The 70,816-nt window shown below is 34.8% G+C and overlaps 7 protein-coding genes across 10 annotated transcripts; 4 read left to right on the forward strand and 3 right to left on the reverse strand.

Moving 5' to 3' along the window:
- The first annotated feature begins 5,814 nt into the window (after positions 1–5,814).
- On the forward strand, positions 5,815–6,444 carry LOC133852663 (wall-associated receptor kinase-like 20). Its single transcript, XM_062289427.1, has one exon. The coding sequence runs from the start codon at positions 5,815–5,817 to the stop codon at positions 6,442–6,444; it is 630 nt and encodes a 209-aa protein (XP_062145411.1).
- Positions 6,445–12,680: 6,236 nt separating this feature from the next.
- LOC133852664 (uncharacterized) lies at positions 12,681–15,992 on the forward strand. Its single transcript, XM_062289429.1, has 2 exons — positions 12,681–12,866; positions 15,390–15,992. Exons 1-2 carry the CDS (start codon positions 12,681–12,683, stop codon positions 15,990–15,992), a joined length of 789 nt encoding a protein of 262 aa, XP_062145413.1.
- A 5,846-nt stretch (positions 15,993–21,838) lies between these two features.
- Positions 21,839–22,696, forward strand: LOC133851031 (wall-associated receptor kinase-like 20). The gene has a single exon (XM_062287322.1). It carries the CDS (start codon positions 21,869–21,871, stop codon positions 22,517–22,519), a length of 651 nt encoding a protein of 216 aa, XP_062143306.1. The 5' UTR covers positions 21,839–21,868; the 3' UTR covers positions 22,520–22,696.
- Positions 22,697–24,704: 2,008 nt separating this feature from the next.
- Positions 24,705–28,597, reverse strand: LOC133851972 (probable protein phosphatase 2C 5). 2 transcript variants are annotated; one of them, XM_062288606.1, is made up of 8 exons: positions 28,339–28,597; positions 27,239–27,492; positions 26,765–26,936; positions 26,452–26,669; positions 26,237–26,344; positions 26,022–26,147; positions 25,670–25,902; positions 24,705–25,226 (listed from the first exon to the last, which is right to left on the reverse strand). In XM_062288606.1, exons 2-8 carry the CDS (start codon positions 27,446–27,448, stop codon positions 25,016–25,018), a joined length of 1,278 nt encoding a protein of 425 aa, XP_062144590.1. In that variant the 5' UTR covers positions 27,449–27,492; positions 28,339–28,597; the 3' UTR covers positions 24,705–25,015. The 2 variants fall into 2 exon arrangements, with proteins under 2 accessions (XP_062144590.1, XP_062144592.1); XM_062288608.1 differs by lacking the exon at positions 28,339–28,597 and having other exon boundaries at positions 26,765–27,003; positions 27,239–27,379.
- A 5,517-nt stretch (positions 28,598–34,114) lies between these two features.
- On the reverse strand, positions 34,115–41,462 carry LOC133852281 (kinesin-like protein KIN-14I). The gene is made up of 19 exons (XM_062289009.1): positions 40,998–41,462; positions 40,166–40,332; positions 39,927–40,070; positions 39,398–39,667; positions 39,243–39,314; positions 38,859–38,927; positions 38,575–38,652; positions 38,301–38,432; positions 38,136–38,217; positions 37,962–38,057; positions 37,680–37,856; positions 37,491–37,597; positions 37,173–37,353; positions 36,923–37,082; positions 36,466–36,719; positions 36,210–36,373; positions 35,838–36,026; positions 34,698–35,209; positions 34,115–34,454 (listed from the first exon to the last, which is right to left on the reverse strand). Exons 1-19 carry the CDS (start codon positions 41,113–41,115, stop codon positions 34,322–34,324), a joined length of 3,105 nt encoding a protein of 1,034 aa, XP_062144993.1. The 5' UTR covers positions 41,116–41,462; the 3' UTR covers positions 34,115–34,321.
- Positions 41,463–57,280: 15,818 nt separating this feature from the next.
- Positions 57,281–61,008, forward strand: LOC133851519 (uncharacterized). Of its 3 annotated transcripts, none has more exons than XM_062287966.1 (4): positions 57,281–57,402; positions 58,041–59,237; positions 59,335–60,304; positions 60,571–61,008. In XM_062287966.1, the coding sequence occupies exons 2-4, from the start codon at positions 58,041–58,043 to the stop codon at positions 60,825–60,827; spliced, it is 2,424 nt and encodes an 807-aa protein (XP_062143950.1). In that variant the 5' UTR covers positions 57,281–57,402; the 3' UTR covers positions 60,828–61,008. The 3 variants fall into 3 exon arrangements, 2 of the variants coding, with proteins under 2 accessions (XP_062143950.1, XP_062143949.1); XR_009895811.1 differs by having other exon boundaries at positions 57,314–57,402; positions 57,781–59,237; positions 59,335–60,425; positions 60,571–60,705; XM_062287965.1 differs by having other exon boundaries at positions 57,319–57,402; positions 57,781–59,237.
- A 1,046-nt stretch (positions 61,009–62,054) lies between these two features.
- LOC133851440 (protein DEHYDRATION-INDUCED 19 homolog 3-like) lies at positions 62,055–68,759 on the reverse strand. Its single transcript, XM_062287873.1, has 5 exons — positions 68,430–68,759; positions 66,826–66,968; positions 65,768–65,847; positions 64,950–65,204; positions 62,055–62,384 (listed from the first exon to the last, which is right to left on the reverse strand). Exons 1-5 carry the CDS (start codon positions 68,503–68,505, stop codon positions 62,276–62,278), a joined length of 663 nt encoding a protein of 220 aa, XP_062143857.1. The 5' UTR covers positions 68,506–68,759; the 3' UTR covers positions 62,055–62,275.
- Positions 68,760–70,816: the final 2,057 nt, after the last annotated feature.

Below are 70,816 nucleotides of genomic sequence, written 5' to 3' on the forward strand. Positions count from 1 at the left end.
GGAGATTGTGAAATTTCCGTCATTTAGTGTACTAGTAAAGATAGAATCCCACTCAATCGAGTCTAGGCAATATTTTTTCACTCATTTGAGTTGAAGGACGTACACCAAAACTACATAAAACATGAGATATCCCAGAGATATGTGTTGGTCGTGACGGTAAGTCATCCGGCCTGTATGCATTCTCTCTCTCTCTCTCTCAGTATTCTTTTATGAGAGGAAATTTTTACTGTTCTCAGTTTACAGATGTTACGTACTGTTCTCATTTTTCTATGGTGATGTCTGTTCTTCCACTTTCATATACTTATGCATCCATTACACTTAGCTTTATCTATCTATTTTTCTCACCAACGAAACTGGAGGATAAATAGTTCATTAATTTACCTAAAATATTGTGGCTCTTTGAAGTCTGTTGCTACTCAACATGTTTGATAGATACGTATAACAGGGATGTAAAGATGACTTTCAGTGTCCTACATGCATGGGTGTGAAGTGTTTACACTGCGGTACTAAAATTGCGAATACAACATAATTATGGGTACAATCTTAAATGTTCGATCTATTTTTAATATAATTTAGGAAGAAAAGAAAAGGAAGACCACGTACTAGAGTGTAAGTCCTCGGTATGTAGATGGAACTTTAGTCATTTACGTACATATATGGAAGCCTGAAGTTAATATTAGACAATAACACGGAAGTCGATCCTTATTATGCGGCTTAATTCTGCAGGGAAGATTCGCCTCATAAAGACTGGAGAAAGTCTAAGCTAGCAGTATTTCCTTTGATGAGCTTCGTAAGTTTTCTTGTCTTAGCTAATGTTCAATCGTGAAATAGTCCTCTAGTATTATAGTATTGTTGAGTGTAATCAATTGTGGGAGCTATTGGGAAATAAATATTCCGTGAGAAGACTTCATTACTTTCCATCGATCCAGTTGTTGTTTGAGTAGTATAACTTCCTGCTTTAGTATTGACTTGTAATCATTGTGTCCATCTGTTACTGGCAGGAGAATTGAAGGATTGTTTTAGCTGAGAATCAAATGACATGTTCTGGAGACGGAACTCTTGGAAAAAGCGAGCGGTTAAACATCTAACTTTTGTAAGAAATATATTGTTTAGCTAGCATGACTGTATCTGGGCTCTCTGACCTGGTTTTGAGTTAGCCTTTTTTTGTTTTGTTTTGAGGGGCGGGGGCAGAAGTGATACAATTGAGGGGATCTGTTGTTATCTTACGGGATTGATGTTCATTATCTCTTCTAAAACATGCACGGTCTTTTCATTTTTCAATCCCACTCTTGAAATGTGTTGATGTATTGTAATTGTTAGATTTTCCTGGTTTGATATATTCAACTGATGTCTACAAATTTACAATTATAATGAATATTGTTGTGCTGATAAATTTGGTAAAGGATGTTGGACTTGTTTAAGTTAATAGAAACCTCACAGACATGAGATTCTTGCTACGAAATTACCAGTTTGAACCCTGCTTTGCACCTCTATTTGCTATGCAAACTGATACTTATGGTCGATAGCCATCACAATATATATAGCTTTACATTAAAGATGCATATATAGCATGATATGTGTTTCCGCAAAGGAATTTGCACCTCTATTTAGATCTTTATTCCAGACAATGGGAGACAAAAGACACTTATGTCATGTGCTGAAGTTGTCATTAATTGAAGCTGTAATTTGCTTTAAGATGTAAATTGAAACCTAGACCCTGAAAGGTGACCGGATACAATGTACACGTGAGTTAGCCACTAACTATATGGTTGTAAACCAATTAACCATTGTCTCTACTTCATCACAGTAGAATTTCAAGATTTTAGTGCATGATAGATATGAAGGATTGGTTGTCTTTGGCTCTTGATTATTGATGGTGTTCATAATCATGTAGTACTACCATATATATATATATATATATATATATATATATATATATATATATAATTACATTTTTGCAGTATGCTTTATGATTCAACGTTTGATAACTTTCCGCTGTATCTGGCTGGATTTGAAAGAGGGTTCAGATCGAGGCTCAACGCCTATGATTTGTGCTTGCATATGTTAACATATAATAGTATCCCAACTATATAACAAAAAGAAAAAAAAAACATATAAAAGTATCCCGTTAGGTGTACTTTACCATATACATAAAAATTCTCAGGGTAGTGTTCCTACTTTTTCTTCTTTCAACATTTTTTTTTTAACCAAATTAATAAAATTTGTAAAAATGTAGTCCAATTCTTCCTCAGGATCTTTGCACTTGCAACATAAGTTGAGATTTATTTTCATTGACGTGGCAGTTCCAATTAATTATTATATTTTTATTTTTTGAACAATAACTGATTCAAGTGTTAGTTGAGAGTACTGTCATATTAATATTGTGGGATAGTTATGAGATAAAAAAAAAAATTATATTGATTTGTTATAGTGGTGATCACGGACTCATCGATCCCCTTTTTTAGGTTTCATCAATGCTTTACAACAATGCTTTGTGACTATTAATATAAGTCGGTTGAGTTTGTTTTGGCTGGGCCAAGGAATGCCATGCTTTCTTAAAAGAAAAAATTACAATGAGATGTATGTTATTTCGTTTTAAACATTGTTAATGGGAGGTTAAACTGATGATATTTGTGAAATTGAAATGGTTGGTGTTTAACCTAGGATTTGATTTTGCTGATGTAAAATCATATAATGCATTATAGGTTGACACATGATCAAACTAGGTATTTTAAGTATCAATTATTAGGATAGTTTTCCTTTTAAATTAGATTAGAATATATATATATTTTCTCAATTCAATTCATTTAACTAACATATATTTTTAATTCTCACTTGCATTTTTAATAGAGCATGTTATTCTCACATGCGTTTTTGGCTACATATAAGTTTAATAAATTAAGTAAAAAGAAATTTTTTTCAATTCAATTTAGAGAAAAATTTTGTCCACTTGACTATATTGGTTGTAAACATTCACTTTCAAAGTTCAACTAACATGGAATGGTATTCAAAAGAGCAAACCACTTCTTCTAACTAAAGCTTGTGGCGGAGTCTCGGTGACCTCACATCTCCCAATTTGGCCAACCTCTTGGATTCCCTCTATCCCTTCCTTCAAACCTTCTCCTAAATTCCCAAACAACCTCACACAACCTTCCCTCCCCATTTCTGATTTGATGGACTTAGATACTTTACAATAGCGCCCCTAGATTGTTAACTTTGTTTTTTATTATACCAGTGTTAGAGAGATTTTTAAACTGTGTATACTGAATGATCCAAACACTCAATACATCTAGACTCCATCCAGCTCCAGTAAGTTCTCAATCAATTCGTCATATACTACACTTATCCAATCTCACCTGCCACTGTGTAGCCCTATGGTCACATCGACCTTTTGGAAATCTTTATGGAAACTTAACTTCAATGATTGACTTAGGAATTTCCTCTGAAAAATTGCTTGGAATATTCTTCCTTCAAAGGCCCGATTAAATGCCTCCTTTCCATCCTATATCTTGAATAAATGCCCACTTTGTAAGTTAGTGGGGGATTCTCTTCGGCATTTGTTCTTCAACTATACATTTGCCTGAGTAGTATGGCGAAATTCCTTCTGGCCATTGGACTCGATCTATGGCCCTCAATTTCTATAATATGGTAGCTAGATTGGGTCAAACTAATTATCTCCCAAATTTCTCCTAGCATTCCCGTAAATGATCACCACAGATTTCAAATCTTTGCAGTTGTGTCGTGTGATGTTCTGTGGCATTATCACAACAAGGCCTTTCATAATGCTCTTACTTTTGATGCTATACAAGTCTCTCAGCATATCAACAAGATTTCTATGAAATATTTTGCTGGTTGGTATATAACGTTTCATCTCCAATGGAACACTGGCTACCTCCTACAAGTTGTGACTACAAAATCAATTTTGACACAGTAATCCGAGATACCTTTTTTAGCACAAGTAGTGGTTTGTCGCAATCACCGGGGTCATATCATCTCCCAGATCAGTCCTCCTTGTTTGCCAAATTACAGCGAAGCCTTAACTACGCGCCTAGCAGTTTCTCGTTCCACCTCGATCTCTTAATCTCGAGAATTTTATTATTGAGGGTGACTCTCAAGTAGTTATTCTGTTTGTTCTCATGTAATGGCACATTGGGCCGCAACCAGATCTTTTTCTAGCCGCATTCTCATTGCTCCCCCTCCTCTTCCCTCAATCCTTATTGTAAGTAGGAAAGACCCACCTCCTATTAGGCTGATAACTTGTTAGTTGTTAGCAATTAGGTTTTATTTATGTTCTTAAGCTTATTAGTTGTTGGTTTATTGGCCAAACAAGGTTAATAACTTAATATAATAACCCTTACTCTCTAGTCGATCTCTTCGATGGCCAAAGGATATTGACCTTCCCTGTAATTATTATATATATTGGAGACCACTTTTAGTAAATGGAAGCCTTTCATTGGCACGTGGCACCCAAAAATTCTATAAATACTATGTATTGGAGACCACTTTAGGAGATGGGTAGCCTTTCATTGGGCACGTGGCACCCAAAAAGTCTATACAAGGAAAGTGGTATTGGTGGCTCAATTTATTTTAAATCCCATCATCTCCTACACGGCTACACCTGTCATGGCTTAGCTTACCATCTCCACAATAACGGTGGGGGAATGATTGACTAGATTTCTTAGTCCCCTTTCCTCAAGTTATCACCCTTTTAATTTGCATAGGTTTTGATGATCAAGACTTAACAAGTTAGGTTTGCATCTTATATCCTACCCAAATCATAATATCTTTGTTACAAGTTGTTAGGATTTTAGTGTTAGCCTATTCGATAATCAAAACAAGTGTCATAAGTCTTTAAATACTTTAGTATTTTTTGTGGATGTGATTTGGAGTTTTTCAAGTTTTGAATTGTTGTCAGCAAACTGATCATGACAGAATTAGTTCAATGAGTCACTGAGAGCATCGATCGTCAGCATGCTGTCATAACGAGAGTGGTCTAGAAGGGCCACCAATAGTCTCGTCAGCTAGGCCGTCATCAACACATCAGCTCGAGTATGAGGTTGATATAGAAATCGTATCTCCATTTCAATTAAAATTCCTCTCAAGGCCAGCTGAATGCCTAGGAAAAGAAAGAAAAGTGGAAAGTTACATTACTTGCACCACTAATACAATTACTAAACTTATAATTTCACATGAACTTAAAACCAGCATATTGACTAAGTTCGTTTATTAAAATAATTTCTAGAATAAAATAAATTTCATTTTGTGCTAAATTCTACATAAAACGAATCATATATAGTTCAACACAAAATATGATATATGTTGAAATTAAATGTCTACTAACATAGATGAATTTTGCAAGTCGTTTAGAAAATAAATAAATAAATATTTAAATATAAAAATATCCGACCTAAATTTGTCGCTTTAGGCCTCATAACATGTTAAGTCGCGCGCACTGAATCCTCTAATTTGAACCGTATTTCCTCTCGATCTTTACCCATAATCATGTCCAGCTACCTACTAATTAATTATTTTATGATCTCTATGAGTGGGAGGTAGCTCTTAAATCTCTTCAATAAAGCTGAAACACTGGGCGGCGGGCACGCCTCTTGCCATTCATAGGTGACAACGCACTATAAAATCCTTGCACTTTGATCAGTTGATGTTCCCGTACATTTTAATAAATCTTAATTATTATACTCCAATGATCCCAACTTCTCTTCTGTGATTTCCTATAAATAGATTCTTTTCTCTCTATATTTTCTTGCTTCCATATATATATATATATATATGGTTTTTCCCAAAGTACTCCCAACAATGAACACTTTACTGAGGATGTTTCTTGTGCTCGTTTTACTTTCCCACGTGTCAGCAGACAAAGGTTGCCCAAAATGTGGTAGCATTGAAGTTCCATACCCTCTAAGCACCGATGACAACTGTGGAGACTCTATGTACAGAGTCTACTGCAACAATGGCGTTCTTGAGTTCTTGTCGGGAGGAGGGTTTTACTACAAGGTTCTAAGCATTAACCCAACTGCTTATAAGCTTGTCATAAGCCCCCCGCCAATACAGAAATACACGTGTTATTCTTCTGATTACACTACTTCGGAGGGATTAAGGCTGGACGACAACTTGCCCTTCAACATATCTACTCATAACACTGTCATGCTGCTGAACTGCTCGAATAACCTTCTCAGGTCGCCTCTGAACTGTTCTTTGAGCAGCTTTTGCCGGCTGTTTGAGGACAAGGTGGAGGAGGCGAGTGGGTGTAGGAATACTCTATGCTGCCATTACTTGAAGGACTCTGCCATGTTTTCGCATATGATTAGGGTCAGGGCCGGAGGGTGCAGTGCTTATACCTCTGTGGTGGATCTGAAGCCTGGAGCATCTTTGGATTCTTGGAACTATGGCATTGAACTTCAATGGGTGCCCCCCAATCGAAAATGATAGAAAAACATCAAAGCACAACAACTGCACTCACACTTGAGGTGGAGCCCGGCCAGTGTTGTGCACAAGAAGTGTAAGTTTGGAATGAAAAACGTACGTACGTACGTAGTTGCCAAGCCACAGGGTCTGCTAGTTTTGTAGGTTTTTGCAAATCTTCGGTACGTGTTTGATGTGTTGCTCGTTTGTGTCACATGCACGTGTACTTGCATTGTTTGCTTGTTTCCACTTGCTCGATCTGTATTCCTCAATTTTCATGTATTTTTAATTCTAATGTAATTATTATGCATTTAGATGTTTTGTGTGCTAAATCACTCCTAATCCAACCCGTAATGATTGGCTTTAACTGATAACCACTAGTTTTTTTTTTTTTTTTTTTTTTTAAAAAAAAAAAAAAAAAGAAAAAGAAAAATTAAACTCGAGGTCTCTAGCGAAAAAATTATTAGAGATCTCGTGTGCAAAAATAAACTACTTAAATTGCAAGATTGGAGATCGAAGAACTTCAGTTATTTTTTCACTGAAAACAATCTCAACCATTTATTTTAACACAAGGATCTCGAGTGATTTTTTCAAAGAAATGGCGAACATCAAGGCCGGCTATTCTCTTTGACTCTCATCCTCAAGTTACCGTGATGTCAATATTTACAAAGCTTAATCACATAGCCAAAAGGGCCTTTTTTCTTCTTCTTCTTCTTTTTTTTTTTTTTTTTTTTTTTTTTTTTTTCTTCTCTTTTTGACCGTAAAAGCCTATTTAATTTTTGAAAAATCTCATTTTTTAGATTTAAACTCTTCATTCTTGCAGGCACGTTTGTGAGAATCCGCTATCGCCAGACATTAGAATTTGTTGGTAGCCCGAATCTACCGCCAAGGTCCCCAAATTTTGGTATTCAATTGCTGGATTCCAACGCCGGCGACTGCCACCAGATTCTGGCAAAACAAGCCGGAATCCAACTGGTGCCGAAATCTAGCACTGGTTCAGCGACTTCTGGCACCGTCGCCGGATGCCTATCAGGCTGTCACCTTCGCCGAAATCTGGCCTATAAGGCCGGAATCTGACCAATTTCTCCAAAATCTAGCCATTGCCGCCGGATTCTAGCCAAACTAGTCAGAATCTGGTGAAAGTGGCCGAAATCTTGCTGGCTAATGATGGAATCTCATCATCAGTGATTTTTTGCTATTGGTGACTTTTTTGTACAAGCCAAACACCGAAAAATATTTTTAAGGAAATCATTTTTTTGAAAAATGATTTCGTTGAAAATATTTTACGACGAAAAACATTTTACATCGAAACAAACGGAGCATAAGCTTGGTTTGTTTTTGCAAGTCCAAGCCCGTCCCTCTAGTTCTAGAGGTGCTCTTTTGCTTACTTGAAAAACTGATATAAAATTAACTTGTTTTTATGTTTCTAATGATATTATCTATGTTTGGTGCTACTCGATCGGCTTCCCCTATTGCCCAATGGATGATCTCTTTTATTTATGGTCCTCCCTATTAGAAAAATAGTTCTGATTTATGGTCTAAGTTGGCTAAATTTGGTGAAGACTATGATTTTTCCTGGCTCTGTATTGGGGATTTCAATGCTATTACTGCTCAATTTGATAAGTTGGGAGGCCGTCCAATATTGTATATTTGGACCCCTTAATTTGTATTTGTTAAACCTTTAACTTTGTTATTTTCTAATGTTTTTTGTTAATTTTGATATTTTAGTGTTTTGTAGGTCATTGAGAGAAAATTGCGGTATTTATGTGGAATTACAAAGAAACGAGAAAAGAAGTCTTCAGAGCCATTCAAGCACGGGTGTTAGGGCTGACATGGCAGCAGTTTTGTTGAAACTAAGTGAGCTCGAGCGCACTCGTTAGTTAGCAGGCGTGGCGACCAGCACCCAAGGCAACCAGAGTGTATGGTGCGCGAGTCATCGCAAAAGCGCAACTTGGTGTGCACTCAAGCACAATAGCGCAGATGTGGCAGAACTGGGCAGACGTGACTTTCTTCCCCAAAATGGCATTTTTTTCAATTGGGAACGAAAAAGACATATTTTTCTTTGCTCTTTGTAGATGCATCTAACACAAACCCTAGCTTTATATTCTTTCTTTTCTCTAGTAAAGGGGGGAGACCTTAGAGAGAGGTAGAGGTGCCATTTTAGAATTGTTCTCAAACCTTAATATTTTATTATAAGATCCACCCCTTGGAGAAGAACAAATTTTAGCAATAGGTTAGGACGAATTTTCTAGGTAGTTTGCCATTTCTCCTCTCCTTTGTAAGTCTCTTTAACATTTATGCTTTCAATACAAGCTTTTGTATTTTTTAGAGGCTAAAATCATCAACTAAGTTTAAGGATGAAGCATCACTTATGATTAGCAACATTGTTTTCATGTGATGTAATATTTTTCAATTTAATGATTTGATTTTCTAATTGTTTTACTTCAACTCAATGTTATGGAAGATTCTTTGATATCTTTTGTGATTCAAGGATACATTTGATGATTTAAGATAATTTCATAAAATTGATTATGCTTGGTTTTCTTTATTTAAAAAAAATTGGATATCCCTTGTGATTTATTCTACGGATACACTTGATGATTTGATTTTTAATTGGATATCTTGTTGTGATTTGTGTAAAGAATGGATACATGAGATTGTTTTGATTAATTATTTGAAGCAAAAGTAAAACATACTTAAGATTTTATTATGAGAACTTTGAGAAATATTATTGATCATGAGAATATGTTGCTATGAATTTGTGAGTGTGGATTCCAAAACCTTAGTGCTCTTTATTATTTATTCTTTGTCAACTTTAATTTAGTTTATTGTTTTTCATGTTTAAACCCTAAAATTTGGAACTAGGTTAAAATAGAATTAGTTGAAAATAGAAATAAATTTTCGCAACACAATTCTCTGTAGATTTGACATCGCACTTGCACATACACTATATTGCAAACGATTCGTGCGCTTGTGAGTACTTTAAAACTCACAACAAGTTTTTGCCATTTAGTTGCTCTTTTAGCAATATTTTTAGCTCATTTTTGAATAAATTTGGTATGATTGATTTGAGATTTTCTAGAAACCCCTACACTTGGTCTAATCATAGTTTGATCAAAGAAAGGCTTGATCAGGTTATTGCCTCAAACTAATGGATCCACATTTTCCCTTCCTTTTCCATCACCCATTTACCAGCTCACACTTCTGATCATAATCCTTTACTTTTAGATATTGCTCTCATCTCTCCCTTTCTTCCACGCCCATTTCGCTTTGAGGAATTTTGATTTAGAGATCCTCCTTGTGGTATAGTTATCAATGAAGCTTGGTCTATAGATGTCAGTGGTTCCCCAGCCTAATATTGACCAGATTCAACAAGCTCCATCTTCAGATACCAATTTAACTTTTGAGCTTCACCTTAAATTACTTTTGAATGAATATCTTATCCAAGAAGAATCTCTTTAGAAAAATAAGTCTAGAGAAACTTTGCTCACTTGTAGAGATTTCAACACTAGATTCTTTCACACTAGTACCCTTATTCGCTGCAGGAGAAATACTATTGATCTTTTGAAATCCTCCTCTTATGGATGGATGACTGATAGGACTGCTATTGGAGGATGTTTTGTTTCCCATTTCCAGGATCTGTTTATCTTATCTAATTCTACCCCAAGTGAAGAGCTTCTTAATATTTTTCAATATTGCTCAATTTTAGCTGAAGATAATATTATGTTATGTGATATTCCTATTAAACCTGAAATTTACAATGCTCTTGCCAGCTTGGGTATTTCTAAGGCTCCTGAACCTTATGGTTTTACTACATTGTTCTATATGAAATATTGGAATTGTATCAAAATGACAGTTCTCAAAGCTGTATGAAATTTTTTCAGCAATAATCACTTTCTCAAAGAGCAAAACCATACTTTATTGCTCTGATCCCCAACAAGCTTAAAGCCTCTTCAGTTCATCACTATCGCCCTATCAATCTCTGCAATATTATATACAAGATCATATCCAAGTTACTTCTCAACAAGTTTATTTCTCCATTTCAAAATACCCCCCCCCCCCCTTTTTTAGGAAAAAAAATTGCTATGATTTAGGTGTTGGTTAGAATTTAACGGAATTTGCAAAAATACCCATATCTGAATCTTTGAAATTTTTTATAATTTTTTTTTTTTTAAAAAAAAAACACAATGGTATTTTGAAAATTTTAATAAGATTTAATGGAAAATTCTAACAGAAGACTGAGATTAAATTTTTTTTTGAAAAATGGATACTCTAAATTGAGACGTTTTAAAGTTTAGGTACCTTCTTTCAAAATGGGTGAAAGTTCAGGGTTATAAGTGAAGTTCTCCCAAATATACAGGACAACTTTATCTTGGCTCATGAAATGCTCCAGTCTCTCAAATCCAAGCGAGGTAGAAGTGGTCTAATGGCTGTCAACATTGATATGGAAAAAGCATTTGACAAAATGAAATGAAATTTTTTTATAGCTATTCTTCATAAACTTGGATTTCATCCGATATGCATCAATTGGATTCATTATATATTTCCACGTCCTGATTCTCGATTTTACTCAATGGTATCGCATTTGGCTTATTTTCACCTTCTCAAGGTCTTAGGCAAGGTGATCCGCTTTCACATTTTCTTTTCATTATTGGTTTTGAAGTTATTTTGTAATGACCCACCCCAAACGACACAATATTATTCGCTTTTGGCTCCCTCAAACTATACTTCCCAAGAAGTCACTCATCCTGATACTACTCTAGCAGAAGCGCACTTAATTGCGTAATTCTGATAAGTTCAATGCCATCACGACTTTAAAACACGTTGTGTCAAGATTTGTGTGAATACATACAAGCATATCTATATTCACATACCTAAGCAATATGGAACGTCACATATTTCCCGCCTGCTTCATAGTAGTCTTTGTGGTTTCAAAATAGCTCGATCTTGTTCTCCATTAAACCATCTTTTTTTTTCTGGTAATTTAGTTATTTTTACCCATGCCACATCTGGAGAAGCTATTATTATTAATGATTGTTTAGATAAATATATCTCTTGGTCTGGACAAACAGTCAATATCAATAAATCTTCCATTCTGTTTAGCAAAAACACAGCTCCATCCACTATCACTGCTATCCAGAATATAATTCCATATTCCAATACCCTTGCCACAGCAAAGCATCTTGGTCTTCCTATTTTGTTTGGTAAATCCAAAACAATTACTTTCTCTAATATTTTAGAAAAGATTCTAGGCAAAATTGAAGGTTGGAGATCCAAAACATTGTCTCAGACAGGTAAATCGATTTTGATCAAGGTTGTGGTCTCTGCTATTCCATCCTATGCTATGAGTTCTTTTATGCTCCCAGACAGTGTCTGTAATCAACTGGACAAGGCTTTCAAAAATTTCTGTTGGAGCTTTCCAAAAGATAAAGTTCACAATTTATCTCTTAAGTCATGGAAATCTATGTGCTCTCTTAAAGATCAGGGAGGTCTTGGTTTTAGGCTTATGAAGAATGATAATCTTTCTCTTATTTCCAAACTTGGATGGAAGCTTCTCTCAAACCATGACAGCTTATGAGTTTCTCTATTCCAAACCAAGTATATCAAGTATGATAATATTTTATCTTTTTCTCTTAAATCTGGTTTTTGGATTTGGAATGGTATTAAGGCTTGTTTTATTCCTCACATTCACTCGACTCTTCCCATTTGGTCTTCACCTTGGATTCCCACTATACCAAATTTTCTTCCTAACCCTAGGCTTTCATCTATTCCATCCAATAATTCATTAGTTATTGCCGATCTTATTCACTCTTCTACAAATTCTTGGAAGCAGATCCTTCTGCATTTCCTATTTGATCCTGCAAATGTCTCTGAGATTCTTAAAATCATTACTAGCCCTAACCCTTCTAAATTTCTTCTCTGGACCCCTTCCACTTCTAGTTCTTTCTCTACCAAATCAACTCATCATCTCATTAGTTCTTTTTCTTCTTCTCACCCCTCTCCCCTTTCTAATTTTTCTTGGAAAGCTCAATCTCAATCATCATTTAAAACTTTTCCTTTGAAAAATGGTTTGGAACATCATTCCTACTAAATCCAAGATAACTCAATCTATCCCATCTTCCTCCTCTGATACTAGTTGCTCTCTTTGCTCCTTTTCCACAAATTCTCTTTTAGATCTTTTATTTACTTGTCCTATTGCTCAAGTGGTTTGGTGCCAATCCTTTTGACCTTTGGATACTATTTCTTTAAATGTAACTAACATGACATATTGGCTTCTTATTATCCTCAATCCACATCGTTTGCTTGGTATCTCTCAGGCTGAGGCTCACATGTTCCAAATTTTTGCTGCTGTTATTGGTGATTATCTTTGGTTTATTAGGAATAAAGCTCATCATGAAGATCTTATTCTGAATGCACTTGTTATATCATCTACAATCAACAAGACTGTATTGGAACATCAATCGTGAAATAGTCCTCTAATATAGTATTGTTGAGTATAATCAATTCACTACAAAGAAATCACTAATTATGGACGGTTTTTTTAGAATTATAGTTTTACAGACGGTTTTAACCAAACCATCTGGAAAATTGTTTTTCCGGACAGTTTCATTTAAACCGTCTGGTTTTATAATTTTCAAACGGTTTTTTTAGAACCGTCTCTAAATTTAGTAAGTTTAAAACCATCAGTAAGTTTAAAACCATCTGGAAATTCGGTGTGCATGGGTTGAAGTTTAAAACCATCTCTCTCTCTCTCTCTCTCTCTCTCTCTCTCTCTCTCTCTCTCTCTCTCTCTCTCTCTCTCTCTCTCTCTCTCTCTCTCTCTCTCTCTCGTTCTTCTTCTTCTCTCTTCGACCGGCAACTGAAGATGGGATCTCACGACTGGAGAGAGTGCGTTTTTTGTCGGATCCAGCCGAATCTGTCAAACCTATGCTGGTGTGCGTGGGTTTTCGGTCGGATCCAACCGGATCTGGCCGAAACCCACGCTCGACCGGATCTCTGGCAGGAATACAAAAAGAGATCCGGCCGGATTCTTTTTTTTTTTTTGGGTAAGTAAAATTCTTAGGTTTGATTTACATTTTGTGTTTGTTTTTGGTTTAGATTGTGATGATTCACGGCTGAAAGAAGGGGTTGTGAAAATTTTTGGGTTTGGTTTGTGAAGGATTTGTGAAAAATTTTGGGTTTAATGTGTAGGTTCATGATGTGTAGGCCGGATACTTGATGGTTTTAAGAAAAATAACAAGAAGACAGGAGCTCCGTTGTGGGTTTGTGAAGGATTTGTGCAGAAGGCTCAATGTGGGTTTGCAGAAGGCTCGGTCCTCTCTGTCGTTGACCCCGTAGCATCGTTGACGAAAATGAATCGAGACAAAACAAAAAAAAAAAGCCAAAAAAAAAAAAAAAAAAAAAAAAAAGAAGAAGAAGAAGAAGAAAGAAAGAAAGAAAGAAATTATTAATTCTAGACGGTTTGGTCTCAAACTGTCTAGAACTAATTCTAGACAATTTTTCCAAACCATCCATAACCCGAATTTTCGATCCATTTTTCTGGACGGTTTTAAACCGTCCAAAATAAACCGTTTGGACTTTGTTCCAAATTGTTTTTTGCCATTTCTGGACGGTTTGAAACCGTCCAGAAATCTTGAATTTTTTGTAGTGATTGTGAGAGCTATTGGAAAATAACCGTTCATAAATCTTGAATTTTTTGTAGTGATTGTGAGATCTATTGGAAAATAAATATTCCGTGAGAAGACTTCATTAGTTTCCATCCAATAGTTGTTTGAGTGGCATAACTTCTTGCTTTAGTATTGACTTGTAATCGTTGTGTGCATTTGTTGGACTTGTTTAAGTTAATAGAAACCTCACAGATCGACATGAGATTCTTTCTAATTATTTGATTATTAGTTTTGGTTTAATGTTATTTGGTTGGTGTGGATTAGTTGCTATCTGTTGATAGCAAATTTTTGTATTTGAGGTTTATTTTTTTCCTTTTGCTATTACATTGAGTTCTGGGCTATTGAATTAAATTAGTGTATATTGTAAACGAGCTGTAGTTCTATCATTCAATGACAATTATAACAGTTTTTTGAATTTATTGTATTCCTACATATATATTAGAACTGGCAGTGGTTTATTATATTAATGTAGGTGTTTCTGAAGAAATTGTTGAGTGCGACGGTTAAAAAAATTATTATATTCCTACATAGCACGTCTTTTTTCTTCTTTTTTTCATTCTATTACTTGGAGGGTGGGTGATGGCAAATCTATAAATATTTGGGGTGACAATTGGCTGCCTAATTTTGGAGTTTTAAACTTCCAATCTGAGTTGATTCTTCCTAGGGACGCCAAAGTCTCAGACCTTATAGATGTTTCCATCAGGGGTTGGAATGATGGCCTGATTGATATTTGTTTTCCTGCTCATGTTGCTAAAATTATTAAAAACATTCATTTGTGCCCCTTATTGCCCCCGGATAAGATAATTTGGAATGGTTCTAAAAATGGGACTTTTTCGGTTAAAAGTGCCTATCATTTGGCTTTAGATTTGTTGAAACAGAAGTATGAGGAATGCTCATTCAGTGTGGGTAGTAGTGATTTCTGGAAGAAAATTTGGACTATTAATGTTCCTAATGTTTCAAAAAAATTTCTTTGGAGGGCTTATCAGAATGCTTTGCCTACTAAGCAGAATTTGTATAGGAAGGGTGTGGTTGAAAATGATATTTGCCCTTGCTGTCAACTAGAGGGGGAATCTGTTGTTCATGCTCTGTGGTGTTGTCCGGGTGCTCAAGATATATGGGGCTGTGGACCTATTTTCTGTCAGAAATCCCCCTCTTTTTTTTTCGGACATGGTTGATCTTGTTTCCTACTTATTATCTAAGTTAAATGCTGACATGCTGAGTCTTTCTGTGGTTATTTTACATAGGATTTGGCTTCGAAGAAACAAGCTAATTTTTTAAGGACAGTTTTCTCCTCCTCTGAAGGTATGTCTTGAAGCTTCTCATCTCTTCCAAGACTTCCAGAATTGTAATCTGAGGAAGTCGCTGTCGTTGGTTTCCAGAGTTGATAGTTCTAATTCTTGCAAATTCTGGAATCCTCCTGTGGCTGGTTTTGTGAAAATTAATTGGGATGCTTCTTTGAATATAAATTCTGCTTTGATTGATATGGGTTGTGTGATTAGAAATGTTGGTGGTTTTGTAGTTGCAGCTAAATGTGGCATTTCTAGGGCTGTTGCAGAACCGGTTTGTGCTGAAGCCATGGCTGCCTTTTTTGCTCTGGAGTTCTGTTGTGAGTTGGGTTATGTGAACGTTGTGAGTGAGGGTGACTCTTTGCAAATTATCAAAGGTGTTTGTGATTCTGATTATTCCCTTGACAGAATTGGTCATTTTTTGGATGCCATTAGACAGAAAGTTGGTGAGTTTTCTGAATGTAAGTGGAGTCACTGTCCTAGAGATGCCAATGAAGTGGCCCACTGTCTTGCAGCTAGAAGGGCTTCTTCTCTTGGTCTTTGTAATGTCTGGACTGCTAATATGCCTTTGTTTATTTCCTCTATTTGTATTAGAGACTTTTTAGTCTCTAGACTGTAATAGTCATCTTTCTTAATGAGAAGAATTACTTCGTTCCAAAAAAAAAAAATACTCATATTTTCTTAAAAAAATTAAAACTAAAAAAAAAAAAAAAAAAAAAAAAAAAAAAAAAGTAATCTATAAACCCAGAAACCGAAGATTATAAAAAAACAATTTGCATTTTCATAATTTTTTTTTTTTAATTAGTAGCATGCATCATAAATCATCCTCTGCAAATATAAATAATTTGCATTTTAATTTTCCCAATCATATTTTCTCACATGGACATATATATATATATATATATCTTAAAAAAACAACTTCCAAAATCGATAAAATTACAAAAAGTATTATTAAATAAATTCTGAAAAAATAAAATAAATAAAGCAACAAAAAATAAAATAACATAAAGAAACCTCTGGTCGTCGGTGGTCCTCGATGGTATTCGATGGCCGGTCTTCAACCTTCCCCGAAGCTGTGAGAGAGAGTGGAGAGAGAGAGAGAGAGAGAGAGAGAGAGAGAGAGAGAGAGAGAGAGCTAAACAGAGATAAAGAGAGCTAGAGAGAGAAAGTGAGAGCACATACCTTCGAACGGCGATAATGGCTTTATGCGGAGGCCGGCGGTACATACCCTGGTGGCTTCAACTCCGATTTGGAGTACTCGTTTTTTATTGGAGTCGTTTTGGTCATAAAACGGCTCCAATTATTTTTAGTTTTTACTCTACATGCATATTAAACGACTCATATTTTCGTTTAGGACCCTATATAGTATATAATATATAAGGTTAGTTAGTCCGACTCGATAGCTTGTTCATATATATATATATATATAGAAAAATATATTACTAAAAAATGAGTTACATAAACTTAAGCATGTATATTATAATCCGTTGATAAATAGTTAGTTATATATATATACTTATATTATAGTTACTTAGTTATATAGAATATATTAGACTTAGCTAGATCACATTATACGTATACCATTAGTTTATGAACTCGAATAGCATTCAAAACGAGCTCGAGCTTGAGCTCGCCCGAGTTTTAAACGATCGAGCCGAGCTTAAACACACATTTCATAGATCGACTCTAGTTCGATATTGAAAAATTATACATATACTAATAATTAGTTTATGAACTCGAATATATACCATTAACTAGCTTAAACACACATTTCATAGATCGGACTAATGCACTAGGATCAATCGGATGGTCGATCGATCATATTATTCTATCATGATCGATCAGAAGACTAGACTAGGATCGATCAAAAGTTCGATCGAACCTTTACTGTGTCAAGTATGATCGATCAAACTCTATCATTATTAATTAGACTAGTGCAATAGGTTCGATCGGATATTTGATTGATTGAAGTAATACACTTTGATCGATTAAATCTTCTATCGATCCTAGCTATGATCCTATCATGATCGATCGGACCAGTACTTAAGATCAAGTTTGATACTGACAACCATAAATACAACTTATGTAGTGCTATATATATATATATATGGATTCGGCTTGCATGCGGTAGTTTAAAACTACCGCATGCATAGTGTAGTCGAAAACGGTACCGTTTTTCACAAAACGGTACTGTTTTCCACTTAAAAAAATTTGCAAAACTTTTAATAAATTTAAAAATTATAATAATTGAAAACCAAAAATTTAAAAAAAAAAAAAAAAAAACAAAAACAAAAACAAAAACAAAAAAAACAAAACTTAAGGGATGGCCGGTGTTGCCCAAGGGGCTGGTTGGCCACCCCATTATTGGCCAAGGGGGTGGCTGGAGCCACCCCTTGGCCGATATAGGGTGGACGAACCACCCCAAATCGGCTTTGGGGGTGGTCCGGCCAACCCCCAAAAGGCCAAAAAAAAAAAAGGTTTGGGTTTTGGGGGGTGGCTAGACCACCCCCTACGGCCGATCTGGAGGTGGACGAGCCACCCCCAAGGCCTTTGGGGGTGATTCGGCCACCCCCCAAAACCCAAAACTTTTTTTTTTGTTTTTGGTTTTTAGGCCTTTTGGGGGTGGTTTCAACCACCCCATACGGCCGATCTGGGGGTGGCTCAAGGCCTTTGGGGGTGGACTAGCCACCCCCAAAACCTTAACCTTTTTTTTTGGTTTTTTGGCCATTTGGGGGTGGTCGAACCACCCCCAAAGCCGACTAGGGTGGTTCGCCCACCCTAGATCAACCAAGGGGGTGGCTCCAGCCGCCCCCTTGGCCAATAATGAGGTGGCCGGCCACCCCTTTTGTTTTTTTAGGTTTTTAATTATTATTATTTTTATAATTTTTAAGTTTATTAAAAGTTTTGCAAATTTTTTTTAAGTGGAAAACGGTACCGTTTTCCACTACATCATGCATCATGTATATATATATAAGGTTAGGGTTTATACATATATTGGTTAATTTAGTGTTATATATAATATATAGGATTAGGATTATTATAAATGGAGTTGTTTAACAAAAACAGCTTAAATTGGAGCCGTTTTAACAAAAATAGTTCTAATTGGAGACGTTTTAAGAAAACTAAAACAACTCAAATTGGAGCCGTTTTTTGTCAAAACGGCTCCAATTGAAGCTGTTTTGTTTTAAAAACGGCTCAAAATCGAGCTGCTTTACAAAAACGGCTCAACTTAGAGTCGTTTTGGTTAAAATAGCTTCAATTAATTGGAGCCATTTTTGTTAAACTGGCTCCAATTCGAGCCGTTTTAAACGGTTCAAAATAAAGCCACTTTAACAAAATGTCTCAACTTGGAGCCGTTTTAATAGAAACGGCTCCACTTAGAACCGGTTTTCTAAAACGGCTCCATTTGAAATGGCTTAAATTGGAGCCACTTTTACCAACACGGCTCCAACGTTTTTTTTGTCGTGTTTGCACCTCTATTTAATATGCACACTGATACTTATGGTCGATGGCCATCACAATATGTCTTTACGTTAAAGACGTACGCATATATAGCAGATATGTGTTTCTGCAAAGGAATTTGAGGATACAAAGCGACAATGTAGGTTCTCTATTTAGATCTTGATTCCAGACAATGGGAGACAAATGACACTTATGGCATGTGCTGAAGTTGTCATTGAAGCTGAAATTTGCTTTAAGATGTAAAATTGAAAAACCTAGACCCTGAAAGGTGACTGGATACAATGTACATGTGAGTTAGGCATTAACCATATGGTTGTAAACTAACCACTGTCTCTACTTTATCACAGTAGAATTTCAAGATTTTAGTGCATGCATGATAGATATGAAGGATTGGTTGTCTTTGGCTCTTGATTATTGATTGTTGATGGTGTTAATAATCATGTAGTACAACCATTTCACCGACATGTAGTACTACCATATATATATAATTACATTTTTACATGCAGTATGCTTTATGATTCAATGTTTGATAACTTTCCGCTGTATCTGGCTGGATTTGAAAGAGGGTTCATGAGAGGCTAGCTCATCGCCTATGGTGTACGTGTACTTGAATATGTTGTTAACATATAATAGTATCCCATTAGGTGTACTTTACCATGTACATAAAAATTCTCAGGGTAGTGTTCTTACTTTTTCTTCTTTCAACATTTTTTTTTTTTAACCAAATTAATAAAATTTGTCAAAATGTAGTCCAAGTCTTCCTCAGGATCTTTGCTATTGCAACATAAGTTAAGATATATTCTCATTGATTTGGCAGTTCCAATCAATTATTATATTTTTATTTTTTTAACGATGACTAATTGGATGATTGATTGAGACTGTTACGTTTGTATTGTGAGATAGTTATAGAATAATAATAAAAAAATATCCATATTGATTTGTTGTAGTGGTTATTGCGGACTCATTCCCTGATCTTAGGTATTATCAATGCTTTACAACAATGCTTTAATTTGTGACATTTAATATAAGGGGATTGAGTTGGTTTCGACGGGGCCAAGGAATGTCATGCTTTTTTAAAAGAAAAAATTAAAATAAGATGTACGTTATTTGACTTATTTCGTTCTAAACATTGTTAATGGGAGGTTAAACTTATGATATTTGTGAAATTGACATGGTTAGTGTTTAACCTAAGATTTGATTTTACTTATTTAAAATCATATAGTGCATTATAGGTTGACACATGGTCAAATTATGTATTTTAAGTATCCAACTTTTTTATTAGGACAAAATTTTCCTTTAAATTAGATTAGAAGTTTTTTTTTTTTTTTTTTATCAATTCAGTCAATTAAACTAATATATATTTTTAATAGATCGAGCATGTTATCTCATATGTGTTTTTGGCCGCATTTAAGTTTAATAAATTGAGTCAAAATAAATTTTTTTCAACTCAATTGAGTGAAAAACTTGGTTGTAAACATTCACTTTGAAAGTTCAACTAACATGGGAACATGGCCACATCTAAGCATTAATGGCCAAATAAGCTAGGTCAATAACTTAATATAATATTAACCCTTACTCTCTAGTCTCTTCAATGGCCAAAGGATATTGACCTTCCCTGTAATTATTATATATATTGGAGACCACTTTAGGAAATGGGAGCCTTTCATTGGCACGTGGCACCCAAAGATTCTATAATTAAACATTATGTATTGGAGACCACTTTAGGAGATGGGGAGCCTTTCATTGGGCACGTGGCACCCAAAAATTCTAAACAAGGAAAGTGGGATTGGTGTCTCAATTTATTTTAAATCCCATGAGACGGCTACGTCATGGCTTAGCTTACCATCTCCACAATAACGGTGGGGGAATGATTGACCAGGTTTCTTAGCACCCTTTTTTTTTAATGAGTACTTATCACCCTTTTAATTTGCATAAGTTTTGATGATCAAGACTTAACAAGTTACAAGTTAAGTTTGCATCTTATATCCTGCCCAAAAATCATAATATCTCAGTACAAGTTGTTAGGATTTTAGCGTTACTCTATTCGGTAATCAAAACAAGTGTCGCAAGTCTTTAAACACTTGAGTCTTTTTGGTGAATGTAATCTGAAGTTTTGCAAGTTTTAAACTGCCATTGTCAAACTCATCGTGACGGAATTGGTTTAGTGAGCTACTAAGAGCATCGATCGTCAGCACGCTGTCTTGACGAGAGTAACCGGTCCAGAAGAGCCACCAATAGTCTCATTAGCTAGGTCGTCATCAACACGTCAGCTCGAGTATGGGGTTGATACAGAGATCGTATCTCCGTTTCAATTACAATTCCTCTCGGGGCCGACTGAAGCCTAGGAAAAGAAAGAAAAAATGAAAAGTTATATTAATTGCACCCTTAATACAGTTACTAAACTTATAGTTTCTCATGAACTTAAAACTAGCATATTGACTAAGTTTGTTCATTAAAATAACTTTTACAACAAAGTAAATTTCATTTTACGCTAAATTATATGTACATAAAAAAAGAATTATATGTAGCTCAACACAAAATATGACATATGTTAAAATTAAATGTGTGTTAACAGAGATAGATTTTGCAAGTCATTTGAAAAAAAAAAATTATATACTTAAATATAAAAATGTCCCACCTAAATTTGTCACCGCCTCAAAATCTATAAATTAAGCCACGCCGGCCTTATCCTTCTTATAATTTGAACCATATTTCCTCTCTTTGCCCATAATCATGCATATATAGAGCTACCTACTAATTATTTTATGATCTCTATGAGTGGGAGTTCAATGTTATTCCTTAATCTTTCCAATAAAGCTGAAACACCGGCCGGGCACGCCTCTTGCCATTCATAGGTGACAACGCACTATAAATCCTTGCACTTTGATGGGCTTTCCAAATTTATGGGTTCCCGTACATTTTAATAAATCTTATTACACTCCAATGGTCCCAGCTACTTCTCTTCTGTGATTTCCTATAAATAGACACTTTTCTCTCTGCATTTCTTGCTTCCATATATATATATATATATATATGTGTGTGTGTATAGTACTCCCAACAATGGACACTTTACTGAGGATGTTTCTTGTGCTCGTTTTACTTTCCCACGTGTCAGCATACAAAGTTTGCCCAAAATGTGGTAGCATTGAAGTTCCATACCCTCTAAGCACCGATGACAACTGTGGAGACTCTATGTACAGAGTCTATTGCAACAATGGCGTTCTTGAGTTCTTGTCGGGAGGAGGGTTTTACTACAAGATCCTAAGCATTAACCCAACTGCTTATAAGCTTGTCATAAGCCCGCCGCCAATACAGAAAGACACGTGTTATTCTGCTGATTACACTACTTCGGAGGGATTAAGGCTGGACGACAACTTGCCCTTCAACATATCTACTCATAACACTGTCATGCTGCTGAACTGCTCGAATAACCTTCTCAGGTCGCCTCTGAACTGTTCTTCGAGCAGCTTTTGCCGGCTGTTTGAGGACAAGGTGGAGGAGGCGAGTGGGTGTAGGAATACCCTTTGCTGCCATTACTTGAAGGACTCTGCCATGACTTCGCATATGATTAGGGTCAGGGCCGGAGGGTGCAGTGCTTATACCTCTGTGGTGGATCTGAAGCTTGGAGCTTCTATGGATTCTTGGAACTATGGCATTGAGCTTCAATGGGTGCCCCCCCAATAACAAACTTGGAATGAAAAACGTACGTACGTAGTTGCCAAGCCACAAGGTCTGCTAGTTTTGTAGGTTTTTGCAAATCTTCGGTGTTTGATGTGTTGCTCGTTTGTGTACACGTTGCTTGTTTCCACTTGCTCGGCATGTATTCCTCAATTTTCATGTATTTTTAATTCTAATGTTATTATTATGCATTAAATGTTTTGTGTGCTAAATCACTCCTAATCCACCCCGTAATTATTGGCTTTTAACTGCTAAACACAAGTTTTTTTTTTAAATAATAATAATTAAACTCAAGGCCTCTAGCGAAAAAATTATTAGAGATCTTATGTCCAAAAATAAACTACTTAAATTGCAAGATTAGGAAAGAACTTTAGCTATTTTTTCACTGAAAACAATCTTGACCATTTATTTTTACACACTAGGATCTCGAGTGATTTTTTCAAAGAAATGGCGAACATCAAGGCCGGCTATTCTCTTTAACTCTCATCCTCAAGTTACCGTGATGTCAATATTTACAAAGCTTAATCACATAGCCAAAAGGGTTTTTTTTTTTTTTTTTTTTTTGAGCTTTCTAATTATTTAATTATCACTTCTAATAACCCCGCTTGACCAGTACTGGGCCACAATTGTCAACAAGCCCAATAATTCTTCACGAACATGAGGTGGGCCATCGTTGGGCCATCTGGATATTACGACGATTCGGCCTAAGATATGTAAGGTCTGCAACCAATTCCCATACATATCCAAGACATTCAAGAGAAGGTCTGTATGTTAAAAAGAAGTGCTCCCAATCATTGCTATTTGACTAATTTTATGTGGGTTTTTTTTTTTTTTTTTTTTTTTTTTTTTTTTTTTTTTCCTGGCAGCACATGATGATGTCTCAATAGTAGCTAACATGGAAAATCCAATTTCCACAACAGCTAAAAAGAAAAGGGAATCTTTATAAAATGTACTTGGACTTATTGTCAAGAGGTTCATGCAGCTTCTACAAATTGAGCCCTACAAACTTTTGACAAAAGATGGCAGACTATCGCATGCTTTACTTTTGTTATTTTTTGACTTTTTTTTTCAATTCATTCTTTATGGAGACATCCTTGTGAATAACATGTTTTTCTGCTTTCCTCTATTAACCTTTCAACTTGTCATTTAGACTCCTCCCTCATCTCTTAATCCAAGGGTAAGCCAAGAACTATCCATCTTCGGCTGTAATATTCTTATTTTATGCATGCCTCATAACATCTATACTACTAGAATAAACCTCAAACCCAAAAGTCCTGATTTGCTTTTTAGTAATATTCATCTGCACCCCCATTTATTGGCTAACGTGACGAATATTAAGTTAAAATAATGCTACTATGCACACTCAATTATCGGCTGACTTAACATGTATTAAGTTAAAGTAATGCCACTCTTCACACTTATTTTACATTAACATTGACTGACATAAAGTGTTTTAAATGATTACTCATATTAATCACTTCAAAAAAAAAAAAAGTTACTTACAATACGTCACGTCAACCGGTATGAAATAGAAATGATAAATGAGTAAAGAATACCATTGCTCTTTAATTTGCTTTCCTTTTATTTTTGTTTTTTTTGTTTTGTTTTTTTTTTTTTTTGAAGTGTCAAGTATGAAAAGCTACTTAAAAACACACCAAATCAGCAAGTGTAAAAAGAGTAACATTACACTATGCTGATTACTAGAAGATATGCTCAACTGGAAATGGCGTGAGTGGGACACCTAGAACAAATATTAACCATGTATTATCATCATAAGAGAATAAAACAACCAGGAACTTGTACTGTGCTTCCAATTGATGCTGTTTGACAAATGATAAGCAGGAACAGCTGTGCACCAAGTCAGTCCTGGTTTATAAAGGACAGCCAATATTTGTCAACACCTTACTCTGTATAATGCGTGTAGCATTCTCAATAAAATATCATGAGAAATGTTAGGGGTACCAAATCTTTTACCAATAGATTAGTATCAAGATGATGTGGAGTTTTTTCATTGGAAATGATCAAAACAATTAATAAAAAAAATTGCTACAAGTTCTAATAAATAAGCTCCACATTATCTTGGTAATAATCTCTTAGTAAAATATTCGGTACCTCTAGCATTTCTTAAATATCATTGCGAAATCAAATTTAAAGTAAAAACACATCTGCCATAACAACAAGAAGAAAACGCTGCGGCAACATAACTTATCATTACGCAATCTTTGTTTTACTTACAAATTCAAGCTGTTAGTAATCAAACTATCACAAACATATCTAATAGATAGCATGTCCGTCCTCTGTCAGTCAGTCCAACAGCTGAGCACAAACAGACTTGACACAAACTTTTCATAATCTCCAAAACACCTACTCTCTGTATCTCTACCTCATCTCTTACACACATCTATAACAACAATTTCGAATAGGAAAACCAAGCATGCTCACACTGCCAGAGAAAAAATATATATCAACATTTACTAATTTACCAGATAAATTACAATGAGGTCACTGTGGGTCTGCTCGCCTTTTTCCTTCCATGGCATCTTTCTTCTTCCAACAATTAGTGCAGAGGAAGGGGCCTTCCCATGGTTTTGATGCTGGTGAGAAGAAAGGCCCTGAATTTACTGATAATCCATCACCAGGGGGTTGATCCACTTGGCAGACTGCACACCGGACAAGCCCAGACCTCGCACTCAGAGGAAAATCCTTACCCAGCCTGCATTTCCATTGAAACGAAGAGGAACTAAGGACTACACCAAGATGACAGAACCTAAGAACCCCCTTTTTATTTATTTTAAACATGCAGCCGCATCATTATAAAGTCAAGGATAATAAAACCTATGTTATCGAACAATAGGAAGAAGTAATTTGGCCTTGATTTGACTAATGATGACTATTAAGCCATGTGCTTAGTAGCCATACATCCAACTGTGGGAGGAAATTGCATGTAACCATTTATTCAACAGGTTCTGGATTCAAGTATATATATATATATATATATATATATATATATATATATATATATATATATTTGCAGGCGCAGCAGGAGAATCCAATAAGATGGCTCAATATCCTGCTCTATGGACTGTCGTAAATGAGTTCTATAACCATGACGGTAGCATAGTTTAGTGATGTTAAATTAGGAACACTAATAAATACCTTTCTGCGAGCATTGCAGAACCCTCTTCAAACAACTCCTCCACGACCCCAACAGTCGAACGCTTGCTTGGTGATTTGTTCATAGAATTCTGATATTTCTTCCCAAACACTAGTGAACTGAACATGTTCTGTTTCTTCCTTGGTGTTAGCGGTAAAACAGGATGGTCACATGGGATAATGTCGACAACAAGGCAGGTTGTATCATCCTTCAGGCCCCTTGACCTCAGAGCCTCCTAAATAATGGAACATTTTTTTTTAGAAGTAACAATGGCACAAATAAGCATTAAGCCACACAAAGTTAAATTTAAGTATCATCTTGGACTTGAAAGAAGAATTCAGTTCTAGACACCACCTTCACAACAAGCTTTGCAGCAAGCTCTGCAGGTAAACCTCGACAAGACTTGGCAGCCATATCAGAAGATAAAGCATCCCAGATACCATCAGAAGCAATTATAAGTCTTCCTCCAGCATTTGAAAGCTAAACAACCAGAAAAAGGTTTTTCAACATCAGAATGCATTACCAAATATGCAAATAAAACCATCACCAATAAGACATAACGAGCTCACTTTCACTTGCTTAACATGAGGTACTGGGACGATGAATTCTCCAACATCTGTGTCACCAATTGACCTAGAAAGGCATAATCCACCAGGCCAGCAGCGGAGGGGGCCAACCTATGAACCATATACAGATTGCCAGTAAGATAGGAGAATGACATATAATGCATAAGAGCTTCTTGCTTCTGCGAGTAGCATGCTGAACATATATAATCAAATTATACCTCATTTCCCCCAAATACGTTGAGCCTTCCTACTTCACCCCCACTAGCAGTGACACGCTCTCTCTCTTCTGCATTCTCTTCCAGCCTGTGATCAACGGTCAAGAGAGAAACCACACCGCCTTGGGTGTCCAATATGCATCGCGAATCACCAACAGATGCAACAGTGATAGTCCAACCATCGATCACAACAAATGTAACTGTCGTCCCAGAAGTCTCTCCTGTCATTAAATATCCAAATGTAAAATATATGAACCCAAAAGAAAAGGCCAAAAATAAAAAACATATAAATGTAATAACAAAATGGGGTGCTCACCTTTCTGCTGAAATTCTATATCAGTTTTCACAAAACCTGCAACTAGCGCCCGGGGAAGGGTTTGAAGCCACTCATCCCTATTGATTCCTTGAGGAATCGCACTTAAAACATTAGCCAATAAATTCTCCTTTGCAAAGATAGCAGCTGATATACCATTATGCCCATCAAAAATCTGCCAAGTAAGAATTCCAGTGGGTATTATAACCATTAGGGAGTTATAGTGATGCTCCACTTGGTCGCTGAGAAAAGGAAGGAAAAGATAAGAAACAAAATTTTTTCAAAGTTGAATTGAAATTTCCCACTGTTGAGACTTGAAAACCAAGAACTCTATTCAACAGAACCAACTTCAACCAGAAACTCGGTTTTGAAATTCACATAATCTTTTCTCAGTTTTTCTTAGTAACCAGATGGGCGGTATTTAATTATTGCTTAGAGTTCATGAGTTTATATATGTATACGGAAAGGAAATAATACCGCAAAAACAGAAAATGATGTCGACAGATTCCCAGGAACCCACTGGCAATCAGGTTTTATTAGGAAGTAATCCTCTCCTTTCTTTGCCAAAGCTGCCTGTCCATACTTCACGAAAGGTTTCTCAACCTTCTCGTTCCTAAGCTCACGACCAATCAGAGTCGCGAGCGGAACAAGAGGAGGCCTCATCCTCGACACTTCAACTTGGCTCATCTTAGTCTACGTTTCAGCATTTCCAAGACCCCAATGCCAAAAACCTAATCATCAAAATCAATGATTTAGGTTGTATTCCGCAACTTCATCACTTAGATCATAAACAGGCATAAAAATATGCACGTACCTCAACCCAATTATCTAAAACTTCCATGCACAAAAGTTAATACCATATTATTTTAAATTACGCACCAAATAAAACTACAACTTGCCATTTAATAAAAAATTTCTCACATAATTTCTCATATCCAAACAAAAAATACAAAGCAGGCAATTATTCCGTACAAATCTAAATATCCTAAAGTACCATTTCAGTAATCAGAAAAATACATTACACTAGACGGTAAACAGAAATCGAAATAACCCTCAAAATGTACAAAAGAAGCTCTGATGCTACCAAATCTATGGGCCAATGGCATTTCTTACCTTCATACAAAACACCAACCAGTCAAACACAATCACCCGAACCCCACATTCCAATCCCCAAAAGAAAAAAAGAAAAAAAAAAAACGCCCCACTTAAAACACACAAATCTCCACCAACTGATCTGATTTCTTCCCATAGCAACTCAGTACAAATAGTCAGTTCCATGCCTAAGCAATAAACCTAATGCAAATCAAATAATACCAAAATGCGCCAAAAAAAAAAAAAAAAAAACAACAAAACTAGCTCATATCAAAAACCTAATCCAACAAGACCAACCCATTCAATCTATTTCACACAGTTTCACTCAACTAATTCACATACAACTAACTACCAAAAATCTCCACCAACCGATCTCAATCTTTTCGTTCTTTCCCCACATTGAGCTAAATTCGAACTAAAAGTGGCAATAATAGTTTAAAAAATGTGAAAATTACAAGAAACAAAATTAAAAGCCATAAACTCACAGTTTTAGCTGTAGATCAGGCCGAGAGGATCGGACATTGAACAGAGCCGCGAGCCCTTCTACAAGGCCTGCATTTCTGGACCTCGATCAGGTGCTCAAAAACCCTGAAAAACTTTGTGTGCGCGTGAGAGAGAGAGAGGCTCACAGGGTTTTCTGTGATTTGATTGGAAGAGAAATCTCTAGAGAGAGAGAGAGAGAGAGAGAGAGAGAGAGAGTGTGTGTGAGGAGGGTGAGTGTTTTTCTTAGAGAGAGAGAACGCGGAAAAGGCGATGATTTTTTGGACGAAGTTCTGTTTGATAATGACATTTATGTCCTAATCTTCGTTGTAAACGGAGGAAAGCTCAGATGATAGGTGAAATGACGGAAAGGTCCTTCGGCGGTGGTTTTGTCTTGGCATTTTTATCTATTTTCCTATATATATATATATATAAACCTACAATTAACCTATAATTCATTTACAATTTGTTAACACATGTTACTCTATAATCGAAAGGTGTTAAAAATATCTTTAGTAAATTACCAGTAAATTATAAAAGAACTGTAAAAGAGTTGTGACTCTTTTTTCTTTTTTCTTTTTTTTTTTTGAAGGGAAAGAGTTGTGACTCTTGGGCTTAAGTTAAGACTTGTTTTTGTGGAAAATTTAGTCTGTGTGCTTTTTTTTATGGTGTTGGTTGGTGAAATTTCATTGAATTTGAGTTTAATTTAATCATTTTTTAAAAAAATTAAAAATTAAAAATGAAGTGTACAAGTAAAAGATTTAATAGCGAATTGAAAATACATGGCATTTATCATATTACTTATTAAATAATTAATTTTTTTTTATCAATATTGTGGGTTTATATGAACTGGCCAAGTAAATCTATATATATATATATATATAAAATGATTGTAAAAAGTGTAGTACTTGAGTGTAGTAACGAAGGGTCATTTTTTATATGATGTTGACTTATAATAATTAATAAATCAAAATGGCGGTCCATAAGGAGGACAACCTCTCCACTTGTTAGTTGGCAAAAATTAGGTGGATTAAGACAGCATATTATAATTTGGTGGATTAGGACAAACAGATTGGTAAACAACCTTAGACTATCCATGCCAACTATTCTTGTCCTTTTTCTTAACTTTCTTCTTAACCAAGATTTAGAGAGAGAGAGAGAGAGAGAGAGAGATGTGGCAAATGGAACTAATGGGTCATGCAACCAGCTCTAATGGGACATGTTTTCTGATTTATTTTTTGAAAATATTGTCCGGGATACCAAATTTGGTACTAATAGATAGATACTTAGAGTTTATTTATTTTGTACCCGTAACATTTTTTCTTGATTAATTATTTTTATTATGTCTAATGAATAAGCTTCATATTATTTTGATACCCATTGGAAACTACTTTTTGCTTCCTTATTCAAATAATATCCATAGAAATTTTCGTTATCATTTAAATATTATTTAAATTAAATAGTAGGGGAAACAGAGAGGAAAATAATAATTTAAATATCGTTTTAAATAAACGTTAAAGGAAAGAAAAAGTATTTTTATATTAAAATAATGTTAAGGGAACTACTTTTACTTCTTTAAATTTAGGGTATAACTTTTGGTTTCCTTTATTTTTAAGAACAACAAAAAAATCTGTTTCAATGAATTTTTTAAAGAATTTTTCTTATATTTAGGGAATGAAATAAATTTTAAAGAAACTACTACTAGCGCTCTATTGTATTTGCATCTCAAGCGAAATTACAAATAAATTTGAGTTATTGCCACATCAAAAATACTTTTTAAAAAATAATAAAATTAAAATTAAAATAAATAATAATAATAATAATAATACCGCCTAAAACATGTGCACGTACTTATTTTTGGGAATATAAATTATATGCAAAATTAAATTGGGTCAACTGTATATCATCCTCATGACTCATGACTCATGAGGGGTATAAATCTATTTGAAAAACAAATGATAAAAGAATCTAATATTGGATTTGGTTAAAATATAAAGGTTGCTGCAAATTGGGGAATACTCTTATTGAACAAATAGAAAACTTACAAAAAAAAAGAAGAAAAAAAAGTCAGAACAATTAGTGGCAACAAGGTTGTATATTTGTTTGTTTTGCTTGTCTTTTACTTTTTTATAAATAATTGCAATGATTAGGCAGCAAGTCAATTGTCCCATGTATATACTTGTACATTGAGTTGACGTTTTTTATTTTCATCTTTCCTGATTTTTTTTTTCCTGGATATTTTATTATTTTCCTCAGTTTCCTGAATTGTTGTTGATGACTTGTACGATTTCTTTTTTTATGAATGATGACTTGCATGATTTATAATCAATGTTTATTTCTATCCCTAGTAACTAATTTCTTACTTCTTTCCCTAATATTTGAGAGCCCCATTCCATTTTATTTAATTTAAGTAATAACTTCGTAAAAGGATACTGAAATATTGATCGTTTTTTTTAAAAATAGTATTAAATTTTTAAACGTTTCAAATTAGGGTATTCAAGTTTCCAAACGTCTCAATGAAGGGTAATCCATTAGTATTTGCTATTAAATTCTGTCAAATTTTTCAAAATACCACTTTTTTTTTAGAAAAAAAAAAATTGCTATGATTTAGATGTTGGTTAGAATTTAATGGAATTTACAAAAATACCCATACCTGAATTTTTGAAAAATTTTATAAATTTTTTTAAAAAATTTAACACAGGAATATTTTAAAATTTTTGATAGGATTTAACAGCAAATCCTAATGGATTACCCTTATTGAGACATTTGAAAACTTGGATATCCTAATTTGAGACTTTTGAAAATTTAGTACCATATTTTCAAAATAGTCGATACTTCGATACCCTTTTATGAAGTTGTCCTTTTTAATTTAAGTGATGATTTTTAAACAAAATCGCTTAAAGTGTTCTATTTGAGAATAAGTTTAAAAATTAACATTTTCGAATAGTAAGTGTTCTATTTAAAAATGAATTTAAAAAATTTCATTTTCAAATCGTAAGTGAATTGATACATTATTAAAAACGTACAATTTCAAAAATTAAACACGGTCTTACATAATGTTTAATTATATTTTTATTAACTGTTTTTTAAATTGCTATATTTTTTAAATCCTGCGTTTTGACCAACCTATAAAAAGTAGAGAAATCCCATTAATTAATTGACATAACTCAAAATATCTTCTTTCTTCTTTTTTTTTAAGAGAGAGAAGATTTTGGGAGTATTGTCACGAAAAACGTAAAAAGCGTTTGCTGACGTGGCCATGTGCTTTTGGGGCCCACTTGACATTTTGCCACTGATTTGAAGGGGGTCCGGACCCAGCTGGAAAGGTTGGTTGTTTCATGCCTACCCAAGTGGATGTCTGTGGGGGCAAAACTCAATTGCTAAAATAAACAGCTGGTGTAGCCAAAGAAGTATACTCTCTATGCCCGTAAAAGACACCTGTCTAAAGGGCAACTTAAGGGGCCTAAACCACCTGACATTTAGCCACTGATTCGAAGGGGTCCGGACCCAGTTGGAAAGGTTGGTTGTTTCATGCCTACCCAAGTGGATGTCTGTGGGGGCAAAACTCAATTGCTAAAATCAACCGCTCCATAAACTGTGCTTTTGGCTGTTCAACTTGCTCTTTCATTAAATATCCTTTTTTGTCTTTTTCTTTCTTTCTTTTTTCTTTTTTTTAAGAATGTGATTCTCTTATTGTTATTTTAATTCTTTAAAAATTAGACATCACACAAGACTAATGCATTGCTCCTAGCCTCCTATCATATCTGAGCTCGGTCCATGATTTCTCTTATTACTAACTGGCTGGCTAGTCATGTCAACTGAAGTGTAAACTTTTGTGCTCATCATGTGGCAAATTGGGCTGCAACCAGACTTTATTGTGGTTGCATTTCCACTTTCTTTTTTATCAAGACCTTCTCCTACTTGTTTTGGATAGGCTTTCTCCTCCACTTTTTTTTTTTTTTAGTTCCTTAATTTTTTTTCCTTGTCTATTGTACTTCAGAAGAAAAAAAACAGCTGGTGTAGCCAAAGAAGTGACTCTCTATGCCCGTAAAAGACACCTGGCAAAGGGGCAACTTAAGGGGCCTAAACTCACAAGCCTGTTTTTTAGTAGCCTGCGCTTAACGTGAGATCTACTTTAATCTTTTGAGCTTTGCCCTTCCTTTGTCCTCCTGCCTCCCATAATTGATACCGAACCATAATAACAAGATTAAAAGCAACAAATCTTGTTTCTAACTTGTGTTTATAAGAACTCTTTTTAATTTTATTTTATTTTTTAACTAATAAACTCAACTCAACCTAACTTTAGTTAAAAAAGGGGGGGGGGGGGTAAAATAAAAAATAAAAATGTAAGACTCATGTGAAACTGCGTACCAACATTTTTTAGCATGTTTATTTTGATATTAAACTTGCATTCTCTATGCTGACATGGAATGCTTTGTATAAATAGAATAAACTTTTTATTTTGTGCAAATGGAATATTTGAGAAAATGATAGTTGATTGTGTGAATTTTGTAAATTCGTACATTGATAAGAAAAATGGTTAATATCTTTATATGACATGGCTACCCTTGGAAAAACAAGTGAAGAGTCTAGAACATGTGCATATTATGTATATTGGGTTGACCCTATGGCCCATGTGTATTTTGAATGTTCTCTACCTTAGACTTGAAGGCTAAAATGACCAGCTCAACTACATACGGACAGTGATCACGCCCTATGGCAACACTAATTATGTGGATTACCCGAAGTCGGACTCGGTTAGATAACTAGTGATAGCTGGTTATTGTACTTCACTGAGGCACTAGTGTTATACCTGAAGTCCCACAAAACGCACAAATATCATCGTAAGAGAGTTATATGTACGGATAGGCCATATGGATGATAGTTATGACATGTGGCATGTGATATTGAATTTTATATTATAATGCATCAACGTGATTTTTCGCCTCATTTACTTGTCATAAACCATGTTGCATGATGTTGTATGTAATTTGTCATATTTTTATAAAAGCTTGAGTTCACTGCATATTGACATGATTCACACGTGTTTAATTCGCTAAGTCGTGGACTTACGCTTTTATCTTTTCTACATGTAAACATCTTTGTTTTACAGTCGATTAGCCTTTAGAAGATGGTTCATGGGGCCCTGTGCAGGGAAATTTAATGGATGACTTGGATAGGTTAGTCTTTGTGGCCAAGACGGAAATGATGGACTGTATGCAGGCTGATGAGTAGGAAGAAGGCTTTTCCTTTCTTACACCTGATGTGTAATATCTGGAGATCCAGATTTGGTGATCGATCCATGATTGAAATACTTGATGTTATCCTTTTATCGTTAAGTTATGTTACAATGCTTTTAGTATCTTGCTCTGATTCATTATCATGTGACTTAGTCTGTGGCTATCTTGTGGAGGAAAAAAAAAAAAAAAAAACAACGATGTATATCCCGCTGCTTTGTTTTCTAATTAAGGGATCTATGTAACTCTTCAGGTTATTTACTTGTTAAATAAGCTCGAGGTTACAGTGATACTTCAAGTTAATTGCCAGTTAAATAATTTCAGGGAATAACACAAATAAAGTTGGCGAATAGGCATCAGTATCATTGTACAACATCACGAAGAAATAAAAAATAAAAAACGCGAAATGAAAGTCAAGATGCAAATACTCCATTTTTCTCACTTCGCACATTTTTCTTTCTTCCTTTTATTTTTATGTAACACTTGAAACCAATAAAGAAGAAAGTAAGAAAGAAAGAAAGACTCAATATCAACACAAAACACATGAAAATCGGCATGGTGGGATGCCATAATATCATGATCACCACCAGAGAAACTCAGGCAACTGGAACTATGGCCACTTCAATATAAAAGACCCCTCTCTCTCTCTCTCTCTCTCTCTCTCCAACTACATAATAAATACAAAAAAAAAAATAATAATAATAAAAAAGAATCATATAGCAACTTCTTCAATACCCCATTAATAATATTCTCACTTAGGATTCCCACTTTTCCGCTTTCCATCAGCTGGAGTGGCCTGCCTTCCAGGCTTGTGCAAAGGTTGACTAACCCCATTGGGTGGTTTGATCCGTGATGGAGAAGGATACAGTGATGGAATTGCAGACCTGGTGGTTACAAACACATAATTCAAAAGATATTTTTTGTTTAGAAAAGATCAAATGGAACTTACGTAATTAATGGCAAGCCTTGAGAGCAACTAGTGTAACTTTTCTAGCAGGTAAAGGGAAAAATTATTGCATTCCACAATGAAGTGCAAAGAAAATTTCTAAACATATAGAAGAGGAAGTAGACCACCAGCACTACTGCTCAAGAACATAGAAAAATATAAAAGCTAGAAGACAGGTTACCTTGATTCCAGGCTCTTTGCTACTGGCTTCAGATTTGTTTTCTTTGCTTTTGATCCCAAACCACTGGGAATGTTGGTACCTTTAGGAAGATTCAGTTGCCAAAGCATGTCTGGTTCTGAGGAATCGCTAGTTGCAGCCTCATGCTCATCAGAGTCATCGGTGGCCGTTTCATACCGACCGCTAATTAAATCATAATCCGGGTTCTCTTTTTTGTTCGCTGTTAGTTCTGGGTGTATTTTTGTAGGAACTCGGAGAAAACTCTGACCAAACATTTCAGGCAATTGTCTCTTGTCAACTTCCCAATGTCCCATCGGATTTTCATATCTACTTGCAGTGTCATGTTTTTTCACCATGATCTTATCAACCCAATCACCAGAAAGCGAGTCCTTGTCATCCTCCTTTCTATTCAGTCCAGGACTTCCAATAGGTAGCCAGGGAGGTGAATTCATCATCAACATATCTTGGAGATCTAAGCTACGCCTTTTTGGCTTTAGTTCAGAGTGATTCAGAGCCTGCAAGCCAATATAAGACAGTGAATCATGTTTTAAAAGGTGTTAAAGTAAAATATGAGATTACATTGGATTTTAGGCACCACACTACAGTAAAGTTTGTTGTAGAAATGAGTCAACTTTGTGCCTTATCATCACGTTCGAGATGAGTTTATTTCACTGATGTACTTAAATCACTTTCAGGTTTCAACAAATAATGTCGTTTTAAATCTGGCCTCATCATCTTCTGGCCAAGTGCAATTGATGGAGCATGGTAAGCCGATCTTCCTCATGAATATATTCTAAAATGACTCCATATTTCCTTGGATTTAAGTCCCTTTATTTTTCGTGATGGCTTAGTTCTGCCTCAACTGGTATAGAATATAAAACAAAACATTTTCATCTTGAAATGATAAGCTGATCAGTCTAGCCTTTCAACTTTTTCTTGTCTTGTTGGTTTATCACTAGAGACAGACAATGTAACAGTACAAATGACAAAAAGCAATGGGCTCGTCCGATTTGCAATAGATTCAATCCAGACTTTGATGCATGTGGCAAGCATAAGATGAAAATATGGTGCTCAGATAAAGTTCGTAAATAGCTAAGCTAATGTGAAATCATGGCCTACCAATTATGATACCCTGGTTAATACCTCAAAGTTACCAACATCCTCCATTGGTTGCCTACGACCCCCTGGGAGATCAACACTTCTCCAACTGGGATGGGAAGGAGAAGAACCGCATGACTTAATTTTCATTCTTTCTGGGCTGCTAGATGGAACATGTTGAGGCCTCTCTGTTTCCCCCTCCTTCCTTGCCAAGGCTGCTTTAAGGCTAGCAATCTAAAAAGAGAATGTAAACAAGAAACCTTTATTTTTCTACACAATTATTGAAGCATAAAAGACATACAAGTGAGTCAAAGCTTTGCAAATTTATTATGCAGATAAAAAGGATAAAGATAAAACTAACAGGCAGCCTCAACATGCATCTCAAAGAAAAACAAACAGCAACACGAAGTGTAAAACCTGTTCTTTAAGCTCTTTCACATCGGCGCCATCTTTGTTAACCCGAGCAGCACCAAGCTCAACGGTGGAAACCCTTTCGGCAAATTTGAGGGTACTAATTGTTTCTCCAACAGCATCAGGCTCGGGACTAATGTGAACAAACATGAGTGTCTTCGCTTGCCCTCCTGATGGATTCAAGGACCAACAACTTAGCAACAGGGAAGATTCTAGTGGAAGAATGGAAGAGAATAATATCTGAGGACAATGAGAACTTTACCAAGTGAATCTTGGAGCAGCTGTGTGAGTTTGCTGTTCCTGTAAGGAACATGTGAATTCTTTTGTGCAAGAGAGGAAATAACATCTCCTAAAGCAGAAAGAGATTTGTTAATATGTTGTGCCTCCTTTAATCTATCTCCCGTCACTTCAGATTTGTCAACCCTTTCGCTCCCTGCCAGGTCAACCAGATGCATACAGCCACGAAGAATAGATCCAGATGTCAGGTCTCTTCCTTGAACATGAACTGTAAGGCAGCTGGAAATGGATTGCATATAGAAGTAAGTATCCATTTATGCATACAATAGGACTATAATCAAGTTCTCAAAATCACAAAATATTAAATAACTAAATGTTATATTATAGATTTCAATTCGCATAGGATATAATAATTAAGAGGAAAATTTTGAAAAGAAAAAAAATGCTCTACTATAAAAGTTATTAGACAAAATTAGCCATACCTGTGAGAACGACTACTCCGATCATTCATGGCTGTAGCACCCACTGCACGATTCCTATGCCCAATATTCATCAAATTTATAACATCAGATGTTGATGATACAGGTACCAGGTTTGCTTCAGGTACATTGATTCCATTTTGAGAACTGTTACGAATTTCTAATGTACTTGGGAGTCAAGAAAACATATAGGAGTAAGAGGTACAGAACAATCAATAATAATTTAAAGGAATAAACTAGTGTCATGAAGGATATCTTTTGTTGAGACCATCTGTCACAAGGAGATCCCTAACTTGCTCATTGTAAATTTCAAGCATCTGAACAGAAATATCATAGGAAATAATGTCTTTCCTCTGTTCTGAGAGAAGAAACAGATCACCCAATGCTCTGTAATTTACACCTAGGCCTTCCTCTGTAAGCTCGTTGGGTCCACTCTGGATTGGTAGATGAGACAAATCAATAAAACTAACATAAATGACCAAACATTTTTTGGCAAAAAATAACTCAAAGCCTTATTGTGAAAGAAATTATCAACAGTCTGATTCCAATGATAACATGCTGAATCTCTTACCATAGTATAAGTTTTCCCTGATCCTGTTTGGCCATAAGCAAATATACAAACATTATAACCATCAAGAACGGACCGAATCAGAGGCTGGGTGTCTAAAAATACCTCCTCTGCAAAGAAAGGAAAGCAGCAGTAGATAAGGCAATTTGACAAAAAGGAAAAATTAAGAAGAAAAAAAAAAAAAAGACCAACCTTGGCTTGCAGAAGGACCAAATACTTTGTTAAAAGTGAATGACTTCCGCCCCTCTTTGCTATATTTTGAAGGCGCGATAATCGTAATATTTCCTTCATCTATGTGCCCCACAGCACTCAAACCGTTTGGTTGGCCAGGCAGGAAAGGCCTCACTCGGCAGTATACCCTAATATTTCCTGATCAAACATAATAAACATGACCTTTAGATCTTGTTGAGCAACTGAGAAAAAAATTATTGATTGAAGTCACAAACTTAGAATTGAAACCATTTGAAATGTCACCTTTAAGATCCTGCACTTGATTGTATAACTTGCGGTTCTCTTCAAGAACACTCTTGTGTCTGGAAGCAGCATTAGCTAGACCATGTAGGTGCTTGCCTAATAAGGGAAATTAATGATATCATTCCTACTTCAATAACTTTATAGAACCATAAAAAATTTTATTTGAATGATTACCTAGATTGTTGAATTCCTCCTCGTACTTCATCTGCAAAAACTTCATGCCTGCTTTAGTACTATGAAGAATATGTTTCAGTTCCTACAGAATATCAAAATCAAAGTCACTAATTGCATGAGATTAACAGATTTGCTACCAGCAAGTTTGATACTACTACAATTTACCAGAATATCTCTCTGTTGTTGTTCAACCAACTTATGCTGGTTTGAAAATTGAAGTTTTGATCCCTCGTCAAGATCACACTTCCCATCATAACATTCCTCCTCTTTATCTTGTGTGGCAGGTTTCTCTTTCATCTTAATCATAGTGAAAGAAAAAGGTCACCCATTTGAACTCAATACACAAAAGCAATCATTAATATTATCAACTTGCTTGTGAAAAATATATTCTGAATGCCAGAAGTAAATCACTCTCATTTTAAATGACGAATGTGAATACCTTTATATCACCAGAAGTAGTTTCTGAAAGAGAATTATCAACGTCAGATATTACCATATCTTTCACAGTTGTTTTCATCTGTCAGGTTACCAGAAAAATCAAAGTCAGATACAATAATTGTTATATTTTTTTAGAAAGAAAAAAAAAATCAGATACAATAATGATTCTTCTATAGCAAGAACATGATTTCTAAAAGTGGGAACCTCAAGGCAGAGAGGATCTTTGTCAGAAAAACATCTGAGTATGAGATAGTAATACCGCTATTGGAGAAAACAGATGCTTACCAGTTCATTTTGGCTTGCTAAGCGGCGCTCAAACTCCTCTATGACTTTATTAAGCATAGTTTCCACAATCTGTGACAGGCAAAAAATCAGTTGTTGCTCTCAAATAATGATTAAAAAATAGATATGATCGGTTATAACAATGACTTAGGCCAAACAAGAAGACTACAAGAATGAACGTGTAGCATGTGGATAAATGCTGCACCCAAAGGGTTAGTGTCAACCAACTGGGACAATTTATGGTCTAAAATACATCCATGGTAGGAGTCAGTGATTGTTATAATAACTTCCAAACCCACCTGCTTACTTTGGAGGATCATAAGCAGTCTCTTCAAAATCTATTTATATAAGGAAAATTCATGACAAAGAAAGTGCAAGAACACTTACAATTGGAATTTCTTCTTGCTTTCTATCCAAAAGAACTTCACGGACTAGCATATTTAAGCAACGAGATGGACCCTGTAGATCGGAATACACATAAGATTTTAGGCGTCATGCTACTTTGACAAACAAAAAGTGGAAAAAGAAAAAGAAATACAAACCTCACTAACTGCTTCATTTAGGTCAGGACTGAGATCACTGTGTGAAGATAGATCACTACACAAACTCTCTAGAGACTTCTCACTCGGTGATAAGGTCCTTGAGAAAGAATTCATGAATGGTTCTGAATTTTTCCGTGCAAAGGGTTTCCCACAGGTAGGTGGTTTCAAATTTCCACCAAGTTTCCATGATCCAACCCCACCTCCTTGTTTCCAGTCACTATATGATTTGAGTGCTAGAACACAGTTTACAATCCTTGCAGATTTTCCTCCCTGTAAAGTCAGAAGATTAAAATAATGCAATGTCAGATTGAAAACTCACGCAAATTAATGCATCTATTCTGCACCATATTGGTTCATCATCAACCCAAAAATAATTGTTTTCTAACAAGGATATGCAAGACTGAAGTAACATTATACAGATTTTGCATTTTTTTTTTTCCAGTAAATCAGAGAAATAAAAGAGGAGGGGTATGGATGAAGCCCATTATACAGATTTTCCTATTCATGTTAAATAAACTACAAGACACACCTGTTCCAAATCCGAGGCTTCAAAGGTAGGAAGCCCCAAATCTTCCACAGCTACAAGGAAATTTCTAACATTTTCAAAGTACTGGTAAGCAGATAGCGCTGCCCCATCAGGAATAATTACGGAATCACACGGGCCCTCAACCACCTAAATTAGTCAATAAACTTCATCAAAAACCTACAGACAGATAAACTTACAAGTAAAATTGCTGAAAGGAAAATAAAAACCTTGCTGAACCATACCTTTGGCACAGCAGCGGGCTGAACTTTGTTAAGAACATTGCAAAGGATTATCCCACTTCGCAATCCGAGCCTGAAATCTTCTTCCGAAGGCTCGGCTGGTAAGTCTTTACCCCCAACAACTCCAACCATCTTTCTGAGCCACCCGGCTGCTTCATATCTTCTCAAGGCTGCAAAATGATGTGGCATATCTCAAGCTAAGCGAAGACAAATTTCACCAACTAACATGGAAATGGAAGTTACAGCAGAATTCAATTTTTTATTTTAGTTCTATCTAGAATCATTTCTCAAATTCGTTGGAGCGTAAAGCAATCAAAAGATAAGCTTTCTGGAATTTATGGATTTGAGCTTCCATGCAACCAAAGGCTCGCCTTTTCTTCAAGACAAATTCCAAAAATTATTGGGAATGAGAAATTGCAAGGGAAAGAAAAGAAGGAAAATGAAAAATACTAATCCAATGACAATGATGATAAGGAAAATGAGATTATTGGATATCAAAATTCAGACATTTTATCTAAATTCAAAATATTTTACGTAACATTGCATGAATATGAATATCGTATCACATAATTCATCAAATTTTATAACCAAGCCCCACAGAGTTAATTGCTATCATTACAAATACATTCAAAGCAACCGCACATTACCAAAGTTTCAATTGTCAAAACCCACATATATTAGATTGTCATAAATGTTTTTGCAAAACCCACTGGGCAAATCCAAAAAGAAATCAAGAAATGCTTCCTCTGCTTATCAAAGAAACCAGAACTCCAAATTCAATCAATCTTTTCAGAAAAGTAAATGCAGAAAGAATTTAAGAAATGATTTATCATACAAGATTCCTCGGCCTTTCTTGAAGCCAAGCCCCTATCGCTCAATCGGGTACCATGTTGTTGAAGAACATCTTCAATCATAGCAGCTACAGAGAAAGGCAAAACTTGCTCTGTTTCCATTGTCACATACACACCCGCCAATGAACCCAGAAAAATCTGACGGTTAAAACCAACAGAATTTCAAATTTCAAATCCAAATCATTAATTCACGGACACAAATTCCTCCAAAGCCAGCTTTGGTCCAACAAATTATATTGAAATTAACAAAAAAAAAAATCAGATTATTTGCTTAAATATAAAAGAAAGTTTAATTCGATTGAATTCTCAGGGAATGATAAAACAAAGACTACAGCTTTGAAGAGAATATCAATATAGAGAGAGAGATTCAGGAAAGGGAAGAGTAAGAGAGAGAATGGGTTCGAATTTTCTCGCTCTTTCTCACACTTTCTCTCTGTTTCTCTCTCAGTTTTCTTGCTTTTTTCTCCCCTGTATCTATCTTGGTTTAAAAAAGGTAGACCGAACCTGGTTCCGAGCCTCTCGGTATGGACTCGACGGTTTACATTCTTCCGGGTGAAAATAAATAAAAAAAGAAAAAGAAAAAACTCAATTTTTATATTTTCTTAAAAACAATTATTTAAATTTTCTTTCAATTAAATTATGTCTGTACTCTGTAGCCAGGTATATTTTTGCTTTTCAACAAATCTTAATTTATTATTTATTTTTTGGTAAAATAGAGGGCTAAATTAGTTACTTCATTTTCAATTTTGATTGGGTTTTGGCTAAATGAATTGGAAGCTTCCATTTGACGAGTTTGTTCATTTCAACGAAATTTTAGAAATGGGCTCCGACTAAATTCTTCTTTTGTAAAAAATTTATTATTTCCTTCCACGTCATCCATTTTACAATCTAAAAATAAATAGGGGGCACATTATTGAATTCCACCACTTTAAAATCAAGTCTTGTATCAATTTGGTGAATTTTTGTTTATTGCTAAAAGAAAAGAAAATAAAAAATCACATATTTGAGATGGTTTATTATGTTCTTAATAGACCACGTGAGAATCGCATGAGAAAAAAATTACTCCGAATAGACTGAATTGAAAAAAATTACTCTAACCTAATTTAAAAGAAAATTGTCCTGAATACAAGAAAACAAGCGTATATTTGGCTCAATTTACTTGCAAACCCTAAACTTTCTTTTCTCTATCATAGCTTGGGAGAGAGATCTAATCGACAGTTTTTTGGGCTATTTGATGTCATAATCCTTTTATGGAGTTTGTGACCTTTCTTATGCAAGATTTCTTGAAGGTGGTTGCTGAATTGTGTTTCTTGATTTTCTATCACCTAATGGGTACATAGCCTATGATCAGTGACAAAGCTAGAAGCTTTTATGGACAGAGGCAAGGGATAAAAAAATTTGTTAGTAGGAGTCAATAGGCTAATTTTTTTTTTTTTTTTTTACCCTATAATTTTTATTTTTTTTTTCTGAATTTGGGAGGGAGGGGGGGCATGGCCTATACCGCCCACCTAAATCCGTCAATGTTGTGATGGATACGTAGTTTTAGACCTTACTTTTTTTTTCTCTCTCTCTCTCTCTTTTTTTTTTTATTCATTTTAGACCTTACTTGTGTAGTTGTGTTGTGTAGACATTGTCTGAGGAAGACTTTTTTACTTTTTTTTTTTTTTTTTTGTAATTAGACTTTAGTTATTTATTTTGGTATCATTTAGTATTGTATTATACTTTAGATTTAACTTAACTTAGGTTGCTTTCAGCCTTACTTGTGTAGACATTGCTTAGTCCCTTTCACATATGAAAGATTACCAAGGTGGATTCAGGATTCCTATCCAATCTCTGAATCAAATGCCCTTTTTTCATTAGAAAAATAAATAAATAAAAACTTTTCTTTCCTAATTATATTCAAGGAGAAAGGTATAGGAAATTATATATCATGGGATCGATTCTGGTGCCTTTAGAATGATGGATGATTTGTGTAAACAATGGCTGCGCTTCCCCATCTAGCTGTTTCTTTGTCGATACCTTAATGATAGGATAGCATTAATTCTTCCAATAATATATGAATAAATTCCAAATCCCTTTGCTTATTTGTAAAGGCTACATGCGATGCAACCATGATTAGGAAACTCAACCTCAGAAAACCAAATAAATACAAATACTTTAAAGGTTTACATAATCATTACCACCAACGTACTTGTGAGCTGTGAATGAAAGAAACTTCTAACTCTTTATAGTGAAAACTTGGCTTATAATTCATAATTTTTATTATTATTTTTATAATTAAGTATTTAAATTTTAAAAAGTATCAATTTAAGATATCAATCGTTCAATTTTTTTTTTTAATTTCAATCGTCTGTTATAATTTTTCGTTAAATTCTATAAAAAATTCCAAAATACTCCTGTGTTTTTTCTTTTTTTGAAAAAACAAATTATAAAATTTTCAAATATTTGGGCATGGGCATTTTTTTAAATTCTGACTAACACTAAAATCCTTGCAATTTTTTTAAAAAGTAATGGTATTTTAAAAATTTTGACAGAATTTAACGAAAAATTTTAGAAAAAGATTCATACCCTAAATTGATACTTTTTAAAATTTGAGTACTTAATTACAAAAGTAATAAAAAAATCAATAATTATAAATGAAGTCTTCCCTTGTAACCATTATGGGATGTAATGTCCTCGTGTATTCATCTCCCCTTTGATAGCTTATTCTAATCCAAAATTTTTTATATATATATCATCTCCCCTTTGATAGCTTATTCTAATCCAAAATTATATATATATATATATATATATATAATCCCTCACGATACAGCTAGGACGCTCAATAGCTAGAGCATGCCTAATTGAGTAATGACACCTGGCCATGCAGATATAGATGTTGGAGGCAACACTTGGTATAAAAGAAGAGCAGCCATTGCTTGATCTTTCATGCCATGCACCTGTCAATGAAAGATGATGGGCAACCAATGAGCATTTCATGGACAGAGTAAGTAGGAGCACATGATATGTGCACCGCCTCATCATTAGTTGATGAATCCACAGGCCACAGCCACAGCCACGTTTTTTTTTTTTTTTTTTTTTTTTTTTTTTTTTTTTTTTAATTTTATTTTATTTTATTTTATATAGGTACGTTAAGAAGAAATTACATTAAACTAGGGCTGGGCAACCCATAACGTTAAGAAAAAAACATTAAAACCTATGAATGAAAGTACGCGGAGGCAATGCTTCCGAAGATGCGGGCCTATTGGACCTTGACACGGATGCCAAGAACCTGGGCCACCATTAAAGGTGGTAAAGGGTGGTTGCAGAATCACAAGGATCCAAACACCACTGGGGTAACTATTACAGAGATTACAGTAGAATATACAACAGAAAATCCTACATAACAAAGAAATACAAAAAACACACCTAAACAAAACTGCCCAGAAATACAAAAAGAAAAAAAACACAACAACACAGCAGCAACCGGTCAGCAGAGGGGCGTGGGCTGGGAGTCCCCTGAGACAGCGCGTGGAGTCCACGCGCCTACACCAGAGGACCTCTCGCCATCGGCTAACACCACGCACGGCGCGAGACCACCAACAGAGGCGGGGGAAGGGGGAAAACCGGTTTAGTCCCTGGCGGCGCGTGCAAATCACGCTCCGGTTCGCGGGAGGCCGGTGGAACCGCTTCTGATGTCGATGGAGTCGGATGGATTTTCTTGTGCCAAATATTTGACCAAATTACACATGTAAAAAGAGCAAGAACGTCAGCGAGAGACCAGCGGGAATGACTTCGATACTTAAGTCAATAGTGTTTGAAATGGGAAATAGAAATGTTATGAGTAAGAGCTATGAGCTACGGGCCAAAAGTCATTTTTACGTTATTTGGGTTCACATTTTATAGGGTTCTAATGTAACTATTTTCATGTCAAGTTTTAAGTTTCACGTGTGAGGTAGCCCTCAATGATGACCTAAGCTTGAGCGTCAATTATTCTTTAAATTATGAGCATATCCTATATTGTGGATCTGAGCACAGTTATTATTCTTGAAACGCACTTTATTGGTTTTAAAGTGACACGTCAGTATTATGGTATAAAAATGTGGTTTATAGTATTTGTCTCTCGAAAAAAAATATTAAGGCTCTTATTGCAAATTAAGCTAAGATTAAGGGTCTTCTTGGCAATTAAGATGGCCTGTCTCCCTCCAACGTTCAAAAATATTCAAACCCATGGTCCGGAGCCGAAGCTGAAAGGTGAGGAATTAGGGTGATCAATTTAATGAATTTCTGTGTTTCTTCCAAAAATATGGAAATGGGCCCCAAACAAAAGTCCAAATAGTGGGACCCAAAGTACCATGCCGGCATGTATATTAGTTAAGGGCATAACCGCATAAGGCTGCCGGCCCAAGCCCAGCCATTCCAACACGTGGGCTCCACTGCCCCGGCTAAAGACCTGCAAAACATGTTGATAAAGAAGGTTAAAGAAAAGGAAAAAAGAAACAAAGAGGACTACGATTATATCAAAGCAAAAAATTAACATAAATGCTAATTATTTTCAGTTTCTTTTTTTTTTCATTTTTCTTATAAAAAATTTTTAAATCTTTTTTTTTTAAGTTTTTTTAATTTTTAATTAAGTATAAAACACGTGTCAGCTTCTTAGAGGTGTTAACGATGACTTCTATTAATTTTTGGACGAAAGTATCATCTCTATCTTTATTTATAAACGAGTTACTATTTACGAAACGAAATGAATTACAGGAGAAAAAAAATAAAATTGTTAAACCACATGAGATCGAACATATTTAACCCTTAAATCAAAGCAAAACTTAACATCAATGCTAATTACTTTGTTTTTATATTGATTGGATAATGATTTTAAATTATACAACACTTCAAAGGATTTCTTGAACGAAAAAGTTTTCCTTCAATCCAATAAAAATCACACGTTCTATTAAAAATACATGTAATTCTAAAGATACATGTCAATTTAATAGATTCGGTTGCGCGAAATTATTACAATTTAATTTGAAGGAAAAATTTTACCCTTCTTAAAATGGTTGATAAGAAATTTATGTTTAGGATAGAGATTTTTTTTCTTAATACTATTATGTGATTGTAGTATTAAGTATTAAGTATTTATAATCCCACTTGTAATTACACATTTTGCTTGGAGAATTATTTTCCTTTGGATTTTGTTGAAGTGGGCAATGTGATCTTGAAATTTAAAATGAGATTCATCTTCATCAAAATCTGTAAGGTTTACAAGAGACTGAAAATAAAAAAAGGACGGTTAAATTATCGGTTATCTCAAAAATTTAAAATGATAGGAAATAATGAATTTAACCATTTAATTAATAAATGGTGTTGAGTTCGAATAATTCTCTTCTCATTTCAATTAAATTTTTTCTATGTTGAATTACACTTATTGAAGGAGATTTTGAGTCTACACGTGTAAGAGAATGTTAAAATATTAATTAAATAATTAAATTCAATATTTCTTTTCGTTTCAGCTTTTGGAACAGTCAATTATTTAACTCATACTTTAATAAAAATTAAAAAAGAAATTAATAATAATAATAATAAATTGGAACCTGTAGGTTGTAGTGGGAGGTGTTTTGGTGTAGAATGGACTTATCTCCCGCAGACACTGACACAACAGAATTTGAAAGAACTTTCTTTTGTTGTTTGTTTTTTTTTTTTTTTATTTATTTTTTCAGATGATAGGAAAACAGTTAAAATATTTCTTTAAAAGTAACGCAGAGTAACACATATTAGTTAAAAAAAAAAAAAAAAAAAAAAAAAAAAAAAAAAAAAGCTTTTTTCTAGGAATTAAAAAAAAAAAATTACTTACCAAAGAAAAAAGTACCCTTTTATTTTCCAAATGAATTTGCAGAGCTGAAGTGAAAACAAATATAGCTTTAATAAACTTTTTTCTTGTAATTACAAATGGGATTATGAAAATAAACCCATGATAATGAATGATAAAAAAGCATTTGGAAAAAAAAAAAAAAAAAAAAAAGTAGCACCAAACCAAGAATAGCCAATCATAATAATCTAATCTTCACGACAGTGTCGTACATGAATGACATCTAGGGGTATATCTTGCCCAATTGAAACATGCCACATGTTTTCTGCTTCAATGCAAGGCCCCCACTTACCAAAATAAGCATGTTTATGTGTGAAGTTGCATGACCCCCCTTTCCGAATTAGAATGTAAATGTCTATCTTAAGGGACACAAATTTTTCGTTATTGCATTGACACAATCACGCTCAAATGAGTGGGAATTTTGATTAGATGGGTCTTCGACAACATGGGCATAATCATGTTTATCATCATTTGTGGACATAAAGAAATTGAATTTTCGTAGGACTTTTAAGGGTATTACAATTTTATTATAAATTTTTTAAATAATTAACGTGACAGTTGCTATATCAGTTACTAAATAATTAAATTTATCTGTCAAATTTTGTTACTAAACTTTTTTTTTCTTTTTTCCACTCATGTTGTGTCACATGGCACTCATATGCTGTCACAAGAATTTATGAGATGATTATAGTAAAATCTGTAATGCTGCAGCTTCGAACAGATAAACTAAAATCCAATCACGTAAGTAAATAATCATAAATTAGGAACTATATATATAATTAATTTCCATCTTCTCTAGTAATTGTTTTTGAACTTTGAATTTTGATTAGCCGGCTAGATCCTTCGTTTGGTATGGGGAAAGATTTTTAACGTGTAGGTCCAAGACAAGTATAGGCAGGGGTGGAACTGGAACTAGCTTATGGCTTGGGGGGCTTCCACGTATAATCAGCGGTGGAACTGGAACTAATAGGGGTGGGTATCGGTTCGGTAAGTGGTAAAGTCGATTAATTCGGCCTGTTAACCGATTTTGTCGGTTAAGTCGATTAATTCACCGACTTCATTCCGACAAATTATATTTTCGAAAATATCAGTTAAGTCGGTCGGTAGCCGGTAGGTTAAGTTAGTTAACATGGATAATGAAACGATATTGTTTTTATTTTTTTAAAGGAAAAAAGAAAACAACTAATCAAATCAAATGTTTCATTCTTATTAAAAAGCCGTTTATTTTATATTGACTACTGAATTGAAATTAGTCAATAAGCGATAGTCAGATAATTTACACACTCCTAAAAGTTAGCTTTATGGCTTTGGGGAGGGGGGGGGGGTTCTCAAATATATATATAAAGGTAGACCCTTGAAAATTAATTAATTAATTAATTTTGTTTTTAGCTTTACACCGACACTAAAATTTATGAGTCATCCGTGAGTAGTGTTAATTGAAGACTAAGACTTCTAGCAAGGGAGTGTCCTTTCCCACCAAATGGCTTGTGACCAAGATCTAACAAGTATATTTTTCACTTGAATAACACTTTGTATTGACAATGATCTAAATCTAAGTTAATTGGTCCCAGTCTAGGCAGTATTATCATAATTTAAAAGGCTTGCCAAATTAAATAAGTGGGGAACCAAGAGAGAAAATATATTATGTGTTTTGGTAGTGGGGAAGATCATTGATTACCAAATATTCCTTAAAAATCATGACAGAGTCCTACTCATATACCTTAATTTCTGGCTTTATTGTCTCACATGATCTTTTTGATTCTTTATAGTGTATTGTATGTATTGTATTCAAACCATGCCATCAACTAAAAATCCAAACCTCAAGCATTTCATGTACCAATAAGGTTTGGTTCCTCTTTAGTACTAAAAAAAAAAGAAGGTCTTGACTGCTTTTTACCTTTAGATTTTTGCCATGTCATCATCAAAAATTAAAATATCAAGAGCAACCATATGGTAAGATATAATACTTCATAAATTAAATTATACCAAAATGTTATTCCAACTTATTCAAAATCTTTAGAGAGAGAGAATTATTACATATAGGAGTCAAATAAGTTTGTCTATAAGTAGCTACCATAATTTGGTTGGAATTCATGATATATATAGATCACTTTTTGAGGTACATGAATAAAATTACTTAGCCGTTAATCGATTTATTTTGTTGGGGAATCAACAGCGAGGATAATGACTGTATCCACCAAAATCTCTCGTAAAAAAAAAAAAAAAAACACTCTCAAGATTTCTTAACTCTGATACTCCAGCTCATATTTTCTATTTTGACCGCCATTAAATGGGGAACATCAATAAGGAAATAGGTTACATAGAACTCTGCAAAACTTAGCACAATACAAGGTAAAAAAAAGGACTATGGGTCTCCCAAAAACTCAAACTCCTTACTCCATTTTCACTCCAAACAAGCATATTAACTTAAACATCGGAGTATTTCCGGTCCTCCCAAGAACCGGCAAATCCGGTTGCTACTTTTTTTTTATTTTGCAGGATGCCCATTGAATTCGCTGATCAGGCTGTACTAAAAACTGCTCTAACATATTTATTTCTCAAATCGTCTCTAAATGTTGGATTAGAGAAGTTCAATTAAACTATGTGAGTAAAGTCTCGTAGGTTCTCTTAATCTTCCAGGCCAAAAAGATAAGGCTTTGAGAACTCTTTATCAGATAGAGTGCATATTGAGTCCGCAGGAATTGTCTTTGAGATTCTTTTTCTTTTTTCTTTTTTCTTTTTTCTTTGGGTCTTGAAACATAGAGAGAATTGAGGAAGAAATAATTGTTTGTCGTTTGAAAAAGTAGTCCTAATGAACCTGCAATGAAGCAAAGAGACCATAAAAGTCCAAGGGCGGAGCCAGCTTTTGCAAATTGGGGGCTAAATTGAAAAAAAAAAAATAAAATATATATATATATATATATATATATATATATATATATATATATATATATATATATATATATATATAGGGGGAGCCAAAAATAAAAAATTTAAGGGTAATTTTTTTTTTATTATTATTATTTTTTAGGGAAACACCTTGGGCCTTGAGAACTGGGCCCACCCAAGGCCTAAGGTGGTTCTGCCCCTGACTATAACACTCCAGTCCTATATTGGAAACACCTTGGGCCTTAGGGGCTAGGCCCACCCAAGACCTAAGGTGGTTCCGCCCCTGACTTATATTGGAAAGATATGAATAGCTCACATAGAGTGAGTAATTTATAAAGATACTAATAGGTGTTAAGTCTCACATTGCTTAGTTAATCGGTGAAATTGGACTTTATAAGAGATTCTATGAAAGTTTCAAATTGATTAGTCCTTTTGAAGTTATAGCGCAGATGTAGCTAACACTTTTGTCTAGGTCGTTACAAAGAGAAAGAGAGACTACCATAATATTGTTTGAAATTCATTTTGTGTCAAGAAAAAAAAGAAAAAGAAAGAGCTCCAAGGAAAAATGACTTTTTATACTTGCTTATTAAAGTTTTCTTTGAAGGAAAATAAGGTTGCTTGTTCCTTTAGGGGACGTCCGATAAAGGTGGAACAAACCTGTAGCTTTCTAACCTTATGAACAAGGTTAAATTGAGTAGTCCCCAATAATATCTAAAGGGCTCCTAGAAGAACAAAATTCACCTATAGTTCATTTGCATTAATTTGCCACTTGAAAAATATTTTGGTGCAAGAAAGGATTTACAACTCTCCAGATATATATATTGACATTAACTTTGAGAATTTTAAATGAACATTAGTCAGTGGAGGAAAACTGGAAAAGCAATGCAAGCTAGAAAGACCAAAAAAAAAAAAAAAAAAAAAAAAAGTATTTCTAAGCAGAAATATGGCCTCCAAAAAAACATCAAACCAAAAATATTAGAAAGTATACACAATGCCGGGGTGTCAACTCGTGTTCACGTCTTAAGTTCGAGTCATGTCAAGACATGATTGTAAGACTATATAGTTCAATCATATAACCCGACCTCTTTAATTAAACGGGTCATACATTTCAACCTTAACTCGTTAATTTTGTGTTGAATTCATAATAAATTTGCAGGTCGTATTAAAAATTATCAAGTCTAATAATGGGCATCTCTTGCACATAGAGTTCCTACTCTTGTGCCAACGTTTCAAAAGGGTGAATGGGGTTGTTTAGTTAGGTTGCAGTAAACTACAAGACCCTTTGCAAGAATGCCCCACCATAGAAACCCAATATTAACTTGGAGCAGCAGCTCGAGGCAAAGCCCAAGCACTGATAGCAATTGGGCTCAGAATTCAGAATTCCATCTTGTGGACTGGATATATTAATAAACAAGAAACGAAACTGAAATAGGCCCATTGCCAAGTTACTCCAAGGCTCTTGAGAAGTCTCTTTTCTTTTTAAATATGAGTAATACTATTCAGTATACTGATGTACCCCTTCAAAAAAAAAAAGAAAAAAAAAAGTATACTGATGTACTATTGTCATCTAACTCAAATAATGTAGCAATAACAATTAGCTTTTGGATTAGCAAGGATTTAAAAAAAAAAAAAAATTATTATTATTTTTCATTATCACGTCATCACAATCGTGTATGTCATTTGTATACCAATATATTAAATAGCATATTTATGGATACTCGAGGTTGAGTTGTGACTAGGTTAAAATTTGTGTGGCTCCTTTTGGATAGAAAAGACTCCACTCAAGGCGGAACGGGACTCGGGAGAATATCACAATTCACAAATGTTTTATCTAAATAATTTAGGGATTTGATTCTTGCACTACACCATCACAACAACTGCACAACAATCCCTCACATGAGGGTGAGCCCTAGTGTGTGGGACTCACCCTCATGTGATGGGTTGTTGTATTGGTGTTGTAAATCTAACATTTTTCAATAATTTATTAAAAACAAGATGCTCTTTAAGTATTGTACAATAGAATGATATCTAAAATAATAAGAACTCTAATTAATCATAATGCTAATTCCAAATGACATGATCCCAATTTAAAATTATACAATCCTAATCAAACTATTAAACTCATGGGTTAAATACAGTTAATTCTTTTTAACTAACAGTAATTTTCAAAAAAGTCATATAAATTGACAGGTGTAACACTTAGATACATCAAACTATAATTTTGTTGCAATTAAATCATTTTTTTTTTACCATTCTTCCAAAAATACTCCTAATTTATTTATAATAATAATAATAATAATAATAATAATAATAAATTATCTAACCCTAATCTTGTCCCTATCACAACTCTTTAAATATTTAGCAGCTAGACTTAACAAAAGAGTCCCTACCCAGCTAAGGTTTCAGTAGGAAAGCCCAAAGCTTTTCCTGTACCTACTTTGTTTAATTCTCAAGGATCAGAAAGTGATCCTGTAGCTAATTGGCTACCTAATCCTTAGCAGGCCTACCTTTTTAGCATTTCTCCCATCAATAAAATCAGATTATTCCAATAATTTCTTTCTTTCAGTAGCAAAGTGGAGGCAAAAAGAAACCTACTTAATTGTAATGACGACATAACTGCAATCATAATAAGAAAGTTATTACAGCTACAAGGAAGGCTAGGTTTTATTACAAGATTTGGAGCAGGGGAATGCCATTACTTCGGTTGAGAATTTTGGAATGAATTATTATTCATACTAGCATCTATTTATAATTGCACCGACAGTCCAGAATTTCTATTATTTATTTATAGAAGGCCCGGTGGGTTTAGGGTGCGTTTGGGATTGCGATTTCGTAGACGATAAATGCGATTTTAAACCAAATCGCAGAACATAAATCGTTTGGGAACTGCATTTTTGAAAATTACGATTTGAAAACGCAGAAAATCTACTTTTTCAAATCGCAGGTAAGATGATGCTTTTTTGAAACGCATAATTTTAAATGCTAATTTGCGATTTTAAATGCTAAACTGTGATTTTGCCAAACGCTTAATTGCGTTTATAAAAATCATTTTTTTTTAAATCGCACATTTTAAAATCGTGATTTTAAATCACACTTTTTGAAATCGCAAACTCAAACGGACCCTTATATGTACTATAATCTACAGCATACATAATTGAAGATACCCCTCTTCTTTTTAAATCTTTTTTATTATTATTAATTTATGTAACAATTTAGATTTAATGAAAATCAGTGTCACTTAAATTGTTACATTATTGTTTATATTATAATAACTTACGTTAATTTGTAAATGTGATAAGTGTCATATAACTGTGATGCTAAGACAATTTGAAAAGAAATACTTATAATAAAAATTATAATACCTCTAATAACACGCTTCTGTGTGTTTGGATACAGAATTTTGGAAACAAAATATGATTCTGATTCTACTTTTTCAAAAAAAATTATATTTTATTCAACTTTTTTTAGAAAGTTAAACTTCGAAATTCTCAAACATAATAAGAATTCAATTCTAATTTTAAAAATTTAACACTCAAACGCACCATCCCGTGCAAGCAAAATTCAACAATGCATCCCATAGTTGTCGACATGATACTTTGCCGGTTAAACTACCTAATCACTGCAAATGAAATATTTTATTCGGTAGCTTAAGTGATTTTTTGAGCTTGTTGGCAAAAATGTATGAGAAAATTACATATTCTAAATATGTATATATATATATGCAATTTAACGGTATGAATTGAAAAAATTTCCTTCAACTCAATTTAATGAAAAATTTATTCAAAAATTAATATTACATACTACACTTCCATTCTTACTGGGCTAATATGGCAGTGTCATCAATTTTTTATTTTTATTTATTAATTTGAAACAAAAACTTATCCAAAGAAAAATGAGAGTCTATGTATAGTATGAAAGATTACACTGATCCAAAATGGACAATAGGGAAGCAAAATGTTTATACCCAAAAAGAGGCTCATTTTCTCGGACAATGACATTAAACAAAATGTTATTACAAGTAAACATTCATCTTCCTTTGGTCAGACATAAGGAAGTTCAGCTTATTCATTTTTTTCTTTTTCTCCAACCGTTTTTCGGAGCCCTATTTGAATTCAAGACTATGTTTGTTTCGGCGTAAAATATTTTTTGGAAAGTATTTTTTGGTATTTGGTGAGATAAAAAAATGATGGTAAAATCGAAAACATTTTTGGTTTGATCAGAAAATCTTATTCAAATTTTTGTAAAATTTTAAAACCGAAAACCATTTTTTTTTCGAGTTTGAGATTCTCTTCCTCAAATTGTTAAGAGTTCACTGGACCACCACTGGAAGACGCTGAAGTTTGCTGGACCATTGTCGAAAGTTACCGGACCACCTTCTAAATTCATCGGGCCACTGTCAGACCTCCAATGGATCACCACCCGAGCTTGTCGAACCATCATCAGAGTTCGTTGAACTTTTGCCAGAAGTAGCTGGACGTTCTTTGTCGTCACTTATTTGTTTTTTCGTACGAGTCAAACACTGAACAATATTATTATGGAACATTTAAAAAAATTTGTGACGAAAAATATTTTATGTCAAAATAAACTCAACACAAATTTCACAACCCACAATCCAAACATTATAATCTTTGAAAGATGCTTTTTTCATCGCACCCGCTTCCTCAATGCCTCGTTGTCGAGATGATGCTCCAAGCGGTGCCGACCTATCCACCGCTTGATACTTAGGCACTAGCGTTGTCACATTCTCAACCGTACACATGTTGCTTTGGAAATTTGTTTTTAACTTGCAGTAAAAGCGGTAATACTTCAAACATTTTTCTTTTGTTTTACACTGATTCTCACATAAAATAAAAATATTTAAACAAATATCATTATATGTTGATATTCTTATTTATAATTTTATTGGCGTAAAATTAATATTTTTAAATTAAACGAGGAATATATATATATATCATGGCCACTTATTACTTCCAAGACCGCACTTTGTACCGTCCTGATTGATAGTTAAGTTGACAATACTTCGTGGTGCAGTGTCCGTCGCTGCATCTTATCCGTCCAGATTGATAGTTAAGTTGACAATACTTCGTGGTGCAGTGTCCGTCGCTGCATCTTATCATGCCCAAAGCCAGAAGTAACTGGTAATTGGTAAGTACCGTTCAACTGCTCTTCAACGTGAATGGGTATTTTCGTAAAATTCCAAACAATAATTAAGACGCAAGCCTAAACAAGCATCATTTGCCGTTTGAAATTTGGATTTTTTTATTTTTTTATTTTTTTTTCAATTGGTTGATTTTTATTGTTTCATTTTCATGCTGATTAAGAAAAAATTTTAACTCAAGATTTGTAACGTATGATTTGTTTCACATATTTTACAACTTAATATTATTATTATTATTATTATTATTTTATGGTCAAATTCACAAACGTAGTAGTTTTTTGTTTGAATGGTAATTTTCATATAATCAAAATAAGAAATATTTTCATGTCGATTAAGAAGAAAATCTATTTCAGTTTTATAACATATGGTTTTGTTTCTCATATTTTTCCAATTTAATATTAATTTTTGGTTCGGTGGAAGATATCTTGGCTCATATTCGTCGGAAAGTTAGAGCGAGAATTATGGCTAAAGGGCATATTCAGAGATCAGATTTGCAGATGACTCTTGTAGCTAAGTGGAAACTTTTCTCTTGTCTGCAATTGTTTGTTTTCAGTGTTGTGTTGCTGGTTTTGATAGATTTAGGTGGGTTTATGTTGCTGTTTTTTCAGTGAGTAAGGCTTTGCCTTGAGGTTTGAAGTTCCAGATAGTTATAAAGACGTTGATTGGTTATAAAATGGTTTAATTCATTTAAATATATATATATATATATATATATATATATATATATATATATATATATATATATATATATATATATATATATATATATATATATTAATTTTTGGTTTTATGGCCAAATTCACAACTTAGTAATCATTTGTTGAATGGAAACTTTACAAATTCAAAGAAAATAAGACGTGTTTTCTTTCATTTATTTTATATTTTTCAAACTAAGTAGTAAAAATAACTTATACTTGTCTTTTTCTCTTTGTAGAGAACAAGAATCAAATTTAAAATTGGCAATGCTATGGGACAAAGTTTTCCTCTTCATGCACATGAGAATTATGTGCCAAAAGGGCGGAAGTAGCATTTGAAATTTGAGAGGGGGTAAAACTAAAAAACAAATTTTGTTGAAGGGTAAAATTTTAATTTTCAAATGATTATAAGAGTATTTTTAAATAAAAAAAAAAGAAAAAAAAAAGAAAAAAAAAAAAAGAGAAAACATGGCGGTTTGGGGAGGCCGAAGCACCCCAAGCCACCTTGTAGTTCTACTCTTGACGTGCTCTAAAGGCAAATATGAGTTTAATAAACTAAATCGAAAGAATTTCTTATGACTTCTCCAATTATTATGCTCTGTTTATTTCAATGTAAAATGTTTTATGTCGTAAAATATTTTCAATTAATTCATTTTTCAGAAAAAATAATTTTCCTAAAAATATTTTTTGGCATTTGGCTCGTATGAAAAAATAACCAACGACGTAAAACAGAAATACGGCAACCGCCGCTGGAATTCGGTGACGTTTGGCCGCCATCGTTGAAATCTGACCAGTACGGGCGGAACTGGCCTAATTTGGTAGGAATTCAGCAGGAATTTCCAGATTTCGACCATACTGTTCAGATTCTAGCCAGTTTGGCTGAAAATCTGGTCCGTCGAATTCCCGTAGAAATCCCAAATTCTGGCTATACTGTCTGGATTCAAACAGCAATTGCCGGATTTCGGTGAGTGTTGTCGGATTCCGGCAATCGGATACCAAAATTTGGGGATCTTCACCAATAGAGTCAAGCTACCAAGAAACTTCAATGCGTAGTGGTGGCAGATTCCTACAAACGTGCTTGCAAGAAAAAAGAGTTTAAATCCATAAAACGATTTACTATTCAAAACTGTAAATCGTTTTTTTTTTTTCCAAAAAGAGGTTTTTACGGTTAGACTGAAAATGATTTCCGTTGACCATTATTTTCGCCCCAACCAAATACAAAAAAATGCCAATATCTTTCAGAAAACATTTTACGCCGAAACAAATTTAGCATAAAAGAAAATTTTGTCCTTAAATCATTTTTCCCTTTTAACATTATATAATACATGTTAAACCCAAAGATAATTGTACATTAAAAAAAAAATCATATTAATAATGGATCCAACCATATCGTTGAATTACCATATTTACACAAATGATTAATCAAAAACATAGATACCCTTTTTCACTTTTCGTTCTTGACTTTTTTTTTTCTATTTTAGAAAAGTAAAACGTGTTTATTTGAATTATTTTCTAATCGCCGTCAAAAGAAAGTTAAAAGACAAAAGAAATAAAAAATAAAAAATAAGAAAAGTCAAATTTACTGCTTATCACCCCGAAGAGAATAAGGGCATGTTGGTAATTCCATAAGGAACCTCCGATGCGGTTGCGAAGTTGCGTAGGCCAAATAAAAACATTTACTCTGTCTCTACGGCTCTGATAAGCCGAAACAGAGAGGAAAAAAAAAAAAAAAAGAAAGAAAAATATAAGAAAAGCTAAGAATACGTTTTCGTTGTTTTCCGGGGCCTTCTTCCTCCTCCCAGGTACCAAAATCTCTCTGTCTCTCTGTGACTCTTTCTCCATAGATTTTTCTCTCTTTGAGGATATATGTATAAATATTTGATGAATATATAAATATGAGCTATGGGTTTTTTTTTTTTTTTTTAAAAAAAAAAAAAAAAATTCAGGTTTTTGGGATTTTTCGATATTTTATTGGGAATTTTCTGATTCAAATGGTGGATTTTCTTTCTCAAAAAAATTATGTGTGTTTAGGGATATGTTGAAATTCGAACGAAATGTTATCCATCCAACGGTAAAAAAAAATTTGTGTCAAATTTGAACATATTTTGGAGTAATATACAGAACAAATCTGAGATTTGACTTTTTTGATTTTTGGGTTTTTGATGTGTAAGCTGAAACAGATCGGTGATAAGATATAATGGGTGAATGGTACTTTTTCCTTATCAGATAGCACTAGTTTTGTTACCCCATTTGAGTGGTAGAGCTTAAGCTAGAAACGCAAAAGCTTAAAAAAAGAATCTTGGGGTTTTTTTTGCTATATATGATTTGGTTCAATATCAGTTGATGGAATTATTAAAGAATCTTGATATTGTTTGTGTAATTGGATTAGATTAAGTAATTGGGGTTTTGGAAATTTGTGCCTTTTTGGATGCAAGAGCAGATGGCAAGGGGAAAAAAGGTTAGTTGCAAGAAGAATTTCAAGAGAAGGGATCGATCCATAGATAAGGGTTCCGATGATTCAGATGAGGATTATGTGGTTTCAGATGAAGAAAAGGAGGTCTCGGATGGTTGGGATGAGGATTATTGCTCTTCTGTAGATCGGCATGCATCAGAAGAGAGTCTTGGTAGTTTTGTTGAGGAGGAGGAGGAGGAGTTGAGGAAGGTTGTTAGGTCCACAGGACAAAAGCGTACTTCGGGTCACCGTAAAATTGGGGTGAAAACAGCGAGAAAGAGAAAAAGGGCCAGGTATGATGAAGAAGAAGATGAGGATGAGGATTATGAAGTTGATGATGAGGAGGAGGATGAAGATGAGGAGTTTATACTGGATGAAGATGCTTGTTCGGATGAGGAAGTGGAATCAGTGAAGAGAAATAACACGAAAGTGCGAAAGCAAGGTTTGCGGAAAAAGGGTTCAGTTAGGGGTCAGAAAAGGAGAAGGAAATCTAACATTTCGAAGAAGCCTTTGAGAAAGAAAAGAAGAACGAATAGTGGGTTGAGGAGGGAAGTACAATATGATGATGCTGACGATGATGATGGTGAGTTTCTTAATAATAGATTGGTTGTCAGAGAAAATAACAAGAAAAAACCAGGTCGAAGAAAGAGAAGGAATGTTGCACGTTCAGATTCAGATTTTGTGTCTTCTGGATCATCCGATTGTGACTATACAATTTCTGAGGAAGAGAAGCATACCATCTCTGAAGAAGAGAGAGAGCAAGTGAGAGAGGCCAGGGAGTTTTGTGGAAGTCTAAGAGCTAGTTTGAGGAGTTCATGTTTCCCCAGTGACGTTCAGGAGGTCAGGGATTTACAGCAGCAAAGAAATCCTCCGGTAAGGAAGGGTAAGGAGAAGTTAGAGGAACCTTTGGGAAAGAAGGGTAAGGAGAAGGTGGAGGAAGTTAGGGCTGAGGTGGTAAAGCAGGTGTGTGGAATTTGCCTGTCTGAAGAAGATAAAAGAAGATTAAGGGGAACACTGGACTGTTGCTCTCATTATTTTTGTTTTGCTTGCATCGTCGAGTGGGCAAAAGTGGAATCTCGTTGCCCTTTATGCAAGCAGAGGTTCAAGACAATCAGTAGGCCTGTAAGGTCGACAGCAGGAATTGATTTGAGAGAAGCGCTGATTCAAGTCCCCGAGCGTGATCAGGTATCTTACTGCTTTCCTCTTACTGGATTGTGCTTTTTTATTTTGCATTTCTGGTTGCTTATTTCCGGGTTTGAAATGGGTTAACTGCTTTATACAGGTTTATCAACCTTCTGAGGAAGAACTCAGGAGTTACCTTGATCCATATGAGAATGTGATTTGCACAGAATGCCATGAAGGTGGGGATGATGGTCTCATGTTGCTATGCGATCTCTGTGATTCACCTGCACACACATATTGTGTTGGTCTTGGGCGGGAAGTACCTGAAGGTAATTGGTATTGTGATGGTTGTAGACCCGTTGCTCTGGCATCTTCAGGTTCCCAAGTGCAAGATCATTTGCCTGATCAAAGGACTAGAAGCAACAACTTGTCTAATAGACCACCACCTATTGTAAATATTAGGGAAGGTTTAGACCTCAATTCATTTTCCTCACCTCGTACACCATTTTCCCGTTTTGGGAATCTTTCATCTCCCAGATTTAATGTTGGAGATTCTCAAGCAGCTTCTCCAATATCTGGAGCAGGGGCGCCAACTCTTTCAGGGAGACGCTTGAGACATCGTCAACAGCTCATGCACCTTAATATAATGAATTCTATGGCTGGTAGAACTGATGGGAGTTCAGCTGCTAATTCAAGTACAGATTTTTTAAATTCTCAAATTAATCAAGGCAGGGATACAACAAATCAACAAACAAGGGCACAAGAAACAGGGACATCATATCGTACATTCTTTGAGGATGGGCTACGGGACAATCCCTCTCCATCATTTCAAAGTAGGGATTTTTTTCCCTCAAGATTAGGCTTTGTGAGAAGGCAAGCATCTCAGGACCAGACTACTACAACTAATGACAGGTCTTTAAATGGGAGGTTATGGCCTGAACCAACCGGGATGACTCCATTATCAGGTTATGAGCAACTACATCAATGCAGCAGATCGACAAATATTGGATCCAATGATAGCGTGTCACCTTGTACAGGTAGAGAGGGGATCGAGTTTCACATGGCAAAGGAACAATTGCAATCTTTGGTTAAGAGCCATTTGCAGAAGTTGGCCCGAGATATTGATTTAGGTATGCAAAAATTTATGTTCTTTTATTGACATCGTTGAGTCTACAAGAATCTTCAACAAATGCACCCAAATGGAATATGAAAATCAATCCTTGTTTCAGAAATACTTCAACAACATGCATGGTAAACATGAGAATGGGTTTCTGTTATGATTTTTCTCATATTTGAGGCTGCCACTAGTTATGATGCGTTGTTACTTTTGTTGGGTTGATCTGTTATTTTACATGTTTCTGGAAAAGCTCAAGCTACACTTGTTCTTTTGATTCAGGAAACAGCACATTCAAGGACATCGCAAGGAGTTCTACACACACCATATTAGCAGCATGTGGCCTTGAACATAGGACGAGCGAGGTTTATTACCCTGTTCCCCCACCATCAGTCTGTTCCCACATTGAATTAGATGTGGGTGGACGGACAAGTCTGATGAGAGGTTGCTGCTCTTCTTGTTTCGATTCTTTTGTGGGGGATGTAGTGAAGAGGGTCATGGACACGAGAATGCCATCATGGTTGAGTCTAGGTCTTTAGGGATCAATGCAGCAACCGCGTCTTGCTGCACATCCTTTTTTGTTAGGAGGTGGATAAGAATTCGTGGTTAACGTGTTGATAGTTGCTGATTCACTGACATTGAACATAGAATATTATTCTTACTTGATGATTTTTACAATTAAATTGAATATTCAGATAGGAGAAGTCAAATTTTCTACTACTTTAATGCGTTGTTTTCTGCATTAAATTCTTCCAAGTTCTAAGGGAAACCGAAATTGGTCCCTCCCTCCGAGACTGAGTTTGGCTTACCTCCATTGAAACAATCACCGAAGATTCTCTTGTGCAAAAATTATCGGCGAAGATTGCCTCCAGTAAAAAAATTATTGGAGTTCTCTCTCTCAATTTTGCAATTTTCACCGTTAATTTTTTTCACACGAGATCTCCAGTAAAAATTCCCCTCTTCCCTGGCCCGGATAAAAGGACTGGACAGCACATTAACGGTTGTTTTCAGTTATTTTTTGGCTGTCTCAATTATTTGTCTTGCGTAGCGAGTAACCTTTTTATTTTTCTATTTTTGAATAACTTTTTGAAGGCACCTTGTTTCCATCATTTTTTTTTTTTTTTTTAAGAGAAAGATTAGAAAACTGCACTTTTTTATTTATCAATTTTTAGTAATATAACAGTCTTAATCAATTTTTGAATTATTTTTTTCAGCAAGAGTTTGATTAATATTATCACGTCAGTATGATAGTATAGTGATGACGTAGATGGTATAGTGGTAAGATAAAAGTTCGATTTTTAACATTATTCTTTATTTTTTTTTAAAAAAAAAAATGTAATATTAGGGGTAAAGAAGAGACCGAAGGGAGGGGAGGACTTAAAAAAACAGGTAAAAAACCAGATCAGTAATTCCCAAGACATTAAAAGAAAGCCTATAAATCATTTCAACCATCCCGATTTAATACCCCAACTGCATAGTGCCCACTGCCCGTCACAATAGATACCACAGGCACCAATACCAACTCCTCCACGCTACCTCCTCAAAGTGCTTTATCATGGCTGGATGATTCGTCGCTTGTTTATCAAGTTGAAGCTTTGCAGCACCAAGAGAATTAAATGTTTCCAACTGAGCAAGGCATCCAAACATTCTCAAATTGTAGCCAACAAGCACAGGAGGAGCCTGAGGTCATAAACCTCAACCTCAGATATACGGCTTCTATGCTAAAACTGAATAACAGCTATTAATCGTAAAATGAATGACATTCATGGGAAGAACTCACTTTTTTCTTTTTAATTTATGACCTGAAATTAAAGTATGTTCAGGCCTAGCAACTAAAGTTCACATGCGACGTAAATTACACTCATCATTACACCTTATTCCACACTCTCTGTTTGATACATTGGCATATTCACTACAAACAAACCATACATGGCAGAGCTCTTGGTTGTAATTTTGAAGACCACTACGCAGCCATTAACAACTTTCTTCATAAATTGTCATCGAGAATGGTGGACAACAACAACCCATGAACAAACTCGCATCTTTTTGCCTTCTCTTCTTGATCCTTGATAGAGAGGGGAGATGACTGGACATTTCTGTAGCCAAAAAACATAAGTATCAGAGTTGGCCAGAAAATTCAGACAAATTCAGAAATGATTTGGCATATATTGTCAGATGTATTGTAGTATGATCCTAAGTAAGTGATGGACCAGCTACATTCAGGACCATAACAGAATCCGGGTGGAGAAGAAATGATTTCATCCCTTTGACCTTTGAAAAGAAAAACATAATATAAAAAAATGTGCTACATTTGCAGAAACAAAAGAAAAGTAGAATCGATCTTTTGTAACAATGGCCTTTGATTCTGCTGAACATTTCACACTAGCATTTGGCCATAAGCCTGGCATTCAATGGCCACAGCACTTGGAAGACAAGTGCTGTGCAGATTGGCCCTAGATTTTAGGGATGCTTTGGCTGCATAAACCAATTTGGTCATATATTTTCAGAATTAATTTGTCATGGCTAAGGATCAAATTTATATAGATGAAGGAAAAAATTAGAAATTTGTATTTTGGTAAGGACATGCATGATTGTGTGCACGCATACACGTATGTGCCTGTGCAGGTGCACGCACATGTATGTTTTTCACTACCAACAAGCTTTATCATGGTATGTCTAGCTTCGGCTCAGGAGTTTAAGCCTGCTGAGTTAAGATAGGTTTTAGAACGTTTCACTGTCTGGTGTTCTATGCTTTCATTCAATGCTTCCTTTACAATGCAAAGAAACAGACAGAAAACATGTTCAACTTTCCTAGTTCTACTGCAAAGACAGTGCATTCTTAATCAACCTCAAACCAAGCGCTGCAGTACTCTATAGTATCATGATTCAAAAAACAAGACTACCATATTTTTTTTTTATAAGTAAAAATTCATTAAAAAGCGCAGAGGAGCGCAACCCTAGTACACAGGAAGTATACAAAGGAGCCCCTAATTAGAGGACCGAAACGAACTAGAAAGTAAAAAATCAGCGTACGGCATACTACTCACGCTATACGCCGACACCCAAAGATATAACATATTAAGCACATTTCTACAAAGAGCCCCAACCTGAACCTCCACATCCTCAAAAAGCCTAGAATTTCTCTCACGCCACAAGCCCCACAAAACACAAAGAGGAACCTGCTTCCAAATACGGTGAACAGGACCACGACCCAGCAAAGTTCCCCAAGCACTTAATAAATCCAAGACACTACTAGGCATAACCCACTCCACCCCAAACAAACTATAAAAGAAACTCCAAACAACCCGAGCCACGTCACAATGGAGAAGAAGGTGATCAACGGATTCCCCATGCTTTTTACACATAACACACCACTCAACCACCACAATGCCACGCCTTCGAAGGTTGTCATGAGTTAAAATCTTTCCTAAAGCTGCTGTCCATACAAAGAACGCAACCCGCTTCGGAGCTTTAACACGCCATATACCCTTCCAAGGAAAAGAAACCGCCTCATGACAGGCTAAAGCTTTATAATAGGTCTTCACTTCAAAATTCCTCATCTTGGAAAGAATCCACACCGCCCTGTCAACCTCCCCATGCCGAACCCGAGTAGAGTATAATTGATCAAAGAAGGACATTACCATCTCCAACTCCCAATCCTGAGCATTGCGCGTAAAGAGAACATTCCAATGGGCCACACCTCCTACCATAGACAAATTATCCACCACCCAAGCGTCAGGAGAACGCGCAATAGTATACAGAGTTGGAAAACAGCGCTTGAGAGGCCTGTCCCCACACCATAAATCATGCCAGAAGCGAATATGGGACCCATCACCCACCTCAAAACGCAAAAACTTGGCAACATTTTCCCACCCCCTTCGAATAAACTTCCAAACACTGACACCATAAGGCCCCGTCACCGGTAAAGAACACCAACCTCCCCTCACCCTCCCATACTTCACCTCAATCACCGATCTCCACAAAGCATCGCGCTCCTGAGAAAACCTCCAGATCCACTTCCCCAATAAGGCTTGATTAAAACTAATAACATTACGAACTCCCAGACCACCAGCCTTGATTGGAGAACAAACACGATGCCAATTGACTAAATGAAATTTAGTCTCATCCCCCATACCGTTCTTTAAAACGAGGGGTACAGCACGAGGACTTCCCAGGAGGTAAGAAATAGCACCATGATTCCCTCCGCCAATCTTCCAAGTCAAATGGGACTCTTAATATGCTTTAAAGGAAGAACACATATTTGTATACCTATGTTTATAGGTATGCATATAACGACTCACCCCAACGACACAATATTGTCCGCTTTTAACTCCTCTGAACAAGACTTCCTAGGAGGCCAAAAATTCTGGTACTACTATCGCATAAGTACAAGACTTTAAAACACATTATTTCATGAATGGTGCAGATATACATATAAGCACATCTCCATTCCCATATTCAGGTGATGTGGGACGTCACAATATGCACATATATACCCTTTCATTTAGAACATCAGTTTGTGTGTATGTTTTGTTCCTATGTAATACCATAACAAAGAAGATAGCTATAGTTATATCAAAATAGACATGGTTCCTAGAGCACAATCAAATATAACTTACTAAAATGGAGAAAAAAAAAAGTTGAAAAATGCAATTACATACCGCTCTGATACTTTCTCCTCTGAGCTTTTCTTGACAGAGCTTTTTTCAGTAGAAAACGGAGGCTGACCACTTACAAAATCATCAGCCATAGGCAAAATAAATGATGACAACAATGGATCTGGTGCTGCATTTGATGAGGAGACTATACAGGAAGATCCCCCAAAAAGGGACTGGAAATTTCCTTCTCGCAGCTCTCTCCTCAGCAACGATAGTGTAGAATGTGCCCCACTTTTACGTGATTTCCTCTTGCGCTGCATGTAACCTCTTGTTAAGGAATTGTGATTACCAGAAACAGTGTAGGCAATAGCCACGAGAAAGACAACTGGACTGAAATTCACAATGACTTAAATTCTCGAAGTACATTTGTGGAATTGAAGACCAAGAAAGAACAAATTTAACACTTTTTTCAAGAATAGTTAATTGACCTTCACACATGACTTGCTATATGTTTCATGGTCTCCCACAAGTTTCTTTTTTCTTTTCTTTTTTTTTTAAAAAAAAAGGCGCAGTGAATATGGGAAACTCGGGCAGACAAATAATCAAAAGAAGCAAGGGGGAGGGGTGGATGAAGAAAAATCAATTCTTCTGATCGTTTCAGCACCTTCAGAGGAAGTGCATGAAAAGAAAATTCGTTACCTAAACCATTAGAGATCTGATTTCAATTTCAATTATTCTTTTGGATGCCAGGCAAAACATCATTTCTAAACACTTGCAGAATGTTCAAGCAAGTTAATGTGCAGTAAAGTACAAAAACTGATTTGAGCACAACGCATGAGAAATTCTGAAGAATACTTGTAAAAGACAATAACTCAAAGGATATCTTGAATATGTTTCCATGCTGTAGAGTTATGTGCGCAACCATGTCAACCCCCACTCTCATTGCACAAACTGGACATACCTGCAGATAAAGTCCCCACAGTGAGCAAAATTAAGTTTCACCTGCTCATTAGGGAAAGGGAAAGAGCATATTTTTATCTCTCATATAACAAACAAAAAACTCTAAACAAAAGGTTAAAACTCATGATCCTAGACCAGACAGAGCAGTAATTAAACTTAAATTTCCAGTCCATGCACCACTATCCCTGCACCCTACCCACTCCAACCTTCCTATATCCCACCCCACGGGTGGGTTGAAGATTGAAGATACACCATCACGTGCAAGTAGCTTTGTCAAAGTCAAGCCCCCACCCTTCTATACATACAGAAGGGGGTACCATCAGTTCACAAAGCTCATTGGTGGTTGAATTTACCAAGAGCCAAAGCAAGTACGGCATTTAATCTCTTACATCAATTTTTGTGTCTATTGATGGATTGACTCAGCTTAATTGGCTAGAATACCAAGATTTTTTTTTTTTTTTTATGTGCTAGAATACCAAGATTTCATTAAATATTTCTCTTAATCAGCCTATATGAGAATTCTAGCCATCAAGAGCATTAAAAATTGAAGCATATCATGGGAGGAAATCACTGAGACCAGCTTAACTCTCTACTGGCTTAAATTCCAGTCACTAGGATCAATTAGATGAATCGATAGCCATGCAGAGAATTTTTTTTTTTTTTTTTTGATAAGTAATAGCCATGCAGAGAAACTCCACTAGCTGGAATTTAAGGCTTTGTTGATTTAGTTGAGGAAAACATTACTTGAAGAAAAAAATACAACTTATCAAAAAAGAAAAGGAAAAAAAAAATTGCACTGTTATGATATCCATTAGATGCCTAGAAAGAGGAAATTACAAGCATCAACTAGCTTTTCAATAATCATGTATATACAATGAACAAGACATTTTGTAAAATATATATTCAACAAGTTTCAACATTTTGCTTGTTAGTTGTTACATGTGCAGATGGTTATTAACAGACATGAAAGGAGTAATACCCCATTCTTTGCCTCCACAGGATGCTCTTCGTCAATGTGGCAGCACAATCCAACAATATCGAAATACTCTGAACAGAATGGGCATGGAAACTCCTCCCTTATATCATCATCCCCATCAAGTTCTTCAAATCCCATGAACATATCTGCATTCCACAACCTTGTTTCAGTAAGTGCCAGCATATATCTAGTGCATACACATGGCAGATCAAACAAAGCCTCCATTTGGTCAGTGAGAAATCCAAGTAAAACAAAATTGAGAGGAAAACACAAGAAATGCATGCCTCATATCAAAAGCTCAACTCAAACAAATCCTAATAGTTGGAGGTTCAAAGTTCAATTCTATTCTACTTCATCATTATTCTCACAACCCAGTGGAGCATAAAGGGGAGAGTTTTGTACATTGAGTCCAACAATCTGAGCTATCAAGATCCACATGTTGGTTTCTTTCCCTTGCCTTTCCTTTTTAAGCGAGTAAACAAAAGATATTAAGAAAAAAAGAAACACGAGGCAACGACGAAGCCAAACAGTGGTATCAAGTTCAACGAAGACATCTTTTCTTGGCTCTAATTGATCTTTAAAATTAAAGAGTAAGACTAGAAACCACATTTTTATTCCATAACTATCCCACAATGCTGATCTGTCAGTTCCAACCAACCTTTTAATTTTATTTTTAACAAGAATTGATCTAAGGATTGATTGTGACTGCCACATCAGACTTGTGAGATAGTTGTGGAATAAAAATGTTGTTTCAAGCATTACTCAAAATTAAAACCAAAAATTTAATTCCTTATGTTTTCCTTCATGTTCTAGATACCAAAACACGTGAGTACACATACTTGAAAACTTGTAAAGATGTTCAGGCCAAATAATTACACCAATATCTCGAAAGCAATTACCAAATTTAAATACAAAATATCCCAAAATCTTCCATAATTGTCTAAGCAGCCAAACAGAACACTCAAAAAGTTAAAAAGTCTTCAGGCCAAACAATTACACCAACCTCATAAGAAGTGAAGCTCTTTTCAAATCCCACATCTATATGAAAAACAATTTAAGCTCTAACACTGTAGTCGCCAAAATTTCACTCATTTCTCAACCACGGAGCAGACCCACAAACGGAAGAGTGTGATTCAGGCCATATAATCGTATCAATCTCCCTAAAGGTAAATCTTTTCCATTTATCAAATAAAAAATAATAATCATAACAATCTAAGCTCTAATCTTATAGTCGCCAAGAATTCCTTTATTTTCCCAGCTACTAAACAACCAACGAAATGTGTTATTCGGGCGATATAATCATTCCAACCTTGTAAGTGTAAATCTTTTCCATTTCCCACCTCTACAAAGCCAAGCACCTGAACTCTAACATTACATTCACCAAAATTTTCCCTGATTTTTCAGCTACCAAACAAACCCACAAAAGCAAGAGTGTTATTCAGGCTATGTAACCACATCAACCTCACTAAAAGTAAAAATTTTCCATTTCCACGTCTAAATAATCAAGAAACCAAGCTCCAACACTTCCCACCCCCAAAACTTTCCTACCATTTTCTCAACTACCAAACAAACCCCACAAGTAGAAGAAAAGGCTCAATCGAGCTCACCGGATCGCGATTGAAGAGCGGACTGGTACCGCTTCGAAGCCGAAGAGAGACGAGCGCTCCACGAATCACCATCCATAGCTCAACCTCCTATTTCTCTGTCCTCCTCCTCTCACTCGAATCAATTCCAAACTATACCCCACCCAAAACGCAGCGTTTCAAACCTCAATTATCTGGCGTTCCAACCGAGCCCGATCTCGTTAGTGACTCAGACTGAATTCGATTGCGATGAGGGATAGAGAGAAATTGGGCTAGGGTTTGAGCTAGGAGAGAGAGAGAGAGAGAGTCAGTGAGACTGAGGGATTAAATGCAAATTTCACCGAAAGAGGAAGAGGGATTAATTTGTCACTGCGGTTCTATATTTGTTCCCTTTTCTTTTTTTTTTCTTTTTTTTAATTTTTATTTTTACTTTTTTATTTTTTGTTTTGCTTGCTTGCATTTGGATTTTTCAGAAAATAACGTTTCGTTTGAAGATTTTTTTTTTTTTTTTAATTCAATTCATTTAATTGATATGTATTTAAAAATAATCTACATAATTTAAACTCATATCAATTTAATAAGATAAATTAGAAAACGTTTTTCAATTTAATTTAGGGAAGAAAAAAAATATTTTAACCCCTCAAATTATCATTTGTTTTGTAATTAGCCCCACAAATTGTTAATATTCTAACTCTGGCCTTCAAACTATCAAAACCTTTGAAAAATGTCTCATTTGGCGAAATATCTCCATATTACCTCCGTCACGTGTCATTTTTCAATTAAAAAATAATTTATTTTTAAAAAAATAAACTAAAAAAACTTATTTTTTATTTTTTCAATTAAAAAAAAAACTAATTTTAAAAAAATAGAAATGAGGTCTTTTTTTAAAATAAAAAAGAAAAAAAGTAAACTAAAATTTTTAATTTTTTAGTTTTTTTATTTATTATTATTTTTTTAAAAAAAATTAAGCTTTTTTTTTAAAAATATATATTATTTTTTAATTGAAAAATGACACGTAGCATAAATAATATGGGGATATTTCGCTAAATTAGGCATTTTTCAAAGATTTTGAGAGGTCGAAGTCGGGGTGTTGACCTTTTGTGAGGCTAGTTGCAAAATGAGTAGTGATTTAGAGGGTTAAAATGTAATTTCCCTTTTTTTTTGGGGGGGGGGGGGGGGGGGGGTTATAGAAATTTGCAATGAGAATACCATAACAAATTATGAGCCAAGTACGGCGTTCTAACACGTGCAAGGGAAATGATACATGCACTCATAGTGCACAACAAGTGCACTACCACAAGGCACAATGGAGTGGGTCACACCTGCACCATAAGTATTTTGAGCATTTCCCTATGAGGGCGATCCAAACACAAGGTTAACAGTGGCCCACTTAGCAAGATGGTGCGCACGAAAAGTTTTCACTACGTAAAACTTTTGTAGTACTTCTAATAACTTATGCATATAAAAATGCATAAGCTATTGGGAGTGCTCTTACCTTGTCTAATCAAAACCTACTTTATCTATTTTAACTAATGGGCTAACCTACTTTATCTATTTTAACTAATGGGTTTCAAATATATCATGCATCTGATTATCTATTATTTCACTATATCATTTTAATTTTTTTTTATTATTATTCTTTCTTTATCTTTTTTTATTTAATTTTAATTTTAAGACGTTTTTTCAACAAGAAGTCTTTTTTTTTTTTTTGGATAATTATTTGTTATAAAGTCAGCAAATTTTTTGTTCTCGTGTGAGGTGATTCGCATGAGTGTGACCTTAAAATGGCAAACATAAATTTTGTGATATAGACATGGGCAGTGCTACGCAGTAGCAAAATTTCCGGAATTCTTCCGGAAATTTTGCTACTGCCAAACATTACCCTATAGACATACTCTGAAATACAAATATATATATATATAATATTGTTATGGAGTAAGTGAGTTTTTGTGTGTATGTGAGTGAGAGAGAGGGAGAGAGAGAAACAAATATACCTAATTTACAGAAGTCTTCTAATTCAATTTGGAGGAAACTTTGTTCATGACTAAATATTTACTCAATACAAGTCAAATTCCTAGAAGGTTCAAGATTTGAACTCGAATAAATGTCGTATTAAAATTTTAGTTTGATATAAAGTAATAATAAAAAATTAATATGGTAGAAAATATATATAATCAAATTATCTTAATTCACTCTATAATTGATCAATAAAAAAAACTGCAACCCAATGATCTAATTACAATATTTTTGTGTATATAGTCGTAATTCGTACACCAAAATATTGTTAGTAAATTGTGTAATAAAATGTTGTTGATTAAATTTTTATAATATTTATAGAATTTGACATAAGTATAGGACAATAAGTTAGAGTTGTATCAATTTCCCGTGGTCCCAATAAGGTACCTTAGAGT

The sequence above is a fragment of the Alnus glutinosa genome, chromosome 12 (assembly GCF_958979055.1).
Source record: "Alnus glutinosa chromosome 12, dhAlnGlut1.1, whole genome shotgun sequence".
Lineage (NCBI taxonomy): Eukaryota > Viridiplantae > Streptophyta > Magnoliopsida > Fagales > Betulaceae > Alnus > Alnus glutinosa.

Coding starts and splice junctions, on each gene's coding strand:
- LOC133852663 (XM_062289427.1), top strand. CDS start 5,815: ATGAACACTTTACTGAGGATGTTTCTTGTGCTCGTTTTACTTTCCCAC.
- LOC133852664 (XM_062289429.1), top strand. CDS start 12,681: ATGACATATTGGCTTCTTATTATCCTCAATCCACATCGTTTGCTTGGT. Junction 12,867..15,389: donor CATCTACAATCAACAAGACT/GTATTGGAACAT, acceptor CCTCCTCTGAAG/GTATGTCTTGAAGCTTCTCA.
- LOC133851031 (XM_062287322.1), top strand. CDS start 21,869: ATGTGTGTGTGTATAGTACTCCCAACAATGGACACTTTACTGAGGATG.
- LOC133851972 (XM_062288606.1), bottom strand. CDS start 27,448: ATGAGCCAAGTTGAAGTGTCGAGGATGAGGCCTCCTCTTGTTCCGCTC. Junction 26,148..26,236: donor CTCATGTTAAGCAAGTGAAA/GTGAGCTCGTTA, acceptor CTGGTTGTTTAG/CTTTCAAATGCTGGAGGAAG. Junction 25,903..26,021: donor CTGCAAAGCTTGTTGTGAAG/GTGGTGTCTAGA, acceptor TCCATTATTTAG/GAGGCTCTGAGGTCAAGGGG.
- LOC133852281 (XM_062289009.1), bottom strand. CDS start 41,115: ATGGAAACAGAGCAAGTTTTGCCTTTCTCTGTAGCTGCTATGATTGAA. Junction 37,083..37,172: donor AGATGGTCTCAACAAAAGAT/ATCCTTCATGAC, acceptor TCCCAAGTACAT/TAGAAATTCGTAACAGTTCT. Junction 36,374..36,465: donor GCTGCTCCAAGATTCACTTG/GTAAAGTTCTCA, acceptor TGAATCCATCAG/GAGGGCAAGCGAAGACACTC.
- LOC133851519 (XM_062287965.1), top strand. CDS start 58,029: ATGCAAGAGCAGATGGCAAGGGGAAAAAAGGTTAGTTGCAAGAAGAAT. Junction 59,238..59,334: donor AAGTCCCCGAGCGTGATCAG/GTATCTTACTGC, acceptor TGCTTTATACAG/GTTTATCAACCTTCTGAGGA. Junction 60,305..60,570: donor GGCCCGAGATATTGATTTAG/GTATGCAAAAAT, acceptor CTTTTGATTCAG/GAAACAGCACATTCAAGGAC.
- LOC133851440 (XM_062287873.1), bottom strand. CDS start 68,505: ATGGATGGTGATTCGTGGAGCGCTCGTCTCTCTTCGGCTTCGAAGCGG. Junction 65,848..66,825: donor CTGTGGAGGCAAAGAATGGG/GTATTACTCCTT, acceptor CTTTATCTGCAG/GTATGTCCAGTTTGTGCAAT. Junction 62,385..64,949: donor GAGGAGAAAGTATCAGAGCG/GTATGTAATTGC, acceptor TTTTGGCTACAG/AAATGTCCAGTCATCTCCCC.